This window comes from Triticum aestivum, chromosome 2A (genome assembly GCF_018294505.1).
Source record: "Triticum aestivum cultivar Chinese Spring chromosome 2A, IWGSC CS RefSeq v2.1, whole genome shotgun sequence".
Lineage (NCBI taxonomy): Eukaryota > Viridiplantae > Streptophyta > Magnoliopsida > Poales > Poaceae > Triticum > Triticum aestivum.
Genome location: NC_057797.1, coordinates 135262812 through 135334900, shown reverse-complemented (window position 1 = coordinate 135334900; position 72089 = coordinate 135262812). Strand labels below are relative to the sequence as shown.

At 45.7% G+C, this 72089-nt stretch overlaps 2 protein-coding genes across 5 annotated transcripts; both read right to left on the bottom strand.

Annotated features, from left to right (window-relative positions):
* Positions 1-37412: 37412 nt before the first annotated feature.
* Positions 37413-40611, bottom strand: LOC123187990 (pectinesterase QRT1). The gene is made up of 5 exons (XM_044600015.1): positions 39734-40611; positions 39131-39320; positions 38819-39025; positions 37917-38152; positions 37413-37801 (listed from the first exon to the last, which is right to left on the bottom strand). Exons 1-5 carry the CDS (start codon positions 40045-40047, stop codon positions 37654-37656), a joined length of 1095 nt encoding a protein of 364 aa, XP_044455950.1. The 5' UTR covers positions 40048-40611; the 3' UTR covers positions 37413-37653.
* Positions 40612-42911: 2300 nt separating this feature from the next.
* LOC123187991 (uncharacterized) lies at positions 42912-46040 on the bottom strand. Of its 4 annotated transcripts, none has more exons than XM_044600017.1 (3): positions 45656-46040; positions 44762-44980; positions 42912-43389 (listed from the first exon to the last, which is right to left on the bottom strand). In XM_044600017.1, exons 1-2 carry the CDS (start codon positions 45926-45928, stop codon positions 44762-44764), a joined length of 492 nt encoding a protein of 163 aa, XP_044455952.1. In that variant the 5' UTR covers positions 45929-46040; the 3' UTR covers positions 42912-43389. The 4 variants fall into 4 exon arrangements, with proteins under 4 accessions (XP_044455952.1, XP_044455953.1, XP_044455951.1 ...); XM_044600018.1 differs by having other exon boundaries at positions 42912-43361; XM_044600016.1 differs by having other exon boundaries at positions 42912-43395; positions 45656-46037.
* Positions 46041-72089: the final 26049 nt, after the last annotated feature.

Below are 72089 nucleotides of genomic sequence, written 5' to 3'. Positions count from 1 at the left end.
GGACTGGGGATCAATTGACAAAGTGTAGACGCTACAAAGCCGTATCCGGAGCCTCCTTGAAAAGGACACCGGCCTCATCAACGTGATCCAGGTAATGCTAGTCCGCCGGGTCCTGCCGTGCCAGCGACGGCCTCTCCGCATGTGGGAGTTCAATCTAGAAGGACCACAGACCCTTCTGCACTTCTTCGGCACAATGCACACAGGGATGTGGAAGTTATTCTTCGGGACCTGTTGGTGATATTACTGCTGGGCATAAACCGGATAGGAGAGGCCGGGTTATCCCCATAAATGAGTTATTATATTTGAAGCCCATGAAGACAAAGATAGTGGTGCTTTATGAAGGCCCAGGGCCCAAAGGCAGATTAAGGCCTATAGACATAAACCGACATTGATATGTAAACTTGTGATGTAAGATAGAAAGAGTAGAGACCGAGCCAGACATGTTCATGAGCCAGTCTCGGGATTCTGTAAACCGACGGGCATCAACCTATGTATATAAAGGGACGACCCGACGGCGGTTTAGGAACAACAAACAAGAACTCGAGAGCCAGGCAAAGCGGATTCGCTCCCTAGTCATCGAAACCCAAGCAATTCCATCACAACTGGACATAGGCTTTTACCATCACTGTAAGGGGCCGAACCAATATAATTCTTTGCGTCCCTTGTCCGCTTTAACCCCTTTAAGCTAACCCGTCGTGATGGCTCCACGACTAAGTCCTTTCATGAGGACATCTGCCGTGACAATTCCACGACAGTTGGTGCCCACCGTGGGGCTATCGCATGATGGTTTCGAGTTCTTGAAGGGCAGCTTCGAAGGACTCAAGGGATACGCTGTGGGCCGGATGACCAAGAGTTGTCGCGTCAAGCTCTACATCGATGACGCAGGCTGGGGCCCTGAGGCTGGCTCGATCGAGTACGGGTACCGGGTCCCCTTTGGCGGAATACACGTCTTCATTGGCAAGATCGGCGAACCGGGCCCTGAGTCGGACATCTGCACGGACATCATCGAGACGGCTCAGCGTGCGAGACCTATTCGCGTTCAGCCTGCTGTGAAGCGTGCCTTTGTGGGAGTCATCCACGGAGCGGGATCTGAGGATAGATCGGTATCTGGTGGCGAAACCATCGTTTACTCTGATGACGGGTCTTCAACCGGAGAAACCGAATCGCTGTATCAGCTGCATGATGGCCGGATTAGCGGTAGTTCCGATGGCGACAGTATTCCAGACCTCCTTGAGCCGCCGAGCTGAGTTGCGATCTTCATGGGCGGTACACAATCGGTACGGCATTCTTCTACCGCCGCACCAGTGATTTCCGGTTCAGCAGCGGTGACACCAGCCGGAGCAGGGGGCTCTACACCGCCACCGGCTCAGGTTTTGTCCGATTTGTTTGACACTTTGGGAACGTTGCTGGCAGCGGAGGTTGACGCGGCAAACCGGGATCAGCACAACACGGAGATTGCAAAGGTGAAAGATCAGATAGCTCAAGCTAAGGTGGATCTGGCAGCGGAGAACACCAGGATGTCCCCTGAGCGGGCCGGATTAGAGGCACAGGCCTATCGGCTTATGCTGGACTAGAGTGCGTCAGATGATGTCATGAGGAGAAGGTACCGATCTCACCTTCCGCCGGTTTACGAAGGAAGAAACCTCTTTAACATACCAGGAATAGGCACCAGCAACCAACCAGTGGTAGACCGGGCAGAGGCACCTGGGACAGGGGCACCGGTTCAGCCGCGTGCGATGGATCCGCCCCCTCAGCCTCGTCAGAACGATGTCCCATCACGTCATGTCTCAACGCCTCCGGGTCATTACTCTAACCCGTTGGATAATATCGTTGCCGCCGCTTCATGATTGGCAGCTCTCCCGATCGACGACGATTCCCAAGTAGCAGTTGAGACACGACGGGCCAGGGAGCTCCTTCAGGCGGCCTTGACTCAGCAGCAGGCTTATTCGTATAGTCGCGAAAGGATTCATTCTACTCCCCGCCCGAGCCGGAGTTACATCAGGCATATGGATGAACCGGCTGTATCAAGTAGTGCGCGGGATCGTAATCCGCCCTGAGCCCATAACCTGGCGGGTGGCGGTGGTGATGCTCAGGATGTGGTGGATCACGCTAGGGCATGTCGAGAGGCCAAGTTAGCGGCGCAGCATGAAGCCCGCCAACTTACTCCAGTTCGTCCAACAACGCCGGTGGAACCAGGGGTTACCTCCAGTTCTTTGGGGGTACCGTGTCTCGTCCCAACGCTGCGCAATGTATGGCTGCCCAAGGATTTCAAAGGCCCGTGTAAGGTGCCGAATTACACCACCGATTTATCCCCCGAGTCATGGGTTGAAAGCTATGAGATGGCAATGGAGATGCTGGATGTGGATGATGCGGTGTGTGCCAATTTTTCTACCATGATGTTGGAGGGAACAACTCGCACATGGTTGAAAAACCTACCGGCTAACTCCATTGGGTCGTGGGCCGTGTTAAGGGCCCAGTTTATCCACAATTTCAAGGATACATGCAAGCATCCCATGTCAATTATGGATTTAGCTGCCTGTGTCAAGGAGGAGGGAGAGTCAACAACCCGTTGGGTGCGCCGGGTTTAGGAGATTTTGCATTCATCAGACCGCATCAACGCTGATACGGCAGTTTTAACATTGGAAGGCAATTGCCGGTTTGCACCTCTAAAGTTGAAGTTGGGACGGCTCAAACGTCATTGCAATGACATGGGAACGCTTATGGCAGCTCTGGTGAAGTATGCCGACTCTGATAGTACCAAGGACCCTGAGTCTGACGATGACAAGACAGGGAAGGGAAAAAAGAGCAGCAGCACCAAGAGGCAGCAGTATAAACCGGCGAGTCACGGAAACAACAGTAAGCGTAAAGCGGGTAGCAGTTTAGATTTTGTGGCTAATACCAATGTGCAGGACAAAGGCCAGCGTCATAAGGGTAAACCGCCCCCGCGTGGTGGAGTACCAAGTCCCAATCGCCTGTCTCACCTGTTAAACCAGCCTTGCCCGAAGCACGGATCGCGGGATAAGCTGGCCACACACCTTTGGAAGGATTGTTATATTATGCACGAATTCAAAAATTCAGATTTTTTCGGTATGATCATGGACCGGGCGGCGGTTCAGGCCCCGGATCTCATGGGCCGGGTTACGGTGGAGGTAGTTCCGGTTCAGGTTTTCACGGTAATCAGAGCGGACATGGCAATCAAGGCAATCAGGGCAACCAAGGTGGTTATAATCATCAGGGGAATCAACAGCAACATCAAAAGTCGAGTTACCAGAGCAAACCGAAGCAATTGAATAGTTGGAAGTACCATGTCTTCACCACAAGTCTGTGCAAGCGCGATCAGAAGCTTCATAAAAGGGCAGTGAATTCCGTTGAACTGGCGGTGCCCCGTTATCTGCGCTGGTCTGAATAACCCATCGTGTGGAGTCGAGAGGATCATCCTCCTCAGGTTGATAATCCGGGTCATCTGGCCTTAGTGGTGGCACCTCAGGTTGGGGGGTACAAGTTCACCAAGGTACTCATGGACGGAGGGAGCAGTATCAATATCCTTTATTATGAAACCTTCCGTCGCATGGGTTTGACATATAAGAATCTTAAACCGTTGAACACCGTCTTTCATGGTGTGGTGCCTGGTAAATCAGCGTACCCAGTTGGTAAGATAGCTCTGGAGGTGGCTTTTGGAGATGAGCATAACTCGAGATCAGAAACATTGACCTTTGAAGTAGTAAAGATCAAGAGCCCATATCATGCCCTATTTGGACGGCCGGCTTATGCCAAGTTCATGGCAAGGCCCTGTTATGTTTATCTGCAACTCAAGATGCCAGGTCACAAGGGAACCATCACGGTACATGGAAGCCGTAAGATCGCTTTGGAATGTGAAGAAGGTGATGCGGCTTATGTTGAGTCAGTTTGTGCAACAGAAGAGTTGAAGTTCTACAAGGACAATGTTGATCCGGCAGATATGACTTCGTTGAACAAACCAACTACAGAGCATGATCCGGCCTTAAAGTTTAAATCAGCTGATGAGACTAAGCTGGTTTACTTTATTCCTGGCGATTCATCTCAGCAGTTTAGTATCAGTGCTAACTTGGATCCGAAATAGGAAAGCGCGCTCATCGAGTTCATCCATGAGAACCTGGACATCTTTGCATGGAAACCCTCTGACATGCCAGGTGTATTGAGGGAACTCACTGAGCACACTCTCAATATTGACCCCAAGTTTAAACCATTGAGTGGTTAGCTAATCTGGTGCTGGTACTTAAGAAGAATGGCACTTGGCATATGTGTGTGGACTACACAGATTTGAACAAGGCTTGTCCGACAGATCCTTTTGCTCTCCCTCTATTGATCAAATCATTGATGCTACGGCGGGTTGTGAGCGTTTGAGCTTTTTGGATGCACACTCCGGTTACCATCAGATCAAAATGACAGTTAAGGACCAAGAGAAGACAACTTTTATAACTCCTTTTGGAGCCTTCTGCTATGTGTCTATGCCTTTTGGGCTCAAAAGCACCCAGGCGACTTATCAACACTGTGTGCAGATTTGTCTTCATAATCAGATCGGCCGCAATGTTCATGCTTATGTAGATGATATTATGGTGAAATCCAGGAAGGAGGAGACGTTGATACATGACTTGAAGGAGACCTTTGATAACCTCCGGGTTTATAAAATGATGCTTAATCCGGCCAAGTGTGTCTTTGGTGTACCGGTAGGAAAGCTCTTGGGCTTTCTGGTGTCTAACAGGGGCATTGAAGCTAATCCGAAGAAAATCAAGGCCATAACCTCTCTGGCTAAACCGAAGTGTATCAATGATGTTCAACGCCTGGCAAGCCGGATTGCAGCCTTGAGCCAGTTTATCAGTCGCCTTGGGGAGAAGGCCATCCCTTTATATCAAATGCTGAAGAAGACGGATGACTTCGTCTAGAGTGATGCCGCCAATGAAGCATTTGAGGACTTAAAGCGGCAGTTAGCCGAGCCGCCGGTCCTTGCTGCTCCTATTGATAAATAGCCCTTGTTGTTATATGTGGCTGCTAATGCGCGGGCTGTTAGCGTGGCTGTTGTTGTGGAGCGCAAGGAGGCTGGAAAGGAGTATCCGGTTCAATGGTCAGTTTATTATATCATGAGGTGCTTATCGAGTCTAAGCAGAGGTACCCACATTGGTAGAAGCTGGTGTATGGAGTTTTCATGGCGAGCCGGAAGCTCAAGCACTATTTTCAGGGTCATCCTATCACTGTGGTCAATTCTGCCTCTTTGGGGGATATCATCCAAAATAGAGAAGCAACCGACCGGATTGCCAAATGGGCAATTGAGCTTGGACCTCACGGGTTAAAATATACGCCTCGCACAGCAATCAAATCCCAAGAACTTGTGGACTTCATCAATGATTGGACAGAGTTGCAGGCACCGGAGGAAAAACCAGATAACACTTATTGGACTATTCATTTTGATGGGTCCAGACAGCTAGAAGGCTCGGGGGCTGGAGTCATATTAACTTCCCCATGAGGTGATAAGTTTTGTTATGTTCTTCGTTTAATGTTCCCTTGCACTAACAATGCAGCTGGATATGAGGCCCTGCTCCATGGTCTTCAGATGGCTAAGGAGATGAATTTAAGCCGGGTTAAATGCTTTGGTGACTCGGACCTGGTGGCTCAACAGGTATCTGGCACCTGGGATTCCAAGGATCCACTCATGGCGGCGTATCGACGAGAGGTGGACGTAGTAGCTGGTCATTTCAAGGGTTATCAGGTGGACCATATAGAACGGCGTAAAAATGAAGTGACGGGCGCTTTAAGTCGCTTAGGCTCTCAACGTAAGCCGGTGCCGCCCAATGTCTTCCTGGATGTGCTGCATAATCCATCCGTCAAGATACCTATAGAGGAGGATTTGGTTGTTCCTGACCCGGAGGCTCAATTGGTGGCAGATCTTCACGTTATCCCGGATTGGACAGTCCCATACCTGGCTTACATGAACCGGGGCGAGTTACCAGACGATGAAACTTTGGCCTGACAGATAATCTGGCGATCCAAGTCAATGACCTTTATCAATGGGGAGTTGCATCATTGTAGCGTAACGGGGGCATTTCAGCATTGCGAGTCTCCTCCAGAGGGCTGTGAGATTTTGCGTGAGATCCATGAAGGAGATTGTGGTCACCGCCGGTTCAAAATCTTTGGTAGCTAAGGCTTTCCGTCATGGTTTCTATTGGTTGACGGCTCATGCTGATGCTGAGGATTTGGTAAAGAGGTGTGACGGTTGTCAGAAGTTTGCATGCCGCGCTCATGTTCCGGCTCAAGAATTAAGGATGATTCCAATCACTTGGCTATTTGCAACTTGGGGCTAGATATGGTTGGGCCCTTTAAGAGGTCCAAGGACAAGAAGACCCACCTGCTGGTGGCGGTGAATAAGTTTACCAAGTGGGTAGAGGCAGGGCCAGTCAGTAAGTGCGATGCGGCCACAGCGGTTCAATTCATCAAAAAGGTGATCTTCCGTTTCGGTTTTCCACACAACATCATAACTGATAATGGTACTAATCTGTCCAAGGGTGCTATGGAAGAATTTTGTCAACGTGAGCACATCCGGCTTGACGTGTCATCAGTGGCTCACCTCCAATCTAATGGCCAAGCAGAGAGAGCCAATCAAGAGATTTTGAGAGGCATCAAGCCCCGTCTTATGGTCCCTTTAAAGTGGACACCGGGCTGTTGAGTGGAGGAGTTACCTTCCGTGTTATGAAGTATCAACACCACACCGAACAGATCTACGGGTTACACACCTTTCTTCATGGTTTACGGAGCAGAGGCGGTTCTCCCTAGTGACATCCTTCATGACTCGCCCCGTGTGGATGATAAAGTAAGCCGGTGACATCCTTCATCGGCTTATGTTGCAGCTGATAATGAGAAAGCACGTCAAGACTCACTGGACCTGTTAGATGAGGAGCGTGATCTTGCAGCGGCACGTTCGGCGATTTATCAACAAGATCTGCGACGTTATCAGAGCCGCCGGGTTAAGACCAGAACATTTCAAGAAGGCGATCTGGTGCTCCGGCTCATCTAGGATCAGACTGATATGCACAAGTTGTCCCCACCTTGGGAAGGACCTTTTGTGGTCAGCAAAAATCTGCACAATGGATCATACTACCTTATCGATGTTCGAGAGCATAAAGACTCACGTAAATCGGAGGAGGAGACCCAATGGCCATGGAATATAGCTCATCTTCGGCTTTACTATACTTGAGCCGCAGGCTCTTCTTATGTACATAATTAGACAATGTTATATTATGATCAATATAATAAACCGGAGCCTCGGCTAAAGCGGGGTATCTGTTGTTTTTCTTATATCATGTGTGGTTACTTGGGGGCTTGCGTTCATAAAGCGGCGTCCGGTTTACCCCTTGATTTAGCTTATGCAGCTTTATATAAAATCAATTGGGGGCTTGGTCGTATTCGAACCATAGCTACACCTCTTGATCGGCTCAAAGCCAAAAAGGAAATTACTTAGGGGCCAAAGAGAGTGTTGCAAAATAACAACTCAAACATCGGCACCCACCGAGCACATCTCAAAATATTGCTTGGGGATTCTTTGCTTCGCAATGAACACAGAATCTACACTTGTAATAGGCTATCAAGCCACGGCTTGGAAGCCTGGTGTATACACCTAAAACCCCGGGTTAGCCTGCCTTTTTAAGTAAGATACTCCGTCCAGGTAAACCTGGTATGACCCGCCGAATTTTTTGACAAGTCAATCTCATAGATCCTGAACTTGTCAAAGTTAAAATGATGATTGGTTAAAGATTGAGGTCCATCTTAAAAGGCTTTGTAAAATGGTTTAACCTGGCAGCCTGGCAGCCCATGAAAAGCCACGAATTTGGGGCCTGGCAGCCCGTGAAAAGCCTCGACTACAAGTTTTCATATGCTTTCATTTGCAAAGTTGTTTCTCCTTTGATGAGATTTATAATGGTTTTGATAAACCGGCGTTCATTAACCCGGTTCAGCTTTCAACTACAAGTTGTCAGTGCATAATCAGGCATAATCCGTCGCTTACTAACCCGGTCTGGTTTCAATTACAAGTTGCCAGTGTTACAAATGGATAATCCGATGTTTGTCATAAACCGGCACAATGTGGAAGGAGTTATCGGTACTCATGATTGGGGTTGTTGCCATCACTACAAAAGTTGGTCAACCAACATTGTGATTCAATGTCACAGGTATCATTTATTTTCATATTTGACTATCTTTTTACAGCCTTGGTTATCAATCCATAGGCCATATGTTTGGGCATCATGACCCGTCCAGCGGTAAACCGCCCGGACACTTTCAAATTTCTTGTATGCAGGAACAATTTAAATAACACCGCTACGGATTATGAACATAATATATCCTAAAGCAAGGTGGACTCACAGTATCAGGCAAAATAAGTATGCACGATGGCATAGTAGACCAAGTGTTTTAAACTAGCCTATTACAAGGCGCTTTAAGTGCCCGAAAGTATAAATGTTTTTCGACAAAGTGTGGCAGTATGCAGAAGGCTAAACCAGCCTCCGGGTCATGACTCGTCACCAGGCTAGGTTTAAGGCTTTGGGTCGTCCTGCGCTGGTGCATCTTCCTCCTCTCTACCCAGTGGTTGGAAGTCAATGGTTGCCCAATCGATTCCAGTTAAGGCTTGGAACACAGCTTCATCACTTATAAGGTTTGAAGGGTCAACGTCGGGGGCATAGGTGTGCTTACAGATTGGAGGCATAAGATCTTCTACATCATGTGTTGGCGCAGGAAGTCTTTTATGATCAGAGTCATAAACCGGCTGATAGTGAGAGAGATCTGTTTTTGCGGGCAATTTGCTCGCTATGGGGCGCATTTCTTTTGTCAGCCTCCGAAGATCATCATTGTTAAACTCTGAGCCGTCCTCTTTTATGCTAGGATAGCCTCTGCCGATATCCGACGAGTCAAGATCCGGTATCCATGCCTTAGCCCGCATTAGTGCAGTCAGTGCACCTGCCCTTGCACCTGATCTCTTTAACTCGTCCAAACGGGTAGGTAACATTAACAGTTTTTCAATGGTCTCCTTTATCAAAGTTGGAGGTGGTTTTTTATGCGCAGCAGTGCAAATGGCCCGTTGAGCTCCGGAATATAACTGCTCTATCAGAGTATAGGCAGCCTTCAGCTTCATCCACATGTCAGAGCCCAGGTGGGTAATGCGGGTTCCTGTGTCATTACAAGCATCAGTAAACCGACAACCGATGAGATAATGTATATTGCAAAGCTTCAGGTGAGGTCCTTACAAAAAATAGCAGAGGTCATGGCATTGATCTGCCGCTTTACACCGGTCAGCTCTTCGACCACCGGTTTAAGGGCTGCCTCTGCATCTTTGACCCTTTTTTGTAAATTGGCTTTCTCTATGCCCCTGTCTGCCTGTTCCTTCTTCAAAGTTTCCTTCAGCTTCTCCATGGCGGCTAAGGCACTGGTCAATTCTTCTTTGGCTTTGGAGGTCTCTGCTGGTTGGGTTTTGATATTTTCGTGAAAGTCAGCAATTTGGGCTTCCTTTTTGCTCAGCTCAGCCTATAAGAGAAAGACATATTATGAGGTATCAGTGACATTTGGAAGTCCCAAGCACATAACAAGTTATACACTTGGCACTTGGGGGCTAATGCCTATTTGCTTGATCATCAGAAATTTTTTACAAGTCCCAAGCACAATACAAGTATTATTCTTGACACTTGGGGGCTAATGTACGTTTGCTCAAAGTAACATTAGTTAAAGTCCTGGTTCAGCTTGGGAAGATGAACCGGCCCTTGGGGACTACACGGGCGGAAGTTCAAAGATTACAACATTAAAGTACTAGTTCATCTGAAAAAGATAAATTGGTCCTTGGAAGATAAGCATGCAGAGTGGCGATATTGCAAAGTCCCTGTTTATATGGGCATCATAAATCGGCCCTCGGGGACTACTGGAGTCGGTACTAAAAACTTGGACATAAAAGAGAAACAGTTATGAAGTTACCTCATATCGCTAAACTGGCTTCATAGTCACGGTTTGTGTATAGATGGTTTAAGAAACCATAATGAAGTTCTTGGGCGTTGAGGTGGGCGTAGCTTGACAAGTCTGTGCTCCACTTGCCTTTGCCCATAGCAGAGAGTTCCTCCTTGGCGCTATGCTTTGATAATGCAACAGGATTGCCAGGAGTGGTGTGGCCAACACCAGTAATTACAACATCATCTTCCTTGTCACCAACAGCCTTTACCGGAGTCGACGATTCATCAGCAGCCTTAACTGGACTTGATGGTCTATTATCAGTTCGGACCGGGCTTACCGGTTTATCAGTATGACCTGTTGCATCAACTTTTGCTGGTTCAACAAAATCATGGTCCTAAAGGGGTGGATCATTAGGCATGGCATCAGCATTGGTTCTTTCCAATTCTGAAGTTCCCTCCGGTTCAACAACCACATGGTCATCAGACGGTTTATCTACACGAGCCTTCTTGCAGGGTCTGGCCTTGGCTTTGAAAGAAAAAGATACAAAGGTCAGTATAACATGTAAATATAAATCGTCAAAAGGAGTAGGTTTAAAGTGTTTACCCAGGAACATTTTTAAGTGGAGGGAGCTGTGTGGCTGTAGACTCGCCGTATGATGAAAGAGGCGTTCCCTGATAATTTGAATCAGATGGATTAAGAGGCTATCGAAAATAACCCGCCTTGGGATAAGAAGTATCGAAAGTGTTTGAGACTTCAGATCGACGTTTCCGAACCGGCGTGTTCGGTAAACCGGCCGAAGTGACTACTTGGCCGCTATGCCGGGTTGTGCGGCGAGCTTCGTGCTGCTGCTTCTTCAAAAGAAAGTTTGGGTCCAAGTAAGCTAGGGGGTGAGAAAATCTTACTTTCCGGACTGCTTGACGGATTTTTTGTGTTGGTAGAGTGTCTGAACCGGAGGAAAGGATAATTACCTCTGCATCATCAGCTTGGCTGCCTTCGGCGTCATCCTGATAATGATCATTGTCAATGAGGTGTATGAAAAATGAACCAAGAGAGTCAAGTTCTACCTTTGTGTCTGGGTCATCAAGGTTTAACCCGATGGGTTCAACTCCCTTTTTCTTGGCAGGTCTTTTAACAACCTTTGTCTTTGGTCGAGGGGTCTTGCCTGGTTTTTCCTGTGGTTTCTTCTTCCAGAATGGGTCGTCACCCTGTTAAAAGATTGATAGAAGATATAAAATATTACACAAATAAGAATATCAAGCACAAGCAGGAGTAAGGTAAGTCTTACAGCTGGCGGTTTATTGGAAATGCGGATGGGACTAAGCCCTGTTTTGCTGCAGACAGCCACTGGTTCATCCAACATCTTCTTAACAGATTCAGTAACTTCAGCCTCTGTTAGCTGAATATCAATGTGTCGTTGAGGATCTTTTAAGTCCCCTATGTACTGACACATTAAACCGGAGCGGCGGCTTAATGGTAAAATACTCCAAGTTATCCAGCAACGAGCAAAATCAACTCCTGTCAGACCGTTAGCCATAAAGGCTCTGAGCTTGGCAAGTTGTGGAGCGTATGTGGACCGTTCCTTGGCAGTCAGTCGTTGTGGAAGTGGGTGCGTGTTGGTAAGCCGGTGAGCACGGTAACCCGACAGAGGGTTCTCATCTTCAGGGAAAGTATCCTTGCAGTAGAACCAAGTCTGGTTCCAATCCTTAGGATGACTGTGAAGTTTGGCATGAGGAAAGATGACGTCCTCCCTTTTCTGAATGGAGACGCCACCAAGTTCAGTGTTGGGCCCGTCTACAAATTCAGTATGATGGTTTAAATAGAAAAAATCCCGGAACAATTCAACAATTGGCTCTTCTTGCAAATGGGCCTCAGAGAACACTTGGAAATGGCAAATATTGGACACAGAGTTAGGTCCAATGTCTTGGGGGTGGATCTGGAAGCTGGCAAGCACATCACGGAAAAACTTGGACCCGGGTGGTTTAAAACTATGGCTCATGTGATCAACGAATACCACTATCTCGCCATCCTTGGGGGTAGGAGGATTTTCTGGGCCGAGAACTCGCCATTGGATTTTGCTTTGTTTTGGTCAAGCACCAGTTCTGACGCATCCATCTAGCTGTTCTTCAGTAATGCGGGAAGGGACCCAGTTACAAGCATAGAACTGTTTGGCCATTTCGAATAAGGAGCTGGAAAAGATTGATGCCGGTTTAAGACTCATTATTAGCAAGCATAAAGCGTAGCAGGTTAAGGAAAAAGCATTCAAGCATGCAAAATTGTTAAATCGGAGTCTGACAATGGAGGAGGTGCAAAGATAAATGAACCGACGATTTAAGAGGGGACTAATGGTACCTACCGGATTATCATTTTTTCAAAAAGCTAAACCTCCTATATTGGTATGAAAGGTACAGACCTAAAATACCTAAGTAAGGGAAAAAGTTTCACAAATTGGTATGATAATTTCAGATCTGCGGTGCGACAGAAAACTAGAATATATTAAGACCTAAACTTCAGGTGCTTGAGCGGTTCATCAGGATCAGATGAGTCTTTCTATATGAAGGGGATGCTCTAATGAAGAAAAAGGAGCGCTAACTACAAAGGCACCGAAAAATATCAGATCTAGCTTTCCGTTTGTGCTACTGAGAAGAACAGGGAAGAACAGCTCTAGAACTTCGAGGAACTCCGATGAGTACAAACCCTAAGGATAAGGTCTAGGGTGGAAGGAGAGAAGGCTTACCAGTGTCAGAGGAACAGCTGAGAAGCGTCGTGGCTTTCTGGTACGATCAGGGTGATGCAGCGGCCGTTGTTGGGGTAGATGCGAAGGTCGACGGCGGCGGCAGAGCTCCAACATTCGGGCGACGCAAGGAAGAAGACGATGTGAAGCGGCACGAAGGAAAAAAATGAAAAGGACCCCTCGGCCTTATTTATAAGGTGAATGGATAAGCGACATGTGCGGAAATCGAGGAGCCCAAAAAATGGGTATACAGCAAGGTTGTTGCCTCGATTGTTGCAGGATCATTAATGAAGGGTATCTTCGGTTTTAATACACAGATGATGTCATGGCGATTTATCATGATCCTGGAAGATGACGTCATGGTGGTTTATGAGACTTACATGAAGGTGCTGAAGAAGAAATTTTCCCAAGTATTGAAGATTGACATGAACCAGTTCAAATCAATCTGGGGCCTAATGTTGGGGATATTACTGCTGGGCATAAACCGGATAGGAGAGGCCGGGTTATCCCCATAAATGAGTTATTATATTTTAAGCCCATGAAGACAAAGATGGTGGCGCTTTATGAAGGCCCAGGGCTCAAAGGCAGATTAAGGCCTATAGAGATAAACCGACATTGATATGTAAACTTGTGATGTAAGATAGAAAGAGTAGAGACCGAGCCGGACACGTTTATGAGCCGGCCTCGGGATTTGTAAACCGACGGGCGTCAACCTATGTATATAAAGGGACGACCCTACGGCGGTTTAGTAACAACAAACAAGAACTCAAGAGCCAGGCAAAGCGGATTCGCTCCCTGGTCATCGAAACCCAAGCAATTCCATCGCAACTAGACGTAGGCTTTTACCTTCACTGTAAGGGGCCGAACCAGTATAATTCTTTGAGTCCCTTGTCCGCTTTAACCCCTTTAAGCTAACCCATCACGATGGCTCCACGACTAAGTCCTTTCACGAGGACATCTGCCGTGACAATTCCACGACAGGACGCGAAAGCAGTGGCCGGATACAACCGAGGACATCGGCCTCGACTACAATCATCCGGATACCTCGGTAAGCACTCAACTCTTGAACACAACTTAGTTGATTATCCCGTATCGGTATACTGAGAAATCTTTCTTTGACCAAGGATGGATAAAGAAGGCAGAACGAATTAGGTGTTCGCCTCCGCTTCCCGAAGAGTCAGCGGATCCTGTGTTAACAAGGATGCTGGCCCAGGTGCCGTATCAAGTGCCGGCGAAGGAGGACAAAGAGGAGGGCAAAAAGGCTAGGGGTCGCTCCCACTCCAAAGATACACCGGACGCTATATCTAGGGAGACCAGAACTCCTTCTTCTGAAGACGAAGGGGAAGAAGAAGATGATATCCCTTCTCCCCATGGGAAGAAAAGGACCGCCTCCGAAGGTTTGAAGGTGGAGGCTTCCAAGAGAGGGAAAATGTCCCTGTCAGACGGGTCGGGTTCGGAAGACGACGTTGCCACACAGTTCCTCTGTAAGGACAAGCCTTTCGCCGAATCGTAAGTGAACAAGTGTATTCTAGACATATCCCGTTCTTTTCAGGTCACAAGGGTAACATCTTAAATATATGTTTGCAGTCCGGCCCGCAGTCTTCCTCAACAGTCCTCCTCCTCGGGTGACCTGCTTTCGGAGATAATGGAAAGCGAGACGCCTCCACATGCTTCCTCGCCCCTTAGGGCGGACAACTTCAAGGTGTCATCCCAGAGGGTCTCCCCCGATCATCAAGTGGCGCGGGGGGCAATGAAGGCAGCGCCCGAAGGTGATACTTCGGTCGTCAAGGGTCCGGGGTGTGTAGCCCCTACGGGGACCAACAATAAAGGCCCCGGACTATCCGGTTTACAGCCGAAGACGACTCTAGGGTCGAGTGAACATATCCCTTCGAAGGGAGTTCGTACTCCTGCAGCCGCTTCCAGGAGTCCGGAGGCGCCGGATACATTAATGGGCATGTTGCAGAATGCTTCCATCTCAGAGGAACATCGTACCTTAATGGGTATGGTAGTTGAGAGGATTTTGTCCGCAAGAAGCAGATTGAGTGAAGCCTTCACGGGCCTGCTAAGAGGCTTTGAGGTATGCAATGTAATATCTTAACCACTCTTTACATGCAGAATGTGCCTGTCTATAGATAGTAGCCCCTGAGACTCTGGTCGGCTTTCACGGGGAGGCGATCAGAGGATCAAAAAGATATGCTCAGGAAATGACATGATTACTTTGAAAACAGGCTAGTATGTCAATGGCGACTGCCCATGCTGCGGAAGCTGCAGATTTAAAGCAGAAACTTGAGTCAGCGGATGAGGACATTACTCTTATTAACAGGCGGATTGACGAGGCACAAGGTATGTTTTGGGGCAGTCAGTTTATGCATGTATACTAATATGAGCATGAAGCTGGAAAGTATATACTGGGACATGCATAATTGCAGATGGTGCTGCTGCGGTTGAGACCCTTCGGGCTGAACTTGCCCGGGCCAAGGAGCAAGCTAGAGTGAGCAATGCGGGTGTCAAGAAGGCATCTGTTGAGTTAAAGGCTGAACAACCCGCTCGGCGCCAGTGCGAGGAGAGAATATCTATCATGGCGCGAGAGCTGAAGGATGCCACTAGCTAATGCGAATCACTCGAGAAGGATAACAAAGCCAAGGCAACCGAACTCAACAAGGCTTTACAAGAGGCGGGAGAGGCACGGTCCGAGTCTAGAGCGGCTTGGGAGGAGATCCGACAAGCTGGGGACATAGCGGCTGGTAAGCCCTTTCTATTACAGACCAAATTCGGCGACCCAAAGTATGCCCTGCTTAATCAATTTTGGAGTTCTCCAGACTCATTCTTGGACCCAACGAAGAGTGTGGCTGATGCGGTGCAATTTTATCAAGCGCAAGACGGATGTGCAGTGGAGAAGCTTTTCTGGTCATAGTTCAACGTGCCAAAGCGGCCATCGTTGCTGCACGAACAAATGGCCCAGTGGGCCGAGCTCCACAAGGTGTCCGGAGCTGCCATGAATGAAGTCGTGGCTCGGCTATGGCCAACTGAGCCAATTCCGAACAGTTATTTCGGTTTGATGTAGTGACTTGTTGATGCGATGCCGCGTATCGGTGCTGTTAAACGGTCAGCGTGCATTGAAGGTGCACGGATGGCCTTTGCCTGCGTCAAGACGTACTGGGCGAAAATGAAGGTCGCCAATGTTGCGGCAATCAGTCCACCCGAGGGCAAGGACCATCGCACGCCAGGGCATTATTTTGAAGATGTCCTAGAGGGCGCCCGCTTGATAGAGGGTCAGTGCTCGAAGAATATTATGTTCGAGTGAATGTATCGGAATTGTGATAACAAATATTATGATATATTAAGGCCGTGTTATATTTATGCCTTTTGCCTGAAAGGCATATCCTCCTCTGTGCGGCCATTTTTTTATAATATGAAGGTTTGCCAGTCGGCGGCTTCAGCCCCCTCGCATATAATGCGGGGGTGTTCGAAATAGAAACTGACTACACTTGACCCAACGTCTTGGTCCGTGAAGGAGGTGTCAGTGTAGCGAACTAGGCAATCGGACTATAGGGCTTTAACACCTTCACTTAGCCATAGGAGTTTGATGGTGGATCTATGATATAGCCCCTTGTATGTACGCGGTTATCCGAATACGGCTACGCTACATATGTGACCGGAAAATGGTCCTTCATGTTATACGGAAGAAATCGCAAAAGATTTTAATAAGTCGCCAAGTGGTTGACCAGATCTCGCCGTATCATGACTGTCAGTTTTCAGCTTTCTCTACTGAGGTGCTTAACCAGGTGAACCGGAAACACAATCGCAGTAATTCTCCCTTTACTACCCTAGCCGATAGAGCGGAGGTGTATATGTGAAACCACCGAAAAGGTAAAATACAGTTCTATGAGGAAAAAATAAGTACTGAAGACGGATTATGTCCACCAGAATCTGATTGATACGTCGAGCACAATCTTACAGATTATAACACCTCTACCCGGGTCATTTTACATGCCAGGGGTCGGAGGCTGAGGAAAAAGGCTATATCCAGGTTTTAAATAGAGTGTTTGGTCTACAAAAAATCTTTTGGACCTCCTGTCGGACGTCTGTGCTGCCTTTGCCTTAGCGAAGAGGATTCCTTAAAAGGAGCCATCTTTGGTTGCCTGGACGAAACTAGGCTCCGAAAGAGTCCTTGCATGTCCATAGGACGAGCAGGTTTTGATTCATCTGTGAAAAAAGATAAGAAATAATTTAAAAAGAAGGGAGAAAAGCTGTAGGAGGACGAACCGTGCTGTAGGTCTGTCCGCATTGTGCCTCCGCCGACTACCAAGGTATTTTAAGTGCATAATTATGCATGCGTGATGCGAACTTCGCGGGCATATGCGGCGAACGACGAAGGCGGAACTGCTAATCCAGCTCAAAAATTGATCGGTCTTGTGCAGTAGAGGCTGGTGGCTTAATGGTCGATAAGTTATGCGGTTTTAACGAGTCCGCTTTGTACTTCGGCTGTGATGGCCGTGGTATACTCCTCAAAATGGAGCGTGTGTTCCGTGTTTCCGTTGATCGTTATGATGCCGCGTGGACCGGGCATCTTAAGCTTTAGATAGGCGTAGTGTGGAACCACATTGAAACGAGCGAACGCGGTCTGCCCAAGCAGTGCATGGTATCCACTGCAGAACAGAACAATATCGAAGATCAATGCTTTGCTTCGGGAGTTGTTCGGCGAACCAAAGACGACTTCCAGCATGATTGAGCCCGTATAGTGAGCTTCTTTGCTAGGTATTACGCCTTTGAAGGCAGTTGTGGTGGGCTTGATCCTTGAGGGATCAATGCCCATTTTGCGAATAGTGTCTTGATAGAGCAAATTAAGGCTACTGCCGCCGTCCAAAAGGACTCGTGTGAGATGGAACCCATTGATGATTGGGTCGAGGACCAAAGCTGCCCAACCTTTGTGACAGATACCTGTTGGGTGGTCATTGCGATCAAAAGTGATCAGACAGGCTGCCCATGGGTTAAATTTTGGTGCGACCGGTTTTATGGCGTAGTCGTCTTGTGGTACGCGTTTGCGCTCCCTCGTAGGGATATGCATCACATATATCATGTTTACTATTTTTACTTCAGGGGGAAATTGCTTTTGTCCCTCGGTGTTTGGCTGGCGAGTCTCCTCGTCTTCGCTGTCACTAGGCGGCCCCTTCCCTTTGTGTTCGGCGTTGAGCTTGCCTGCTTGTTTGAAAACCCAACAATTTCTGTTGGTATGGTTGGTGGGTTTGTCAGGGCTTCCATGAATTTGACAGGGCCGATCCACTATCCTGTCTAAATTGGATGGGCCATCTTTGTTTGCCTTGAATGGCTTCTTCCGTTGACCGGATTTGGAACCACCCAATCCGGCGTTGACTGCAGTGTCTTGGGTTCCTACATTATTGTTACGACGCTTGTTTTTATTGCGTCGAGGCTTTCCATTGGCGTCCCTGACCTCAGAGGTGCCAGGATCGCTGGTGCTATTGTTTCGGCAAGCCAGCCAGCTGTCCTCTCCCGCGCAGAAGCGGGTCATCAGTGCGGTAAGAGCTGCCATAGACTTTGGTTTTTCTTGGCCGAGGTGACGGGCCAACCATTCATCTCGGACGCTATGTTTAAAAGCTGCTAGGGCTTCGACGTCCGGATAGTCGACGATTTGGTTATTTTTAATTAAGAACCTAGTCCAGAGCTTCCTCACGGACTCTCCAGGCTGCTGGATGATGTGACTGAGGTCATCGGCATCTGGAGGCCGGACATATGTACCTTGGAAGTTGTCGCGAAAGGCGTCTTCCAGGTCTTCACAATTGCCAATAGAGTTTTTTGGGAGGCTGTTTAGCCAATCCCGGGCTGGTCCCTTTAATTTTAGTGGGAGGTATTTGATGGCATGAAGATCATCACCGCGGGCCATATGAATATGGAGAAGAAAATCCTCAATCCATACCGTGGGATCTGTTGTTCCATCATACAATTCGATATTCATGGGTTTGAACCCTTCTGGGAATTCATGTTCCATTACTTCATCAGTGAAGCAGAGGGGGTGTGCGGCGCCTCTATATCGAGCCAAGCCGCGACGCAGCTCGGATGGAGTCCGTCTGCGGTTTTCGGCCCGGGCGTGATTATGCTTGTCACGTCCAGCTAGATAGCCGTTGTCGCGTGTTGGTGCACGCCCCCGTGATCCGTAGATCGATCTGGTCTAACCTGCTCTATTGTCCAGGTCTTGCCGCAGGTCATATGTATATCCCCGAGCTGTTATGTATCTACCTTTATGGTGAGGTAGTGTGGGCTGGTGTTCAACTTTAGTTGCCGTTTTGTCCCGGCCATGAGGTGGTCAGTCAGCCGCATTATGCGCTGATGGCGCGGGCTCGAGGGCCTTGCCGTCAAATTGAGGTAGCAGCTTATGCTTCGGGTAACTTTTGATTGGGCGCTCGAGGCCGTATTCTTCGGCTGCCAAGACATTAGTCCACCTATCATTGAGCAGATCTTGATCAGCTTGAAGCTACTGCTGCTTCTTTCTCGGCCTCCTTGCAGTGGCAATTAGCCTGCGCTGAAAGCGCTCCTGCTCGAGAGGTTCCTTAGGTACGATAAAGTCTTCGTCACCAAGGCTCACCTCGTCCTTGGAGAGTGAGAGATAATTACTGTCCCTAAGTCTTCGTTTACGACCTGTTCGTCATGGCTAACTTGCCCATTTTCCCGATCGTCCTGTTCGAAAGTTGGCTCGATGGGGTCTTTTTTGTCTTTGGCATTGTCCAGAGTGTTGTTGTCTCCTGTGCCGGTATTGCTGTCTTTTCCACGGCGTGATTTAGAGCGGCGCCGCTGACGTCGGTGATTTGGCTGTATCTTAGGAGGCTTATCCTCGACTGGATCTTCTTTATCATCGCCATTACCCTCCTTGGGTGTGTCCATCATGTACATGTCATACGAAGAGGTGGCCGTCCAGTGTCCGGTAAACGATGGGTTTTTGGCCTGCTCCTTCCGGCATCGTCGTCCATACCGTCGATGTCTTCGGAGCCGTAGTCGAGCATGTCAGTTAAGTCCTCGACAGTGGCTATGAAGTGGGTGGTGGGTGGGGCGTAAAATTCTCCTCCCTCAGCCCTAGTCCGGGCTGGGCACAATTTGGAAATTGCCCTTCTGTAATGACGAGGGATCGCATTAAGTTCAGTGCCTCGCTTAAAGGCGAGGTTTGATCAGGGAGAAGGAAATTCGTGGAGTACGGCGGGAAGGAAACTCCTTGGCCGAGCTCACATGATTTTGACTCTGAGGGTTCGGAGCCAGTGTCCGGAGAAGAGTCCGACTTCATGATGGTTGCCAGCGACACTACTTCCTCTGGCTCTCCCGTACAGGGTTTAGTGGCCATAGATAGTCCGACGGGCTCGGTAATCCCGTCTTCGGAACTGGTGATGTGCTCCGGATCTAAGGCCAGAGCGGAGGTAGGGGTCGTGAACCCTTGGAATATCAAGTCTCCTCGGATATCAGTGACATAGTCCAAATTTCCAAAATTAATCTGGTGACCTGGGGCGTAGCTGTTGATCTGCTCAAGATGGCCAAGCGAGTTGGCCCGCAGTGCAAATCCACCGAACGCAAAGACCTGACCGGGGAGGAAAACCTCCCCCAGGGCAACATTGTTGTAGATGATTGATTGAGCCATCGAACCTTCTAATTGTTGGGGAACGCAGTAATTTCAAAAAATTCCTACGCACACGCAAGATCTATCGTGGTGATGCATAGCAACGAGAGGGGAAGAGTGTTGTCCACGTACCCTCGTAGACCATAAGTGGAAGCGTTATGACAACGCGGTTGATGTAGTCATACGTCTTCACGATCCGACTGATCCTAGTACCGAAATTACGGCACCTCCGCGATATGCACACGTTCAGCTCGGTGATGTCCCATGAACTCTCGATCCAGCTGAGTGTTGAGGGAGAGCTTCATCAACACGATGGCGTGATGACGGTGATGATGATGCTACCGGAACAGGGCTTCGCCTAAGTATCGCTACGATATGACCGAGGTGGATTATGGTGGAGGGGGGCACTGCACACGGCTAAGAGATCAATAATCAACTTGTGTGTCTATGGGGTGCCCCCTGGCCACGTATATAAAGGATGGATGGAGGAGGAGGACGGCCCTCATAGGGCGCGCCCAAAGTGTGGAGTCCTACTAGGATTCCACCTCCCACATGGAATAGAAAAAAGGGAAGGGAGAAGGAGAAGGAAGGAAGGGGGCGCCCCCTTTCCCTAGTCCAATTCGGACCAGTCCATGGGGAAGGGGCGGGGCCACCCTTGAGGCCTTTCTCTCCTTTCCCGTATGGCCCATTAAGACCCAATACGAATTCCCGTAACTCTCCGGTACTCCAAAAAATACCCGAATCAGTCGGAACCTTTCCAATGTCCGAATATAGCCTTCCAATATATCGATCTTTACGTCTCGACAATTTCGAGACTCCTCGTCATGTCCCCAATCTCATCCAGGACTCCGAACAAAATTCAGTCATCAAATCACATAACTCATAATACAAATCATCACAGAACGTTAAGCGTATGGACCCTACGGGTTCGAGAACTATGTAGACATGACTGAGACTCATCTCCGGTCAATAACCAATAGCGGAACCTGGATGCTCATATTGGTTCCTACATATTCTACGAAGATCTTTATCGGTCGAATTGCATAACAACATACGTTGTTCCCTTTGACATCAGTATGTTACTTGCCCGAGATTCAATCGTCGGTATCTCAATACCTTGTTCAATCACATTACCGGCAAGTCTCTTTACCCATTCCGTAATACATCATCCCGCAACTAACTCATTAGTCACATTGCTTGCAAGGCTTATAGTGATGTGCATTACCGAGAGGGCCGAGAGATACCTCTTCGATAGACGGAGTGACAAATCCTAATCTTGATCTATGCCAACTCAACAAACATCATTGGAGACACCTATAGAGAATCTTTATAATCACCCAGTTACATTGTGACGTTTGATAGCACACAAGGTGTTCCTCCAGTATTCGGGAGTTGCATAATCTCATAGTCAGAGGAACATGTATAAGTCATGAAGAAAGCAGTAGCAATAAAACTGAACGATCATTATGCTAAGCTAACGGATGGGTCTTGTCCATCACATCATTCTCTAATGATATGATCCCGTTCATCAAATGCCAACACATGTCCATGGCCAGGAAACTTAACCATCTTTGATTAATGAGCTAGTCAAGTAGAGGCATACTAGGGACACTCTGTTTTTCTATGTATTCACACATGTACTAAGTTTCCGGTTAATAAAATTCTAGCATGAATAATAAACATTTATCATGATATAAGGAAATATTAATAACAACTTTATTATTTCCTCTAGGGCATATTTCCTTCACTGTCGATGACACAGCGGAACTCTCAATGAAAGCACCAATGTCGGTGTCAAAACTGGCGGATCTCGGGTAGGAGGTCCCGAACTGTGCATCTAAGGTCGAAGGTAATAGGAGGCAGGGGACACGATGTTTTACCCAGGTTCGGGGCCTCTTGATGGAGGTAATACCCTACGTCCTGCTTGATTGATATTGATGAGTATGAGGATTACAAGAGTTGATCTACCATGAGATCGTAATGGCTAAACCCTAGATGTCTAGCCTGTATGATTGTGATTGCCCCTACGGACTAAACGCTCTAGTTTATATAGACATCGGAGGGGCCTAGGGTGTACAGATTCAGTTTACAAAGGAAGGAATCTACATATCCGAACGCCAAGCTTGCCATCCACGCAAAGGAGAGTCCCATCCCGACACGGAGAGAAGTGTTCTGTCTTGTATCTTCATAGCCCATTAGTCCGGCCCATGTTACATAGTCTGGACGCCTGTGGACCCCTTAATCCAGGACTCCCTAGCCATATTCTCCCGGAGCCTTCCTGTCCTTCTTGATAACTTTGGAAATTAAATCTGAATTCCAAACTGAAACCCTTGGTACCAAGTTCGGGATTGGCTCATCAACATCCAAAGAGTCTAGATACAACAGCTGCGTCGTGACAAGAAAAAGAACACAAAGTTTAAGTTAGCTAATGATTGCAAAAAAGAAAAAAGAGAACGATGGATGCTTTAAAAAGCAGAACAACTTGAAGCACTTACAACGAGGTGGAAAACACAGCAACAAACAACCTTCTTGTTGCCACGCCCCGAAGTGAACGCAAGCTTTAGTTGATCAACAACAAACTAGCATATATTGGTTTCCGTTATTCCATTGACATCCATGACCGCCGGGAAGCTTTTTGGGGAAATACTTAAACTGGTTGAAGGGGCAAGGAAGCACGAAAATACAAGAGCTAGCCAAGCGCGGACAAAGTCATCATCATAAGATCCTCCCATGTCTATGATCATCTTGCACCATTCTGTGAGAGTTGGGGAGTTCTTGGATGTGATGTTGTAAATATTGTACATTGCCTTTGTGATTTCAGGCCGATTCTCGAAGCACACCTTCCTGCCCCTATTTGGCAAACCCCATATCCTACGGACACTTGCGGCATCTACAGGAATCTTCCCCCTTTCTAGAATGACTATCTGCGAAATCTCAGGGTCGTAATGCTTCATTATCCACTGGCTAAGATCTCCGGGCATGCTACTCGCTGCAAGGTCCAGAATGCCACCAAATTCTTTTCCAATGATGACACCCTTTTGGTCAGGAACCAAGTCCTTGTTCAACTTGAAGAGCCTTGCAGGGGATGCCCTGTTCCTACGACCCTATTGCATAGGGGAAAACAAAAAAAGGAATTAGCAAAATAATGTTCATCACAGGAAAGGCAACTTAGGCAGCATTGTTGGGCAACTGCTTAGTGAAACTGAGGCAACTATGCAAATACCTCAGTTCCTCCCGTCTTCTGGTGTTTTGGTTTTGGAGGTTGGTCCACATCTGCACCTTCAACATTTTCATTCCCAACATCTGCAGCTTGGCTCTCGTTACTATTATCGTTACTAATAATATCATCAGGACGCTTCCCCCGTGCAATAACTGCTTTAGTTCTCTGATGCTTGTACCCAATTATTGGTGCACTACTTTGTGGCTGGAAGATGGAAACCACATAAATCAATAAAAAAGAAAAAGAAAATATGTAATGTACATAAAACTTCCTGAGCATGTGCACACCTGTGTTTGATGCTCTTCATAGGTCATCATGACTTGATCCAACAGGTCCATCCTGTTTTGCCTTATGACTTGTCCCAGCCATTTTTTCTGTTGCATATATAAAGGACAAACAATGAGCATCAACATAGAAAAATAGAAAAATGGTTCTGAAAAAACTGTATATCATCCAACAAATTCGTTTGACTAAATTCTTACTAAACTAAGCAAACAACAATTTACAAAAAGTGGACAATGAAAAGAGTTGTAAACTATCTGATTTTCACTATGTTACAACATTAATACAAGGACATACAAAAACCTAAGTAAAACATGACTACAAGGAGCAAGAAAAATCGGTTACACATCAAGCACCTGAAATAAAAGGATGAGGGCGTGTCTGGCAACTGACTCCCAAAAAGTTGAGCAAGCCATACATTCCACAAGTGCACTAGGAAACACATGATGTCATGTCATGCTACTGACTAACAAAAAAATTGAGCAAGCCTGACATTGTACGAAATTCATTGGGCAACAGATGATGGCATGTCAGGCAACTAACTCACAAAACTTGAGCAAGCCAGTTATTACACAAATACACTAGGTAACAACTGAGGACATGTCAGGCAACTGTGAAAGTGCGTTATATCGACTAGAGGGGGGGTGAATAGACGATTTTTATGGAAGTCTTCAAAACGTGAAGTTATGAAGACAAACAGCAGAGATATGCCTATTACTATGCAGCGGAAGGTAGACTACACTAGGCAAGCCATGGTCAAGTATCAACAGAGTGAAAGCACAGTGACAAATGGCTGCAGTGTAATAAGGATCAGGTAGGAAGATATTATGAAGCCAAACAGATCATACACTCACGTTGTGAAGACAAAAGATAGAACAGACATGCAATGACTTCACAATGAGTAATCAGTAAGTAAAAGGAAGTGAAGATGAAACCAGTGACTAGTTGAAGACAATGATGTGTTGGACCAGTTCCAGTTGTTGTGACAACTGTACGTCTGGTTGGAGCGGCTAGGTATTTAAACCTTAGGACACACAGTCCCGGACACCCAGTCCTGAACATGCAGCTCAGGACACCAAGTCCTCACCGTATTCTCCTTGAGCTAAGGTCACATAGTCCTCGCCCAATCACTCTGGTAAGTCTTCAAGGTAGACTCCCAAACCTTCACAGACTTCGTTCACTGGCAATCCACAATGTCTCTTGGATGCTCAAAACGTGACGCCTAACCGTCTGGAGGAAACACAGTCCTCAAATGTAATAAGTCTTCAGATCACACAGACAAGAAGACTTAAGTGATGCCCAATTCTCTCTGGCTCTGGGTGGTTAGGGCTTTATCCTCGCAAGGAATTCTCTCTCAAAGGCTTCGAGGTGGGTTGCTCTCAAACGACAAAAGCCGTACTCTCAATCTGAGCAGCCAACCATTGATGGTTGTAGGGGGTAGGCTATTTATAGCCACTTGGCAACCCGACCTGATTTGTCCGAAATGACCCTGGGTCACTAAGGAACTAACACGTGTCCCAACGGTCAGATTTCAAACTCACATGTCAACTTTACTTGGGCTACAAGCAAAGCTGACTTGTCCGGCTCTGGACAAGATTTGCTCTCATTGTCTTCACTCGAAGACATAGGTTTTGTTTTTAGGCATCACTTCAGTCATTCTGACTGATTCTCCTGGACCCCACTTAACAGTACGGTGGTTCCTATGACTCAACACATCAGAAAAAGAACTACGTAAGATCTAAGTCTTCGAGCTCCATAGGCTTCATATCGTGTCTTCTCTTGTCATAGTCTTCAATGTGAATATCTTCATATACCACCTTTGACTTCAATGTCTTCATACATTTTTAGGGGTCATCTCTGGTAGTAAAACCGAATCAATGAGGGACTTCTACCTGTGTTATCCTGCAATTCTCACAAACACATTAGTCCCTCAACTAGGTTTGTCGTGAATACTCCAAAACCAACTAGGGGTGGCACTAGATGCACTTACAATCTCCCCCTTTTTGGTGATTGATGACAAACTAGTTGAAGTTTTCAACGGGGAATATAATCTATGAATTGTAAAGGATAAGGGATTGTCTTCATAAGTTGCAAGGGCTCCCCCTGAAGATGTGCATATAAGTTAATCTGCTTTTGGAATGCAAATGCACATGGCAGGTTGTACTTGTGGAGATCCACTTCAGCTTATGATGACAATCCACTATGCATGTGAAAGTATATGAAGATAATGACATGCATAATGGAAAATGGACGTCTGCAGAATGAGCTAAGTGCGGAATTTATCGTCGCACATGCGGAATTTATCTTCGCAAAATGAGGTGGCAAACAAGTAGCAGACGACCATCTAGTTTAAGTGTTACAACTCATAAGAGCCAAATGTAGCAAAAAAATGAGAGTTGTAAGCACGAATCAAAATATAAGGCACCCGCCCATATGAACCCGCTTGAATACTATCAATATCTCATATGCTTCTCCCCCTTTTGTCAGTAATGACCAAAAAGGTTTGAAGACATAGAGTCTCTACTCGTTCCCATGAGGAGTAGGTGAAGTAGCAGTGTTGTCGGTGTTGGTTGGCGGTGCAGAAGAGCTTGGAGGTGCTGAAGCATATGGCGGTGAAGTAGCATCGTCTTCTTCCTCAATGATTCTGGCAGTGACTGTGGCAGCAGAGGAAGAGAACTCGGAATCTTCAAGGGATGGAGTTCCCAGCAGCACAGCTCTTCGAGGAGGTGTGGAGTCAAACTTGAATCTTTCAGTGAAGCCATCCTCTTGAAGATCAGCTTCAGAAAGCATCATCGTTAGCCCTTTCCATGTGCGGCGACAGGTTTCATGTGCAACGAATGCATTCTTGGTGGCAAGATTTCGGATGCGATTTACATCCACCAAGAGGCTTTTCATCTGTCTCTTCAACCAGTCATGATGCCGATCCTGCTTTTGATGAAGGGCCACAAGAAGTTCTCGATCATTGAGAACACGAGTACGTTTCTTGGGTCTTGAAGCAGTGGCACTGTCAGTGGCTTCAGTTGAAGCAGGATGTGGTGCACGTGTAGTGCCAGCCAAAGGATATACCCTGGAGATGGCTTCAACACCTTCAACGTTTTGAGTGAAGCTCTGGTGTTCTGCATTCTGAAGACTCAGAGGTTGCTTGGCAGGTTCAGGATAAATGGCTTCAGCAGAGGTATCCACATCAGGCAAGAAGATCCGATGGTTGCGGGCTGAGGGCTGATACGAGATGGCAGAGTGAAGTTTGATCAGCCTCATTACCCAAGGAGCATAGAACTTTAAACCAAACAGATCTGAGCCTGATGTAGCGAGTTGGCGTATGAAGAAATCCTGTGCATTGTAGCATTTGCCATGAAGGATACAGAATATCAGAGTCTTCATTGCACCCTCGATCTTGGCATTTGGAGAGTGTCCTTTAATGGGCCAGAGAGTCCACCGGATGATGTGATAGATGGTCCTGGGTAGGTACTCAAGGTCTTCAATGAAGAACTCTGTGGGATAAGGAGCATCGTGGGGCAATGGCTTCATCATGGAGAGCATCTGACTCATATTCGGTTCAGGCCTCTGAAATATGCTCTCAATAGCTTCAGTGTGTAGCCGACAGCCTTGCTCGAAGAATTCGCCTGGAGTGGGCAGGCCAGTGAGCTCAATGATATCAAATGCATTGGCTTCGTGATGAACGTTGTCGGTCATCCACTCCAAGACCCAAGTCTTCGGATCTCTGTTGTATCCTTTGATGTGTAGTGTGGCATAGAATTGTAGCAGGAGCTCTTCATTCCAATGCTCTTCATCAGTGACAAACTGCAGCAGACCCACTTGTTTGAAGCAATCCAACGCTTCCTCTAGACAGGGCAGACCAGCAATAGCTTCAACATCAAGGCGCTTGTGCGGGAAAATGCGACCTTGATTGTACAGTATGCAAGAGTAGTAGCTGCGCTGAGGATAGCTCCAGAACCTATTTGATGAAATCCTTTCCCTTGAATAGGGGTTCTTGGAGCTATTAAAGAAAGTGTTATCTGCCCTGAAGCTATTGATGTTGAAGGAACCAGGTGCTGATGCAGAACCTGGGAACCTTGGCAGTCTTGGGATTGGCTTCTGAACCTAAGGCCTGTGCTGAACATGGTAGTTGAATTGTGGACCGGCAGCAGACTCAGGATCAGAAGTGTCAGGATCAGTAGCTTCGCTGTCTTCTGAAGCTTTTGGTGGGGAGGGCTCCACATTAGCTTCAATGTTAGGTGTGGCAGCCTCACGATTTGCTTCCTCCACTTTACGAGCTGGAGGGTCGGACACAAGCACGTTCTCCTGGAGAACTGCTTCTTGGTGGAGCAGGGGAGTGGGATCTTGTGGTACTTCATCTGCGGCTGATGCAGCCGGAATGTCTTCAGCAGAGACTTGAGGCCTTGGACCTTTGCGAAGCCTGCGGAACGCAGACGACGCCTGTGGAGTTGGAGTTGGCTGGGCCTCATAGTCTTCTTCCTCTTGAGGGCGATCCGCCCATGAAGCATCCTGTGCAATTGGCGTCAGTGGACGACCACGCTGATGAGTTTGCTGTGTTCTAACTGAGGAAGGGCTGCATCATCTTCTACATTGTCATGATGACCAATGTCTTTAGCAGCAATGGGGTCGGCTGCTGGAATGTCTTCAGCTTCAGGAGCCTCTGTGGAAGCAGGCTCATGAACCGTCAGTTGACATTCTGCGTCAGGGTGAACCATAGAAATGGGTTCAACTATCAAGGGCTCTGTGGGAGCAGCCCGAGCTTTCTTGATCTTTCGCTTTTTCTGAGTGGGGGCAGAAGGAGAGGCTTCAGAGTGTTTCCTCTTCCTGGCTTCAGCCTCTGCAGTTCTTGTCTTCTTGAGCTCTGAAGCTGTTGACCTGCTCTTTGGCTTTGAGCCAGTCGTTACAGTTGGGAAGACAAGCGGAACTGCTTCCTGCCTTTGTGCCTCTGGTTCGGCTGGAACAGTCTTCTTCTTTTTCTTTGCGGCCATCTTGGGTTTGATGCCAGGACGCCCAAGTGCCTTGCGCTTCTCAGCCTCATTGTAGGCTTGCACACATCTGTCAGCCAGAGTCTTCATCCGCTCACGTGAACCCTGAGCTTCTGCACGCTTCTTTAGAAAGTTTTCCTTTAGCTCATGCATCATTGTCTTGAAGTTCTTCACTTCCTGCACGCTGAGCTTGGCCATGTGCTTCTTGAACTGAGCCTTTTCATAGTCAATCTTCTGCTTCAGTTCAACAATGCGCTGGGCAATTGCAAGTTTTGAAGCAATGGCGCCTTGGAAGGCGACACTGAGGCCAATGGGTAGCTGCAGATCTTCAAAGCTGATGTTTGGCGTGTCAAACCACTCGTCAATGAAGCTGTGGATGATGGCGACATCAAAGAGAGGCAGATTATTAAAGATTTCTACTTCTTCTTTGCTCTTGATGAGTTGCTCAAGAGCGTCATCTGCAAGATCTAGCAGCAATGTATTCAGATTCAGCAGTGGAGAGAGATACACAGTTCTGCTTCTTTGAAGACCAACATACAAGTGATCGTCCCAGAAAGTGACAAGTGCCTGATGTAGACTTGCGATCAACTTTGTCACCAGCATAATCAGCATCCGAGAATCCAACCAAATCAAATTCTGAGCCCTTTGGATACCATAATCCTAGAGTTGGGGTGTGAGCCAAATATCGAAGAATTCGCTTCACAGCTAAGTGATGCGACTCCTTTGGTGCCGCTTGAAATCGAGCACACATGCAAACACTAAGCATAATATCTGGCCTAGATGCACATAGATAAAGTAAAGAACCAATCATGGAGCGGTATACCTTTTGATCGAACTCTTTACCATTGTCGTCAGGACCCAGATGATGGTTGGCTGGCATTGGTGTTGTGAAGCTTTTGCAGTCTTGCATACCAAACTTCTTCAGGCAATCTTTGAGATACTTCTCTTGAGATATGAAGATGCCATTGCGTTGTTGTCGTATTTGAAGACCAAGAAAGAACTTCAGCTCCCCCATCATGGACATCTGATATTGCTCTTGCATCATGTATCCAAACTCTTCACTGTACTTCTGATTGGTGCAGCCGAAGATAATGTCATCCACATATATTTGGCACACAAACAGTTCACCATCATATGTCTTCGTGAAAAGAGTGGGATCTAGGGAACCAGGTATGAAGCCTTTGCTCTTCAGGAAGTATTTGAGTGTGTCATACCAGGCCCTAGGGGCTTGTTTGAGGCCATACAGTGCCTTGTTGAGCTTGTATACCATGTCAGGATGTTTTGGATTTTCAAAGCCAGGCGGTTGTGCAACATACACTTCCTCTTCAATCTTGCCATTGAGAAAGGCACTCTTCACATCCATTTGATATAGAAGTATGTTATGATGATTTGCATAGGCCAGCAGTATGCGTATGGCTTCAAGTCTAGCCACAGGAGCAAATGTTTCATCGAAGTCAATGCCTTCCACTTGAGTATATCCTTGAGCAACGAGACGAGCTTTGTTTCTGACAACTTGACCATGCTCATCTTGCTTGTTGCGGTATATCCATTTGGTGCCTATTATATTGTGCTTCCGTGGATCAGGACGCTTAACCAGTTCCCATACATTATTCAGCTCAAACTGTTGAAGCTCTTCTTGCATAGCTTGAATCCATTCAGGTTCCATGAAGGCTTCTTCAACTTTCTTGGGTTCTGATATTGAGACGAATGCGAAGTGCCCACAGAAATTTGCTAGCTGAGTTGCCCTTGAACGAGTGAGTGGACCAGGTGCATTGATGCTATCAATTATTCTTTCAATCTGCACTTCATTGGCAACGCGAGGATGTACAGGGCGAAGACTTTGCTCTTGCTGTTCATTGTCGTTGTTGGAAGGAATGTCTTCAGGCTGAGCATTGTCTTCATGTTGATCAGGTGCTGAAATGATAAGTTCTTCTTCAGGATGAGCTTCAGAAGGTATAATTTCTCCAGTTCCCATTAGCTTGATTGATTCACTGGATGGAACTTCATCTAGCACACTTGGCAGCTGCTCTCTTTGTGATCCGTTGGTCTCATCGAACCGCACATCCACTGTTTCAACTACTTTGTAATGAAAGAGATTGAAGACTCTGTAGGAGTGCGAATCCTTTCCATATCCAAGCATAAAACCCTCATGTGCTTTTGGTGCAAATTTTGAGGTGTGATGTGGGTCCTTGATCCAGCACCTTGCGCCAAATACTCTGAAGTAACTGACATTTGGCTTTTTGCCAGTAAGGAGCTCATAAGATGTCTTGTTCAGTAGCTTGTGAAGATAAACACGATTGATTGTATGGCATGCAGTATCAATGGCTTTGGGCCAGAATTTTCTTGGGGTCTTGTATTCATCTAGCATCGTTCTGGCCATCTCAATTAGTGTTCTGTTCTTGCGTTCGACGACGCCATTCTGCTGTGGCGTGTACGGGGCTGAGAATTCATGTGTGATGCCCAAGGTATCAAGATATGTATCAAGGCCAGTGTTCTTGAATTCAGTGCCATTGTCACTTCTGATGTGCTTTATCTTGGCGCCAAAATTGTTCATAGCTCGATTGGCGAAGCGTCTGAAGACATCCTGCACTTCAGTCTTGTAAAGGATTATGTGCACCCAAGTATATCTAGAATAATCATCAACAATAACGAAGCCATAGAGGCAAGCAGTAGTAGTTAGAGTTGAGTAATGAGTGGGACCGAAAAGATCCATGTGAAGCAGTTCGAAGGGTTGAGTAGTAGTCATGATTGTCTTCGAGGGATGTTTGGCCCTCGTCATCTTCCCTGCTTCACAGGCACCGCATAAGTGGTCTTTCTTGAACTTGACGCCCTCGATGCCTATGACATGCTTCTTCTTCGCAAGGGTGTGGAGGTTCCTCATGCCAGCATGTCCAAGCCTCCGATGCCAGAGCCAGCATTCTGAAGCCTTTGCTAGAAGACATACTGCAAGCTGTGGCCCTGCTGAGAAATCTACCACGTACAAATCATCTTTTCGATACCCTTCAAACACTAGAGACTTGTCAGATTCCATTAGTACAAGGCAACGATATTTTCCAAACATTACGATCATGTTCAAATCGCAAAGCATTGAGACAGACATTAAGTTGAAGCCAAGGGATTCAACAAGCATGACTTTATCCATGTGTTGATCCCTTGAGATTGCAACTCTACCTAGACCCAATACCTTACTTTTACCAGTGTCAGCAAATGTGATGTGGCTCTTGTCGGATGGACGTAAGGTTGAGTCCATAAGAAGACTTCTTTTGCCAGTCATGTGATTTGTACACCCACTGTCAATAATCCATTCTGAAGACGCTGGTGTCGTACCCTACAGTGCAGTTAGGGGGATAGGCTTCACCAAGAGCATTGTGAAGCAAAAACATTTGACGAACCAGTGGGTTATGAAAGCTTAGATCCAGGTTAGGACTAATAGGGAGAGTAGCAAGCGATTCAGGTACGAAGTACATAGTAAGACCATTTGGGCATTTGATCTTGCGCCCTACAAGATGTTTAAGGTCCCCAGCAATAGCGTCAGACGATTTTGGTTTTCTGCTGGAGACCTTTCCCTGCAAAAGAGAGTTAAGCCTTCTTAACCACCCACATCTTCAAGGGTGGCTTAGAAGCAATAAGTCTAAGTGCAGCATCTGAGAATTTTGGCTTTGAAGCCTTAGCAAACAATCTTGCAGGTGGACAATAGTACTCATAAGAATAAGCAGAATAGTTCTTGGTCTTATGAACATGGCGGTTTGATGAACCGCTCTCATATTCATATGCCTGAGTATGGTTTCCCTGCAAAACATTTGCGTTAGTGCGACTCAGGTGAGTCCTCTGTTTGTATGAAGCCTTTGGACCGTATGAAGCCTTTGGTCTGAGGTTTGTCTTCTTCAAGTGAGGTGTCATGAAGACATTCACAGGAAGATTTTCCAGACACTTTTTCGGAACCCAGATCTTCTTCATAGGCGGTCCATTCCTGCAGTTAGTACCAATGTACCTGGCAAACACTTCACCATTCTGATTCTTAAACAGTATATAGTTTGCATCAAAGGATTCATCAATGATAATGGGGTTAGCACAAGTGAAGCCAGTTAGATTGGATGGATCTGCTGAAGGTTCCTTTGCAGCAACCCACATGGTTTTGGGGTACTGCTCAGGTTTCCAGTAAGAGCCATCTGCATTCATTTTCCTTACGAACCCAACACCCTCTTTCCTAGGGTTTCGGTTCAGAATCTGCTTTTTGAGGACATCACATAGTGTCTGATGCCCTTGAAGACTTTTGTACATCCCTGTTTCAAGCAATGTCTTCAACCTAGCATTCTCATCAGCAATAGCGGTGGTATCCTCAACAGAGGGGTTAGTTACCGCATCAACAGTTGAAGATATTGCAACAGCAGTAGCAGTAGAACATTCAGCAACAGAAGTAGCATTATCACGCTCAATGCATTTAAGACATGGTGGTTCAAATCCTTCCTGAGCGGGACTGATCTGTTTGGCGCGAAGTGACTCGTTTTCCATTTGAAGATCTTCATGAACCGCTCTCAATTTCTCAAGATCTTGCTTCCTTTGAAGATAATCATAGGAAAGCTTTTCATGAGTTGTTGAGAGAGTTTCATGACGACTTTCAAGTTCCTGATACTTAACGTGAAGATTTTTTATGTCTTCAATTAAGGATTCAGATCGAGTCATTTCAGCACCTAACAGATCATCGCTTCTGTCTAACAGTTTTTGAATATGTTCCATAGCTTTCTGTTGTTCAGTTGCAATTTTAGCAAGTGTTTTGTAGCTAGGTTTTGAACCACAATCAGAGTCATCGTCACTAGATGTTTGATAGTGAGTAGTGCGTGTGTTTACCTTGGCACCGCGTGCCATGAAGCAGTAGGTAGAAGCGGAGCAGTCCTTGTCATTTGCATCGGTGTCGGTGATGAAGTCATTGTCTTCAGTGTTGAAGATGGACTTGGCAACGTATGCTGTAGCCAGACTTGCGACGCCTGAGTCGGATTCCTCTTCAGACTCCACCTCCGCCTCCTCAGAAGCAGACTCCTCCTCTGAATCCATTTCCTTGCCAACAAACGCACGTGCCTTGCCAGATGAGCTCTTCTTGTGTGATGAAGACTTTGAGGAAGACTTGGAAGAAGACTTTGAGTATTTCTTCTTCTTCTTCTTGTCGTCAGAGTCATATTCCTTGCTCTTCTTCTTCTTTTTGTTCTCATTGTCCCACTGTGGACACTCAGAGATGAAGTGGCAAGTTTCTTGCACTTGTGACATGTTTTCTTCTTGTAGTCATGAGCAGGAGCTTCATCATTCCTTGAACTTGATCGGGAAGACTTTCTGAAGCCTTTCTTCTTGGTGAATTTTTGGAACTTCTTGACAAGCATAGCAAGTTCCCTTCCAATGTCTTCAGGGTCATCAGAACTGCTGTCAGATTCTTCTTCAGATGAGGAGACAGCTTTTGCCTTCAAGGCACGAGTTCGCCCATAGTTTGGACCGTAGATCTCTCTTTTCTCCGAAAGCTGAAACTCATGTGTGTTGAGCCTCTCAAGTATGTCAGACGGATCGAGTGTCTTGAAATCAGGACATTCTTGAATCATCAGGGCCAGGATGTCAAACGAACTATCAAGTGATCTCAGCAGCGTCTTGACGACTTCGTGTTTGGTAATCTCAGTGGCGCCGAGGGCTTGAAGCTCATTTGTGATGTCAGTGAGTCGGTCAAATGTGTGCTGGACATTCTCATTGTCATTTCGCTTGAAGCGGTTGAAGAGGTTGCGAAGGACACTGATTCTTTGATCTCTCTGGGTTGAGATGCCTTCATTGACCTTGGAGAGCCAGTCCCAGACCAGCTTGGATGTCTTCAAAGCACTCACACGGCCATACTGTCCTTTGGTCAGATGACCACAGATGATATTCTTGGCAGTAGAGTCCAGTTGAACGAATTTCTTGACATCAGCAGCAGTGACACCTTCTCCAGCCTTGGGAACGCCATTCTCGACGACATACCATAGGTCGACGTCAATGGCTTCAAGATGCATACGCATCTTATTCTTCCAGTAGGGATATTCAGTTCCATCGAAGACGGGGCACGAAGCGGAGACTTTAATTATCCCTGCAGTCGACATAGCTAAAACTCCAGGTGGTTAAACCGAATCACACAGAACAAGGGAGCACCTTGCTCTGATACCAATTGAAAGTGCGTTATATCGACTAGAGGGGGGTGAATAGACGATTTTTATGAAAGTCTTCAAAACGTGAAGTTATGAAAACAAACAGCAGAGATATGCCTATTACTATGCAGCGGAAGGTAGACTACACTAGACAAGCCATGGTCAAGTATCAACAGAGTGAAAGCACAGTGACAAATGGCTGCAGTGTAATAAGGATCAGGTAGGAAGATATTATGAAGCCAAACAGATTATACACTCACGTTGTGAAGACAAAAGATAGAACAAACATGCAATGACTTCACAATGAGTAATCAGTAAGTAAAAGGAAGTGAAGATGAAACCAGTGACTCGTTGAAGACAATGATGTGTTGGACCAGTTCCAGTTGCTGTGACAATTGTACGTCTGGTTGAAGCGGCTAGGTATTTAAACCTTAGGACACACAGTCCCGGACACCCAGTCCTGAACACGCAGCTCAGGACACCAAGTCCTCACCGTATTCTCCTTGAGCTAAGGTCACATAGTCCTCGCCCAATCACTCTGGTAAGTCTTCAAGGTAGACTCCCAAACCTTCACAGACTTCGTTCACTGGCAATCCACAATGTCTCTTGGATGCTCAGAACGTGACGCCTAACCGTCTGGAGGAAACACAGTCCTCAAGTGTAATAAGTCTTCAGATCACACAGACAAGAAGACTTAAGTGATGCCCAATTCTCTCTGGCTCTGGGTGGTTAGGGCTTTATCCTCGCAAGGAATTCTCTCTCAAAGGCTTCGAGGTGGGTTGCTCTCAAACGACAAAAGCCGTACTCTCAATCTGAGCAGCCAACCATTGATGGTTGTAGGGGGTGGGCTATTTATAGCCACTTGGCAACCTGACCTGATTTGTCGGAAATGACTCTGGGTCACTAAGGAACTGACACGTGTCCCAACGGTCAGATTTCAAACTCACATGGCAACTTTACTTGGGCTACAAGCAAAGCTGACTTGTCCGGCTCTGGACAAGATTTGCTCTCATTATCTTCACTCGAAGACATAGGTTTTGTTTTTAGACATCACTTCAGTCATTCTGACTGGTTCTCCTGGACCCCACTTAACAGTACGGTGGTTCCTATGACTCAACACATCGGAAAAAGAACTACGTAAGATCTAAGTGTTCGAGCTCCATAGGCTTCATATCGTGTCTTCTCTTGTCATAGTCTTCAATGTGAATATCTTCATATACCACCTTTGACTTCAATGTCTTCATACATTTTTAGGGGTCATCTCTGGTAGTAAAACCGAAACAATGAGGGACTTCTACCTGTGTTATCCTGCAATTCTCACAAACACATTAGTCTCTCAACTAGGTTTGTCGTCAATACTCCAAAACCAACTAGGGGTGGCACTAGATGCACTTACAAACTGACTCATAAAACTCCAGCAAAAGCCTGACAACTGAATCACAAAACTTAAGCAAATGACATATCTGTAAAAACAAACATGAGCGTTGAACCCCAGCACACAACCTCATACACACACATTTCAACAACAGGAGCCTACAACATCGAGCATTGTCCCATTGCCTTGTTCAAACACAAATAGGGACATTTGCTGCATGTAAAAAAGGTGCTAGGCAACTATATGAGCAGTTGTTGGGCAAGTTAGCAGATCAACAACGTATGCACGAGAACATCTCCCTCCCTCTCCCTCCACACGCCACGACATCCTACTGAGCATCACCAAGCCTTGAATGCCCCTCGAATCCAATCTCACCAGTACCCAAACCAAACCTAGCGAGTGCTTAATCCTTTCCAAATCAGTTAACCTACGCATAATCTCTTACAAGGGCAAAGGTACTCAGTGGATCTGACAAGCCTACACAAATGGGATCGAGATGAACTGACCTGGGATTCTGCCCTCCGCCCAACAACAAGACGATTCTGCTCCTTCGCGCGAAAAGCACGGCGAAGGCGCGTGCGTCGTTCCTCCTCGGCCGCGTCTCCGGCGCTGCAGCGCCTTCCGCCCCCGACTGCTGTGTGCTGCGGGTGTAGTCGTATGGCCCCGGTCGCCGCACCGACGCGCACCTGCCCGCTTAACCCCTCCCTTCACGCCACACACGCTATCCCTTGCTCACTCCGGCGGAAGACGGCCGTCGAATTGCCGCGACGCCGTCGGCTGCTCTGAATTCGGGGGATTGGAAGAGGAAATGGGATGCGCCCCCCTGCGCTCGGGAGCGGTTTTGAAATGGGGAGGAAACGAAAGTGGGGAGGGAAGAAGAACTGCAGGGACCCACGACCGCCTAAGCATCCAACGGGTTTCGACCGCGACGCCACGACCAGGAGACACCTGACGCACGCATCAATAAACGACGGTTTCGCCTAGGAAGCGCGCGGCCGCGAGATATCATCGGACGGCGCGCGAGCGCGTGTGCTCTGTAAGACAAACGAGCCAGCGAGCACTTTTTAGGTTTTAGGATCAAAGAAACCTTGGTACGACAAACGGAAAAAATAATTCCTTTTCACAGGGCCAACAAACCTCATGTTGCTACATATGGACGTGTCAGGCCCGTTACACGCCGGTGCTACCACATGTAGGCTAGGAGCTGCTACTACCACCACTAGTAAGTAGTACATTATCTGCAGTGGAGAGAAAGCAATCTGAATGAACTGGAGGACGACGTCGTGCAATCCTCTCCACATGTTTTTCTCTCTTTATTTACACCGTCTGTCTACTACAACCGGAGCCACTGCTCGCCATTGATGTAGTCCCGGCCGAGGAAGGGGCGCACCTCCTCGTAGGTGAGCGCCCGCGCCCACGGCACCCGCTGCCGCGAGCTCGCCCCGGGCCCCTTGCACTTGTACTCCCCGAACATCACCGTCCTGCACGCCCATGAAACAACAAGAAAAAGCTCAGCCACACGCGTCACTCTCCCACGGATTTCCTCCATGATCAGGTGGTTGAGGTCGAGGTTGAGGCGAGGGGAGCAGCACGTACTTGGTCCTGGCGCGGTCGCCCCAGTCGCTCCAGCCCTGGGGCACGACGATGCCGCCGAGGTCGCAGAAGGCGTACACCACCCGGGCGTACCTGCCCCACGCCCTGCCCAGGTACAGCATGCCGGAGCCGGTCAGCCGGCACCCCACGAACGAGAACCCCGACTCGTCCGACGCTGAGCTCCGCTGCGACGCCGCGATCGCGCCGTAGCTCGTCGCCACCGCGTGCAGCGCGCAGCCCTGCGAGTTCATGCAAAGTCGTCAGTTCCCGTTCATCGTGTCAAAGAAAAAACGTACTGTAGCAGCATGCATGCCGTGTGACGTCGCGTTCGTTGACACTTTGACTTCCGATATATTTTTCGGGCCAGTGAGACAGTCGTGCATGCCGAGATTGCAAAGAGAATGTGACCACAAAAGGTTCTAGCATAGGTTTGTGCAAGAGCATTGTGGGCATTGCTTGTGCCTAGCTACCGGATTTCCACTAATCTAGCTATCTAAGTGCTAATCAAGCTGTGCGCCACAATACATGCTAGAGAGCCTACACGTCAGACACGTCAAAAGTGAGGAAACCAAGTGTCAAACAAGTGCTTGCTGTAAGAAATGGAATGGAATGTCAGGGATTGGTGCATGCCTGAATTGTGAAATTTGTGATAGCAACCCACAGTGCAACGGCCAAGAATTATTATTCTGGTCCATGGAAGGGAGGACATGCAGATGGCAAGGCGGCAAATTCAGCATCAAAATAGTAGCCTATGGGAGCAAAATATTCTACAGTGGTATTATAAAAGCAGCGTGCACAACTAATTTTTACCTAGCAACATGGCAAATATCGTAGAGAAAATGTGCATGGTTGATACACAAGAACGTATTGAGAGCAATATCAAATCTTGGACAATCTTTCAGTACCTGGTACAGGGACCTGGCGTTCCCGAAAATGAAATCGATGGAGCCCTGGATGTCGCAGTTGTACAAGTAGTGCCTCCCGATGTTGTCGAAGAGCGTGTCCTGGGTCCCCAGTATCCTGCACCTGTACAGCATGGTCTTGTCGCCGGACAGCCGCAGCGCCACCGCCTGCATCCCCACCGCTCCCGGCGGCGCGGCCGGCGCCGAGTTCTGCACCGACCACGTACGACGCATATACACATGTCACATTTCGAAGCAAGAGGCGGCTGATCGCCGGCGATGGTCATGGGCGGAGAGGTAGAGCCGGACGTGCACCTCGAAGGTGATGTGGCTTGCGCAGAAGTAGTCGGCCTCGACGGCGAAGGAGGCGGAGTAGAAGGTGCCGACCTGGTGCCCCGTCGCGTCGATGTCCGACGCCCGCGCGTTCCATGTGATCACCGTGCGCCCGGTCCCCATGCCGATCAGCGACACGAACGGCTTCGTGATCGGCACCGTCACCTTCTCCCTGCATCCATCCACCACATCCCATGCCTAGCTTGTTAGTTCAGTCCTTACACAAAAGAATTGTTCAACAAAAAGGACCCATTCTGTATTCATCCGTGCATAATAAAAATATACTAGTACGATATATTGCCTAATTAGAAGCAGCACACTCTACAGATTTAGTAGAGCCTGCATTGTGTAGCCTGCAGGCACTAAGATAGAAATGGGAAATTACTAGCTTCGGTAGCTGCTACCGGCAGGCAACGCACACATAGCCAGCTCTAGATGACTAGAAATGGCTGTTGAGAAGCTAGGAAGGGAGGAACACACTGTAACTTAATGGCCCCATTAACTCTTGGAGGCAGTTACTGCGAAGTCGAGATCGATTGAGGGGCAGCGGTGGTGGACTGGACGGGCGGATCGCGATCGCCTCACCTGTACACCCCGGGCCTGACGAGGATCTTGACCCGCCGCGTGTTCCCGGCGGGCACCATGTCGACGGCGCCCTGCACGGTCCGCGAGTGCCCCGTCCCGTCCTGCGACACCACGATCGTGCTCACGCCCACGCCCCCGCGGCGCGCTGCCGCCGACTTGACGTCCACCGGCGCGGCGCGGATGAGCCCCGCCACGGCCGGCATGGTCAGGTCCTCCCACGTGATGAACTCGGCGCCGGCGGCCGTCACGGCCGCCAGCAACAAGCCCAGCACCACGGCGCAGCAGGGCCGCTTGCCCGCCGCGGCGGCGGCCATGGACTCCTAGCTCTACAACGAGTGTGTAGGTCAGATCGTCACGCTGGGATCGGTGAACTGGATGGTGATCGCGCACGCGAGCTAGCACGTGGCTTGGGAGGGAGACGGCCGGACTAGGGAGCTGATCAGCTTGGCAGAGGATATATAGAGGAGCTCGATCGATCGGTCGGTCGGTCGGAGGGGGGCCGCGTCTAGGCGTTACTGGCACCAGATGACATGATCGGAGTGATGGTGCACGCGATGATGATATGGAGGAGGAGGGAATGGGTTGGGTTGGGTTGGAACGGAATGCAAGAAGACGTTGGAGGCGCGAGGAAGTGGTGACGCCATTAAATATGGGGAGCGCCCGGCCGGCCGGTGCCAGCTCCCCTCTCCGACGCACAAATCGTGTCCACTCCGGTGCGCCGGAGCGAGAAGAAATCGATCGTCGACCAGGGAAGAAACAGGAGCTACCCCCCAAAAAAAGAAAAAAAAAGAAACAGGAGCTGACGTGACACTGTTTGTGTGCACGCTGGTTTCTCTTCACGGAAACGAGAGTGGTTCCGTATGGGAAATCTCGGGTAACCGACGCCTAAAGCGCGCGTGAGGTGTGTGGTGTTTTCGTACACCGCACGAATACCCCGTTAGCTCGCGCCACACACTACAAAAGTCGATACGTACTGGCTAGCAGGCTAGCTAGGGGTGACGATCGAAACGGCGACACACGTTGCACGTTCAGAGAAAACTGGTGTCCAGCCCAGGGAATTCGTAAGGGTTACAAGTTAAAAAAAATTGTTGCGATCATAATTGGTAGTGCATGCCGTAATGGCTGGTGTTTATTTATGTCATTTTTTCAAGACGTGGAACTGGAAAGGTTGGTCATGGCTTGTGCGCGAGGGAGTATGTAGATTTGTTTGGGGAGTTTTTGTGTTTGATTATGATCCCAGCCATGGAAGGATGAATCTGAATGGGGGTAGTTAGTAAGTGGTTAGCACAGAACGGTTGGGTCCAAGCACGATGCACGTTCCCTTTCTTTTTACTGCTGACCTAGTTTTTGTTGCAGTTAACTGCTTTGGCTTTAGATTGTCCAGAAATGTTCCGAAACTGCATGCTGCTTCAGAGTTCAGACGAGAATGATTGAAAACTTATAATAACCTACGAGTCGATATTAGTTTCTCCTGCTAATGCTTTCTTCAAAGGAAGAGACTCGAGAAGGCTGCTACTAGTGGTTTAGGCCAGTGAGCATTTACGCGCCAAGACTGACGGACCTAACATCGTTGAAACTGTTTTAAAACATTGTTAGAGTTTGCAAAGTGGTCAACTTGGCAGGTGTCTGTTGACGATAAAGCAATCCTAGATTGCTCAGGCCTCAGAACATGTCAAGTTCTCGTTGGGATGACAACGTTCTTGTTCCTCCAAGAGGACCAGGCGGCAATTTCATTCCGTTGAGAATGTTCACAACTTTGCAACTCGAGCCGCCACATGTAACACCAAGAATGCAATAGCACCTCTCGTCAACAGTTTTGCTCATGGTTCTGCTTTACTATGGTACCGCAGAAAGCCGTAACTTTGAATCCGCTGGCAAGTGTAGAAAGAACAGCAGAGCTTCGGAAATTGAATTGTTGCAACATTCGTACACACTTTGCGGGTGACCTTTGAATGAAAAACGGGACGGCGAATTTTGCATGAATCTAATTTTCTACTCTAGAATGAAGATCTGTTAGCTAGAAATACACTGAAGCAAGTGGCCTGGGTTATAGCTGAAGGCAAATTGATGACCACATGCTTGATGCTTCATCCTTTCGTCATCTTGTATCTATAGATTACGCCTAAGTACACTTCCTGTTCACTAATATGAAAACGTCTTACATCAGTGAACGGAGGTAGTATGAAACATGAGACCAACACATCACCTCATTTTTCTCCTCCTAGTTTAAGTTTGATCAGGTGGACATGGATGAACTTAAGAGCCACCCAATGGATCATACAATCAAGATTCTAGAACAACAGATCTCTAAAGAAGAAGATGAATATACATGAGCAGAAATAATCTCCAAACACAAAATTCACCAGTATGAATTGGAGGTCTCTCTGCCACTGTCTGGATGAAAGATCAGCTGGCATCCTGCCGAAGGCTACTCGATGAAGGTGTCCAAGTGTCATAGCAGTCATCTGCCATCGCTGAAGAGGCATGTTATAACTTATAGATGGTGCTGATGAAGAACCTAACGAGGACATGGCTGAAGGCGGTCTTTTCAGTGAAGGTTTAGTCATGTAGGGTTCTAGGGAAAATTATGATGATGTTAGCCTGATGTAATAACTTTCCCTTTTCCACGATTCAGTTTCGTATTCCAGATTAATACAACTTTACATCTTCTATTTTCCATTCTCTACCAACTCCTTTCTATTCTTCAATTTTTCAGTTCCAAACTGATCCGGGCTATATCAACCTGATTACAGAAGTTACTAAGTGAATATCCCATCCCAATTATGTTCAACGTCCAGCTGCATCTACAATCTCGATTCATGTATTCAAACCTTTTGACTTCCGTGTTTTGTCCGTGTAGGTTTGCACATACAGAAATACTACATATGCTTGTTTAGGCAGCCTGCAAAGTTATCACATTACCAGACGAAAAGTCTATAATCCTACCCTTAGTTGATTCTGCATGATTGAACTTATCAGGTAACCACTTAAGTTATAGCCTGCAAGTTTGGACTCATGACTCATCTTGTCCATGCAATACTACACAGACTGAGTCCGTTTATGAACCGCTACGGAGAAACGAGGAAATCCAACATCAGCACACAGGATAAGAAACGAAGTTGATTCCTGTCACCATGATATAAAAATACTGGCAGTCATTTGAGTTGAATGGACCTTCTCAAATTAATGCACATTGCATATAACCACATGCGCAAAGGGTATGTTGATGCACAATGATTCTTATTTTGGGGAGAGCAAAACCAGCACACAAATGATTTAAGTGTCCAAATTTCTAGTAGTGATGTTCCTTCTCGATATGTGCAGAAAATACATAAATAGAGATATTCTCATCTGGCTACTAAGAATGCCAAAGTACTTCTTACGAGGGAGATGAGGATCAGTCTGCTTCATGAAGGTGCAAGTTAACTTTGCATACTGCAGAAAGGTGTAGCTTTTGCATCGACTGACAAGCCAGATGAAAGACCACGGAGAGAAGTTGAAATGCTGCGATGACCACAGTTAGCAAGTGATCTTCTCTTGAAATGATCTTCGTAAAAAAGATCTTCTCTTGAAATGGGACGAGAAATTTTGCATGACCCATCTACTCATTCACCTTGGAGGCTTGGACCTGCACTTCTCCAAATGTTTACAGTGTACTGTTTCTACAAAGAAAGATAGGGAAGAAATGATTGGAAACTGAGAAAGTCAGCATACATCCTCCTGTTTAGATACTCATAGTAACCAGTTAGTTAAACCAGATTGCCAGCTCACAAGTTTGTGACGAGTGATTGATGATGCCTCCAAACAAGTAAGGTTGCACGGAACTGATAGTTCTAGTTCTAGTGAGTGATGCACTAAAGTAAATAAAATCGGATGGTAACTGAAATGGGACAGTGCTGTACCAGTAGTCAGTACACCATGATAATATAGCTAGAGGAAAAACGACTGCCACATGTTTCATCCTCTAGACCTCTACCCATCTTATAATATTTGTGTACTAAAGTGGAGCACAAAAACTGATGCAAGAGAAAGACACATCTCCTCAAGTTACAACCAGGTTCAGATCCAGTGGGCTTGGATGCACCTATGAAATGACTCGTTAGACCATACAATCAAGATTTCAGAACCTGCTGCAAATCTTCATGGAAAGTTAAAACTACATACAAGTATATTTAGTCTCAGTTGACGTGCTTATTTCTGGTAAGCAGTATTAGTATTCGACTTGGAGTCACGAATGCTAATACTCCTTAACAATTTCAAAGTCCTTCGGATGGAGACAAAAACAACTGTAATCCAGCATTAAAGACTGGGCCCAATCCTTGTGGTGCTCTAATGTTGAGTACACAAGAAAACCAACATTCCAAATTGGCAGTAGGGAAAAAAAATACAAAATCGGAATGACCTTCGAGCACAATATTCACCTGCCAGAACTGCTGATAACTACTCCCTCTGTAAACTAATATAAGAGCATTTAGAACACTACTTTAGTGATCTAAACGCTCTTATATTAGTTTACAGAGGGAGTAGAAGATACCATGCATGGTGTTTCGATTTATTTAATGAAATTACACATGGCACCTAGTCTAACATCCCATATATGCATAATTATTTGCACATCATTTTTCATATGATCTTCCTACACTTCACCCACTACTGAATGCTCTCTCAGAGTTGAGAAGTTGCAGACTACAATCAATAATCTAACCAGTGAGCACATAATTGGAGTAGCAATCGCAGCCCTCATTGTGTAATCCATCTCAGTTTTGGTCTCGGCTGTAGCAATGAACTTAAGAAAGGTAAAGGCAGCGCTGCAGAATCCAACAATTTGATTTACTTGCTTCATCAACTTACAAACATATACTAATAAACGATACTGGATAGCTGCTTCAGAGATGATAATCGCACTTGTGGCCACAAAATTGCTTGGTAGGTAAAGCAAACATAACGATTCGATTGGCTAACTCAAACAAGAGGAAACAATATTTTCATGGGGAAACAAAGTTAACAAAAGGATCAATTCACTCATACCTAATTATTATTACGTGCCTGCTCAAGCTCAGGCCTGTGAATTGCCATGCGAGCAATCTCCGATACAGCTGCGTCACTTGCAGGTGTATCATCACCAGCAAGCTCCTCATATGCAGCCTCAAATGCTTCTTGCCAGAACCGTGGAAGCCATACATGATCACCAGTGCGCGTGTACAAGTCCCACATCCGGTGCACTAGTTTCTCCCTTTCCTCCATCTCCTACTCAATTCATAAGTAGGCATACTTCAGTACTCACTAGAAAAAAACATAAACCCAGAAGTAGTTCTAGTTTCATTTGCTTGAACTTTACACTGGCCTACCGCCGGTAACAATATCAAGATTGAAACACTACTTAAATGATTATCACAAGTCAGCACGTTGCCATAACCCAAACCAAGAACAAGGAAGACGGTTCTTCATACATGTAATATACCAGCTAAAACATTTCTTCATAAAAATCGATATCAAGGTATCACCGTAACATCATGGTTTCAGGTTTTCAGCATAAAGCATAGCACTTCCACAGCATAAAACTGAACATTCAGAAACTGAAAAGATGCATATGTATGGCTGAAATCCCCATATGTCTAGATAATTAATTCGTCGTGCAAAGCTTGATTACTATCAGGATTCCAGGTATACTCATATGTTTGTTGAAATGAGTAAGTGTATCACCCAATATCGAAAAAGAAGTAAGTGTACCACCCATTTCATTCTTATTCTGAAAACTTAGAGGTAACCAACTAACCATCACCTTAAAAAATTCGCAATGTCAAATATTTGATGTTTCTAAGAACAGATACATGTTTGAGGTCAGGATTTATGAACAGAACAACTGAACAAGCACCAATGTAGGGCAAGATCTGAGAGGAAATGTGTGTAGAGGGGCCGTACGAGCGGGTCGAGGTCGTCGAGGAGGGGACTACTCAAGTCCCAGGGGACGGCGGCAAGGTCGCCGGAGGACCAGCGGAGGGTGACGGAGGCGGCGAACATGGACCAGAGCGCGAGGAGAGCGATGGCGACGAGGGCCCACGCCTTGTACCGCCCCTTCCCGAGCAGCGCCGCCTCCGCGCCCCCGCCGGCGGAGACGGGAATGGAGATCTTAGTCGCCGGCGTCGGCGAGGGTGGACGGACGCCGTGGTACTGGTGGCTGGCGACGGCCTTCATTGCTCTACTCCGGCCGGTCCTGAACCTCGAAAGACGGGAGTGGAGTGGCGGGTAGGATCGTAGGGGTGTGTGCGTGTCGTCAGTGAAGAAACAATCAATTGTTCTCTTGCTCGCTTGAAATTTTGGTGAAAAAGTGCAACTTTTGTAAATCCTATAGCAGTTTGGTTTAAATAGTACACCCTCTGTTCCTAAATATAAAGACGGTAGGAAAGGCTTCGTCGACGGCAAATCACTTGGTTTTTTCACGAATACGCAATGCTTATGTATCTTTTTATTGATGCAAGAAAATAGAATGAGTGCGAGGGTACAACGCATGGCACGAACACAAGATGACATGAACACGGTGCCTAGAGTAGAGAGACATAGGGTGCTCAACCTGAACAAGTAAACAACACGGCTAAACCCTTGGCTTAAGAGGCAATCTGAACCAAACATGACATCCGACAAATCCAGCACCGGGAACACTGCGAATAGACAAGAGCACACCTTCAAAAAGGATAATGATTTTGTGGTGGCATCGCTGTTCGATCCGAAGAATCAGACCTAGGGTTTTCGATAGTGCTCGAAGAGGGGGCAGAGGGAGGCCATGGTAACGCCTCCAACGAGGGGACGACACTCATTGGTGTCACCGCTGCCAACACTAGCAAGTTGAGCGGGGTTTTCCCCCTGGCCTTGGTTGAAAACAAGGAATCAGAGGTCAAGACGTTGGTCGAAAACCATCACCACAAGAATGGGAGCCACGCCAGACACACGAGCCTTGAACATGACGGGAGGACAAAGCATCGAGGAGGTCGGGTTATGGAGGTGGCAGGGCGGAGGGGGCGGCATAGGGGATGAGATGGCAATCTACGAAGCCGACGAGCCAGGAACTAGTGGGGACGCAGATCCGGGCCATTGGGGCCGGGGCCGCCAAGCTACTGACAAGCCAATGAGGCTAGAGGAGATGAAACCTCCAGAGCGTCGCGATCGTTGCCGCGCCGAAAGAGACACCGTCAATCCATGGACATTGGAGAACACATGACAAGGGCCTCAGGGGCCGGAGCTGCACCGACAGGACGTCCACTGTGAGGGCACAAGTGCCCGTCGAATGCCAGAACTACGCGTTGCCAGGGGCAGCCGCCGCTGAGGAGACACCAACGAAAACTCACGAAAAGCCAGAATCGTGGAGCCATGGCCGGCATATCAGAGGAGAAAGGACGCCGATGTGGCACCACCAAGGGCGGCCCGAGCAAGGGCCATCCCAGGATATATTCACCAAGGCGCTACCAATATTGTCATTTTACTTGTGTAAGTGCAATCTCAAGCTTCTAAAGACGGTTGGGATTCTTAAAATAGGCTTTCGCCCCGCTTTATAAATAAAACAAACATCCATACAACCAGATTCAGAGTAACAAACAACTAATATTGCTGGGGTAGCAACACAATCACGCTCAAAGAAAGCATAAAAGAAATCAGAGAAAAAACACCCAGTGCCAGTAGGCACAACGACACTATGGAGAGGAGAGGCGACGCATGGTAGTCAGAAGCGTATCCAACATGAGTCCAAGTCGGTCGCGGTCCCGCCGTCTAGATAACAGATGCGAGTACGGGAAAGCAAGGAATTTGAAGAACGGGTTAGAGGGCCTGCCTCTCAATCACCATCTTATTATGCGTCGTCTATAAAGTCCACGACATCGCCGCAAATATGAGCCGAAATAGGTGAAGTTGTTGCTCGGTCTAGTTAGTCATGGTTTCTAGGAACTCCGCAAGGTCTAGGGCCTCCAATTAGGCCCCAACGCCTTGCTGGACGAAACTCCAAAGGGCACGCGCATGCACTGCACGCGAACAAAATGTGGGCCCTAGTCTTCGGGACATCACCAAGGCGGTAGAGATTGAGGGACGGTGATATAATAGTGTGTATAGCAAATTTGTAACCTTGGTTAGCTAGCTAGCTAAGATTGGATTAGTCCTTATCTAACTCAAACTGATCAGGTTGTTCACCCCGATTTGGTTGTTGTAACCGTGTATTCTTGGCTATGTAGATGGAGATAAGTTGGCCTTTGAGACTTGAGAGATGCCCATTTCGGCTCAAATCACAAATGTCGAACTTCACATTTCCTTCAACCTGCAGAGGAGGAAGTATATGAATCGGAGATTCTGCCACGCATATCAAGAAGGTTAGAAGGGTACTGTGCTGGATTCCTACTGTCCACGTACGGTGCAGGTGCAGGTAAAGTTGCAGTTGCAGCGGGGCGCGGGCGGTGCAGCGCGTCAGGCTCGCGCGGCTAGCCACACCGCGCGTGCTTTGCCGTCTGGCGCGTCCGTCCTTGTCTGGAGCAATTTCCCGCTTGAAATGACTATTGCCCCGAAGAAGACGTTGCCGCTCACTTTCTGGCCACTTGATCAAGAAGGAATTTCTGCCCTATAAACAGTTGACGCACTGGTCATGCTGTGTGTAAGTAGCTACGACTAGTGATCGAGAATATACACCTACATACTTAACGTACGTACGACTCATGTTGCCGGCTGTTGCACCGCCCACCGCCGAGGCCGGACCTGATCCACCGGTCCATCATCCCGAGGTGGAGATCATCGCCATGCGCGTGGTCTCGGCAGCGGAAGATACCACCAGCTTATCGTGTCCAGTACTGCTGCTTCCCACACCATCCTTGGCAAAGGGCATGCACGTGCTGCTCGTCCAGCCCGCCACGGACTCGCCGGCGGCGTCGCTGGTCCCCGCCAGCCGCGGGGACGACGCACCGGCTGTTCCGCAGGCGAGGGATAAGGACGCCCGCAACAGCAAGGCCGCGAGGGAGCTCCGGGGCTGGCTGATGGTCCTGGCCACCGTGATCGCCTCCATCACCTACGCCTCCGGGCTCAACCCGCCCGGTGGCTTCCAAGGCGGAGGCGGGGACAGGGTGACGCCCGTCCTCCGCGCCACGAGCCCCAGGAGGTACACGACCTTCTACTACTGCAACACGGCCGCCTTCGCGCTGTCCCTCTCCATCGTGCTCCTGGTGGCCAGCCAGGACCTGCGGAGGCTGGCCAAGATCAAGGTGCTGGAGATCATCGTGGCGCTGGACGTGCTGGCGCTGCTCATGGCCTACATCGTCGGCTCCACGTTCGGGTTGGAAGAGCTGGGTGTTTGCGCCGGGCTGGTGCTCATCGTGCCGGTGGCCCTCGTCATCATGTCGTCTCGCGTCTGTGGGAAATACTTCTGGGACGAACTCTGAATCTCTCTATGATAAGAAATTACTATTATACGGCCATTAGTTAACTTCCATGTGTATGTGCGATTAATTGAGAGATCTGCTTCTAGTACATTGCTCGTGGATGATTTGTGTACCTTCATCTTTTTATTCTTGGACAACATCGATCGGTCGTTGGGCCTCTTTGATTCAAAGAAGTTTCAAATGAATTTCGCAGGATCGCAGTCCTTCACAACATTTCCTATATTGCTTATTTGATTTGTGGAAATCATTCCATAGTAGTGATGTGTCAAGAGATTCCTAGCTAAAACAGGAAAGCTGAAAGTACCGAAGCTTCAAACTCCTTACTATCGTAAGAATCCATACTTCCACCACAAACTTTTTTTTACAGTCCATTAAGACAAATCAGTTCATTTCTTCTGTTCCCATTTCTCTGGTTTGCACATGCACTTCTCTTTTCCCCACATGTTCTTATTTATGTGCAAGAAACATGCAGATCAAAGAGGCTTTGAGATAGTGAATAGGAACATATACAGCCGGCATCCTCAAATCCTCGTCAAACATCCGCGACGCGTCCGGTCAATGACCAGACAACAAAGAGAAGGAAAAAATTGACCTAACTGAACCCCTCATATCATCTTGATATGTCCACATTGTTCGCGAACCCTTATATTAAGGACAAATGTAGGGATAATATGAGGGCTCACGGAAGCGCCCGGCCAGTCCGCCAAGTAGAGTGAGGCCCACCTTCAGTTTTCCTTCTCTATGCTATAAGGAGGATAAATTCAATTTTCCTTCTCTACGCCGCACCTAGCCGAAGTACTAAACCGTACAGAGGAGTAAAGTTGTTACTTTGAGCCGCATCCGAGGAATAGATATACTCGCCCGATTGGGGCTGGAGAAAAAAAATTGCTGCCTTGTTGCCCACGGTCACCTCTGCCCCTACCCCTATCTTGCCCGCCGTCGCCCCCCTGCCAGGGAAGTTCCCACCCGTCGACCCCGTCGACCAGCTAAAAGCATAATTGCTCCCTTAGTGGTTTTGGTAATTCATGTCAACATACACATTGTTGGACTAACACCTTTATCTAGTATATTTCTGATAAGTCCAATAGTGGCATGACAAGGACATGAGGATGTGGACCCCTTTAAAATGCTAAGGACATGGATTGACAAAGCTTCAACACTCTGCATTTATGGTTAAGTGATCCAAGATCACATTGAGTCCATAGGAAAGCCAATACTATTAAAATGGGGTGAGGTTTTGATCATGACTCAATTGCTCAAGTGCTTGATGACACTGCTCCAAAAAAACCCCAACCACCTTCTCCAATTCATATATGTCCAAACCCTAAATATCCAACTCGGTCCCGCCGAATACATCCAATTCGGATCCACCAAGTTCTTCCTATACACTGCCAGAGCCTAACCCTAGAATTTCGGTCTCACGGAGATTGCGATCGAACTCACCGAGTTGCTGTGGCTAAATTTCTGTAAGCCAATTCGTTCACTTCGAATCACTGAGTTGAACTGATCGGGACTACCGAAACAAAGTCCTGCCTAGGTTATCACATTTTGGTATGTTCAAGATGTCCACTTTGGAACCATTAGCAACATTATAATGGAATCCATTAGACTTCATAAACTTGCACATTGTAATGATCATAACCTAACTAATTCATTGCCCTAGGTGATTATCACATACATGATGATGATGATATTGAACATGGCTATTATCATGATGTGATAGCCTGGTTTATTAGGGATGATAGACTACTCATATCAATAAGGAATTCCTTCTTTTCCAGGAGCCCATTCGGACAAAACTCCAAAGTTAAGCGTGCTCAGCTTGGAGTAGTTTCAGGATGGGTGACCGACTGGGAAGTTGCTACCGGGTGCGCACGAGTGAGGACAAAGTGCGTAGAAAAGACTAGTATTGATCTGTGGAGCCAGTCCAGATCCCGCCAGGAGTAACGACCACCGGTGGGTGTGTCCGGGGCATTACACATGAAGATGAAGAGTTTGACATCGAATATGACAAGACTATGAGAAATCTTAGTGGCAAATCTTCAAGATTACATGGCCAGAGAAAATAATGGATTCTTGATAGTGGATGCACCGATCACATGACCGGAGGTAGAGACATGTTTCGTGAGCTTGCTAAAAATGATGGTCCACGCAACTATGTGAATTTTGGAGACAACTCCAAGGGTAAGGTACTTGGCCTTGATAAGGTGGCCATATCCAATGATAGCTCCATTCAAAATGTTATTCCTGTTGAACCTCTTGGCTACAATCTTCTTTTCGTATATAGACTAGCCAACTTCGGTTCCAATGTTCTATTTACCAAAGTAGATTGCCAAGTGTTTCGTCGAGATAATCATAATATGGTCTTTACCGACATTCGTAGAGGTGACCTATACATTGTTGACTTCACTAAAAGAGTCCAACCTCGTACATGCCTTATTGCAAAATCTTCTAAAGGTTGTGTCATGGTTTTGTCACGACAGATGTCATAGTGTGAGGACTTAGTCGTGAGGCCATTGCAACCTTGCGATTAGCTTGTCGGGGTTGATCGAAATCGAGAGACGCGGATTTACCCAGGTTCGGCCCCTCTCGATCGAGGTAATAGCCTACTTTCTGCTTGTTGCTTATTGCTTTGCGGTCAATTACAAGGGAGTGGATTTCGCTTGACCTAGCTATTGATCGTTTGTAACTTAGTCTATCTGCCTCAGGGACTGACCTTTATATACAAGTCAAGGCCATGGGCTTACAAGAGTCCGGGTCGTACTATGATCTATAACCTAATAGGATCCTAACTTATCTTGCTTCCTAAGTAAGGAAACTCCGAGCAACTTATACTTCTAGGCCTTGAGTCGCCATCTTCAGATACTGGGCCCAAACCTCTGGGCCTCAAGATGAGCGATACTTCTGGGCCTTGAGTCGCCATCTTCGGGTTGGCCTCTCCGCTGCCTCTGCAATCCGTTAGGTTCACTATCTTTCTTTCTTCAGATCTGTACCGGTTCCATTGTAGTTCACCGGAGTTCATCCATACCCCACAGTCATTGCATGTTTATATCTAATACTTTCCATAAGTTTTTCATCAAAATGCAGTGGCGCTAGTTATAACACCATTTTTGCATCTAGAATCCCTAGTTTTTTCTGTAGAATCCACGAACAGACTAGCGGTCACTATGAAAGTGCAACTATCCCTAGGTGGTTTTGGTAATTCCTAACAACATATAGCTCATTGAACTAATGCTCTTTCAAGATGATCATTTCAGAAAGTTCAGTGATTGGCATGGCAGGGACTAGGAATGTGGACCCCTCAAAATGCTAAGGACACATATTGGCTCAAGCTCAAGACTCTACATTTTCATTTTAGTGATCCAAGATCACATTGAGTCCATAGGAAAAGCCAATACTATTGAAAGGGGATGAGGTGTTGCTTAATGGCTTGCTTGCTCAAAATGCTTAGTGATATGCTCCAAAAGCCCTCAACCAGTTTCTCATATCCACATATGTACCAAACCAAAAGTCAAACTCGGCCCCACCGATTTGATCTATCCGGCGCCACCGAGTTCACTTGACATAGCCAATGCTAAAAATCCTAGTCAGTTTGGTCTCACTGATAGGGATCCCGGTCTCACCGAGATGGGATTGCAAACTCTCGGCTTCCCTTTGTAACGTTTTGGTCTAACCAAGATGAGCGATTGGTCCCACCGAGTTCGCAATGCAAAATCTCTGTTTCCCTTTCGTAACGTTTCGGTCTCAACGAAATGAGCGATTCGGTCCCACTGAGTTTGCCTGACCAACTCTCTGTTTGCCTATTATAGAAATCGGTCTCACCGAGATTACGTTATGCCCTAACCCTAACGAAATCGGTCCCACCGAGTTGACATGTCGGTCCCACCAAAAATCCTAACATTCACATTTTGAACTAAATCAGTCTGACCGAGTTTCATGATTCGGTCCCACCGAGTTTGGTAAATTGTGTGTAACGGTTAGATTTTGTGTGGAGGCTATATATACCCCTCCACCCACTCTTCATTCGTGGAGAGAGCCACCAGAACGTGCCTACACTTCCAGCATATATTCTCTGAGAGAGAACCACCTACTCATGTGTTGAGACCAAGATATTCCAATCCAACCATAAGAATCTTGATCTCTAGCCCCCCCCCCCAGTTGCTTTCCACTCAAATCATCTTTCCACCAAATCCAAATCTGTGAGAGAGAGTTGAGTGTTGGGGAGACTATCATTTGAAGCACAAGAGCAAGGAGTTCATCATCAACGCACCATCTATTACCTTTTGGAGAGTGGTGTCTCCTAGATTGGTTAGGTGTCACTTGGGAGCCTCCGACAAGATTGTGGAGTTGAACCAAGGAGTTTGTAAGGGCAAGGAGATCACCTACTTCATGAAGATCTACCCAAGTGAGGCAAGTCCTTCGTGGGCGATGGCCATGGTGGGATAGACAAGGTTGCTTCTTCATGGACCCTTCATGGGTGGAGCCCTCTGTGGCTCGCGCAAGCATTACCCTTCGTGGGTTGAAGTCTCCATCAACGTGGATGTACGATAGCACCACCTATCGGAACCACGCCAAAAATCTCCGTGTCTACATTGCGTTTGCTCCCTCCAAACTCCTCACTTTACCTTCATATGCAAATGTTTTACATTCCGCTGCTATACTCTTAGACTTGCATGTGTAGGTTGATTGCTTGACTTGTGCTAAGTTGCTAAATCTACCTAGACTTAAAATTTGGAAAAGGCTAGATTTTTATTTGGTCAAGTAGTCTAATCACCCCCTCTAGACATACTTTCGATCCTACAAGTGGTATTAGAGCTTTGGTCTCCATTTGCCTTGATTTCCATTGCTTTGGTGATCATAGACTTAGGAGAGTATGTCGTCTAGCGAGGGAAATTACCACCATAGAGGTCCTTACTTTGATGGTACTAATTTTGCTACTTGGAAGCATAAGATGAAAATGCATATTCTTGGACATAACCCCGCCGTTTGGGCTGTTGTGTGTATTGGCTTGCAAGGTGAATTCTTTGATGGGAGAGAACTGAACAGTGAAGCTAGCGCGGAAGAGTTAAAGATGCTTCAATACAATGCTCAAGCTTGCGATATCCTCTTCAAAGGATTGTGCCCCTAAGAATTCAACAAAATCAACCGTCTTGAGAATGCAAAGGAAATTTGGGATACTTTGATTGATATGCATGAAGGTACCGACTTCGTCAAGGAATCCAAATTAGATGTGCTTCAAAGTCAACTTGACAAGTTCAAAATGAAGGATGGTGAAGGTGTCGCTGAAATGTACTCTAGGCTTGCTCTCATCACAAATGAGATTGCCGGATTAGGAAGTGAAGAGATGAACGATCGATTCATCATAAAGAAGATCCTAAGAGCCTTGGATGGAAAATATGACACCGTGTGCACATTGATCCAAATGATGCCCAATGACAAAGATCTCAAGCCAACGGAAGTGATTGGAAGAATTGTTGCGCATGAGATGTCATTCAAGGATAAATAAGAGCTTCACAACAAGTCTGGTGGTGCTTACAAAGCCTCATGTGATGCTCCTACATTATCAAGTGAGAAACAAGCCTTCAATGAAGAATTGAGCCTAATGGTGAAGAATTTCAACAAGTTCAACAAGAGTAGAAGCAAAGAAAGAAGTTCCAAGTCAAGGTCCTACAATGACAAAAGATCTTCTAGTCGTGAGCGTAATTGCTACAATTGTGGAAGACCCGGACACTACTCAAATGATTGCCCCCCTACAAAAGAAGAGAAGATTCATCCAAAAGGAGAATTAGAAGAGAAGAATCATCTCCAAGAGAGAGAAGGAGTAGAGATGATCATTATGAACGAAGAATTTCTCGGAGAAGCAAGGATTCGAAAAGGAAGGACAAGTCATCAAGGAGCTACACAAAACGAAGACATCAAGCTCATGTTGGTGAATGGGTATCCGGTTCCGACTCCGACAACCACTCCGAGAGAAGTTATCACTCCGACTCCGAATATACTCAAGATGAAGGTGTTGCCGATCTAGCACTTGTGTCAACCAACTCCTACGACATATTTGACTCACCAAATGAAGGAACTGGAAGATGCTTCTGTTGGGGAATGCAATAATTTAAAATTTTTCCTACACACATGCAAGATCCATCTAGGTGATGCATAGCAACGAGAGGGGATAGAGTGTTGTACACGTACCCTCGTAGACCGTAAGCGGAAGCGTTATGACAACGCGGTTGATGTAGTCGTACGTCTTCACGATCCGGTCGATCCTAGCACCGAAGCTACGGTACCTCCGTGATCTGCACACGTTTAGCTCGGTGACGTCCCACGAACTCTAGATCCAGCTGAGTGTCGAGGGATAGCTTCGTCAGCACGACGGCATGATGATGGTGATGATGAAGTTACCGACGCAGGGCTTCGCCTAGCTCTACAACGATATGACCGAGGTGGAAATCTGTGGAGGGGGGCACCGCACACGGCTAAAACAATCAACTTGTGTGTCTATGGGGTGCCCCCTCCCCCGCATATAAAGGAGGGGAGGAGGAGGCCGGCCGGCCCTAGAGGGCGTGCCAGGGGGAGGAATCCTCCTCCTAGCAGGAGTAGGATTCCTCCTTTCCTAGTCCTACTAGGAGGGGGAAGGAAGGAGAGGGGGAGGGAGAGGGAAAGAGGGGCCGCGCCCCCCTCACCTAGTCCAATTCGGACTCCCTTGGGGGGGGGCGCCACCTCCTGGCTGCTGCCCTCTCTCTCCCCCAAAGCCCAATAAGGGCCCAATAACTTCCGGGGGGAGGGGGTTCCTTTAACCCTCCGACACTCCGGTTTTATCTGAAACCTCCCGGAACACTTCCGGTGTCCGAACATAGCCGTCCAATATATCAATCTTCATGTCTCGACCATTCCGAGAGTCCTCATCATGTCCCTGATCACATCCGAAACTCCGGACTACCTTCGGTACATCAAAACACATAAACTCATAATACGGATCGTCACCGAATGTTAAGCGTGCGGACCCTACGGGTTCGGGAACTATGTAGACATGACCGAGACTCATCTCTGGTCAATAACCAATAGTGGAACCTGGATGCTCATATTGGTTCCTACATATTCTACAAAGATCTTTATCGGTCAAACCGCATAACAACATACGTTGTTCCCTTTGTCATCGGTATGTTACTTGCCCAAGATTCGATCGTCGGTATCTCAATACCTAGTTCAATCTCGTTACCGGCAAGTCTCTTTACTCATTCCGTAATGCAACATCCCGTAACTAACTCATTAGTCACATTGCTTGCAAGGATTATAGTGACGTGCATTACCGAGAGGGCCCAGAGATACATCTCTGATACACGGAGTGACAAATCGTAATCTCGATCTATGCCAACTTGATAACCCACAAGTATATGGGATCACAATAGCTTTCGAGGGTAGAGTATTCAACCCAAATTTATTGATTCGACACAAGGGGAGCCAAAGAATATTCTCAAGTATTAGCAGCTGAGTTGTTAATTCAACCACACCTGGAAACTTAGTATCTGCAGCAAAGTGTTTAGTAGCATAGTAATATGATAATGGTGGTAGAAGCAACAAAAGTAAAGACAGCAAAAGTAATGTTTTTGGTATTTTGTAGTGATTGTAATAGTAGCAGCGGGAAAGTAAATAAGCGAGAACCAGTATATGGAAAACTCGTAGGCACCGGATCAGTGATGGATAATTATGCCGGATGCAGTTCATCATGTAACAGTCATAACATAGGGTGACACAGAACTAGCTCCAATTCATCAATGTAATGTAGGCATGTATTCCGTATATAGTCATACGTGCTTATGGAAAAGAACCTGCATGACATCTTTTGTCCTACCCTCCCGTGGCAGCGGGGTCCTATTGGAAACTAAGGGATATTAAGGCCTCCTTTTAATAGAGAACCGGAATAAAGCATTAGCAATAGTGAATACGTGAACTCCTCAAACTATGGTCATCACCGGGAGTGGTCCCGATTATTGTCACTTTGGGGTTGCCGGATCATAACACATAGTAGGTGATTATAGACTTGCAAGATAGGATCAAGAACTCACATATATTCATGAAAACATAATAGGTTCAGATCTGAAATCATGGCACTCGGGCCCTAGTGACAAGCATTAAGCATAGCAAAGTCATAGCAACATCAATATCAGAACATAGTGGATACTAGGGATCAAACCCTAACAAAACTAACTCGATTACATGATAAATCTCATCCAACCCATCACCGTCCAGCAAGCCTACGATGGAATTACTCACGCACGGCGGTGAGCATCATGAAATTGGTGATGGAGGATGGTTGATGATGACGACAGCGACGAATCCCCCTCTCCGGAGCCCCGAACGGACTGCAGATCAGCCCTCCCGAGAGGTTTTAGGCTTCGTGGTGGCTCCGTATCGTAAAACGTGATGATTTCTTCTCTCTTATTTTTTCTCTCCTAAAGCAAATATATAGAGTTGGAGTTGGCATCGGAGGGCATCCAGGGGGCCCATGAGGTAGGGGGCGCGCCCTAGAGGGGGGGGGGGGGGCGCCCCCCACCCTCATGGACAGGGTGTGGGCCCCCTAGTCTTCATCTTTGGCGAGGATTTTTTATTATTTTTTCTAAGATGTTCCATGGAGTTTCAGGTCATTCCGATAATATTTGTTTTCTGCACATAAAACAACACCATGGCAATTGTGCTGAAAACAGCGTCAGTCCGGGTTAGTTCCATTCAAATCATACAAGTTAGAGTCCAAAACAAGGGCAAAAGTGTTTGGAAAAGTAGATACGATGGAGACGTATCAACTCCCCCAAGCTTAAACCCTTGCTTGTCCTCAAGCAATTCAGTTGACAAACTGAAAGAAAGAAAGAAAAACTTTTACAAACTCTGTTTGCTCTTGTTGTTGTAACTATGTCAAGCCACCATTCGAGTTTTCAGCATAGATCATAACTAACCACATTTGCAATAATTCTCAGGTCTCATAATTACTCATATCAATAGCATAATCAACTAGCAAGTCATAATAATAAATCTCGGATGACAACACTTTCTCAAAACAATCATAATATGATATAACAAGATGGTATCTCGCTAGCCCTTTCTGAGACCGCAAAACATAAATGCAGAGCACCTTTAAAGATCAAGGACTGACTAGACATTGTAATTCATGGTAAAAGAGATCCAATCATAGTCACACCCAATATAAATTAATAGTGATGAATGCAAATGACAGCTGTGCTCTCCAGCTAGTGCTTTTTAATAAGAGGGTGATGACTCAACATAAAAGTAAATGGATAGGCCCTTCGCAGAGGGAAGCAAGGATTTGTAGAGGTGCTAGAGCTCGGTTTTGAAATAGAGATAAATTGTATTTTTGAGCGATATACTTTCATTGTCAACGTAACAACTAAGAGATGGCGATATCTTCCATGCTAAGCATATTATAGGCGGTTCCCAAACCGAATGATAAAGTTTATACTCCCCCTCCACCAACAAGCATCAATCCATGGCTTGCTCGAAACAACGAGTGCCTCCAACATACATCAGGTCCCAGGGGGAGTTTTGTTTGCAATTAAGTTTGATTTAGTTTGCATAAAGCATGGGACTAGGCATCCCGGTCACCAGCCATTTTCTCGTGAGTGAGGAGCGGAGTCCACTCCTCTTGAGAATAACCCGCCTAACACGGAAGATAAGGACAACCTTGCTTGATACATGAGCTATTCGAGCATACAAAACAGAATGTTTATTTGAAGGTTTAGAGTTTGGCACATACAAGTTTAGTTGGAATGGCAGGTAGATACCGCATATAGGAAGGTATGGTGGACTCATCTAGAATAACTTTGGGGTTTAAGGGATTGGATGCACAAGCAGTATTCCCGCTTAGTACAGGTGAAGGCTAGCAAAAGACTAGGAAGCGACCAACTAGAGAGCGACAACAGCCATGTACATGCATTAAAATTAATAAACATTGGATGCAAGCATGAGTAGGATATAATCCACCATGAACATAAATATCGTGAAGGCTATGTTGATTTTGTTTCAACTACATGCGTGAACATGTGCCAAGTCAAGTCACTTAAATCATTCAAAAGAGGATACCACCCCATCATACCACATCATAATTATCTCAATAGCATGTTGGCACACAAGGTAAATCATTATAATTCATAGCTAATCAAGCATGGCACAAGCAACTATGATCTCTAATTGTCATTGCAAACATGTTTATTCATAATAAGCTAAATCAAGAACGAGGGACTCATCATATTTATAGAAACAAAAGAGGTCGAGTTCATACCAGCTTTTCTCATCTCAGTCAGTCCATCATATATCATCATAATTTCCTTTCACTTGCACGACCGAACGGTGTGAATAATAATAAGAGTGTACGTGCATTGGACTAAGCTGGAATCTGCGAGCATTCAATAAACAGGAGAAGACAAGGCAATATGGGCTCTTGGTTAAATCAACAATAATGCTTATGAGAGCCACTTCAACAATTTAATTATGGTCTTCTCCTACTGACCCCCAAAGAAAAGAAATAAAACTATTTACACGGGAAAGCTCCCAACAAGCAAAAGAAGAACGAGAAATATTTTTGGGTTTCCTTTTTAATTATTACTACTACAACAGAAAAATAAACTACTACTAATTTTTTTGGTTTTTCTTAAGGTTTAACAAACACACAAGAAGAAAGCAGGAAAAAGAAAATAAACTAGCATGGATATTACAGTGAAAGAGTATGAGCACCGACATCTAGCAATGAGTGTGTGTGAACATAAATGTAATGTCGGTGAGAAATACGTACTCCCCCAAGCTTAGGCTTTTGGCCTAAGTTGGTCTATTGCCAGGGATAGCCTGGCGGATACCCGTAGGTGTAGCTGGGGTCGTACTGCGATGAAGAATAGTTGGGATCATACTGATGTGCAGCGGTTATTGCCTGCTGAGCTGTAGCATGGAGTCGAGCTGCCTCCGCTCTCCTCTCGTACTCTTCTGCCTCCTCTCTGGTAATAACATATCTTCTTTTTGTCTGTGAATCAAAGAAGGCAGGAGCAGGGAGAGTAATACGGAAAACACGTCGTTTATCAAAAATTAAACGATATAAGAGAGGTGATTCAGGCCTCTCGACAAACTGGTGCGAAGCCATAGAGTTATAATCTAAATATGCAGGAGGCAACTCCGTATCACCCTCACAAATGTCTATCTCAAGAAAGTGAGCTAAGCGGGTTGCATAAATTCCTCCAAAAAATCTCCATTGTCTATTACGATGCAACCTACGAGCTACAATGGCTCCCATATGATAAGATTGGTCTCCTAACACAGCACTCCTAAGAATGCTAAGATCAGGGACACACATGTGACATGTTTCATCCTTAGCATTTATGCATCTACCGATGAAGAGAGCAAAATAATGTATAGCAGGAAAGTGAATGCTCCCTATGGTAGCCTGCGTTATATCTCTAGATTCCCCCACAGTTATACTATTAAGAAAGTTTCTAAATTCAGATTTAGGGGGATCCCTAACACTACCCCATGATGGAAGTTTGCAAGCAGAAGTGAAATCCTCTAAGTCCATGGTATAAGATTTGTCATAGAGATCAAACATGACTGAAGGAGAATTACGCGAAGATGAATACTCAAACCTCATCACAAATGAACTTGTGAGATCATGATACTGGGGGTATTTGTTAGCCTCAAAATCCTCAAGACCGGCATTGCGCAAATATGCTTTTAATTCTTCTTTAATTCCCGCACGGTCCATAAAATTTTCCGACAGCCATTCGCAAGGCCGTACTGGAGCGTCTATTAGTGGATCCTCGTCAGCATCGCGCATAGCAATCTTGGGTCCTTGCTTCTTAGAAGAACCACCTTGGAACATCTTCCTAAGCATATTGTTTTTCTCTGAAAAATTCTGAAATTTTTAGTAACTTCAAACAAGAGTGAACCAACTTCAATAAAACTGATAGCAACTACTCCTACAAGTGCCTAGAGCCTATATCAAGCATTAGAACTACTTGGAACCATATAAATTTGACATGTAATCTCAAGAACATGGTCACCTATGCAGCACCAATTTGCAAAGAATAAAGCACTAGAACAAAAACTAATTGGACCAATGGAGGAGTCACATACCAAGGAACAATATCCCCAAGTAGTTTTGCGGGAGGTGCTTTGAGCAAGGAGATCAAAAATCACAGCAAAAGTGGCTGGAACTCGTGCTTGAGTTGGTTTTTCGGGTTTGTGTGAGACAGAGGAAGAAGATGGGTGCTGGGATAAGTGGAGGAGGGCCACTGTAGGCCCACGAGGCAGGGGGTGCGCCCTACAGGGGGGGGACGCCCACCACCCTCGTGGCCAGGTGACAGCTCCTCCCGCGGTAATTTTTGCACAGTAATTCCTCAAATATTCCCGAAAAAATCATATTAAATTGGCATGGCATTCTGAGGACTTTTATTTTCGGGATATTTTTATATTGCACGGATAAGTCAGGAAACAGACAGAAAATACTATTTTTACTTTATTTCTACTAATTAACAGAAGATAAAGAGAAGGTACATAAGGTGGTGCTTCTAGTTTCATCCATCTCATGCTCATCAAAAAGAATCCACTAACAAGGTTGATCAAGTCTTGTTAACAAACTCATTCCGATAATCATGAAATCAGAGAAATTTCGAATAACACTAAGTTACCTCAATGGGGATATGCACATCCCCTATAATAAGTATATCATATTTCTTTTTGACAGTAGGAAGAGGAAATTCAAAACCTCCAATTATAATTGATGGAATTTTTCCAATGGAGTTGATACTATGAACTTGAGGTTGTTTCCTCGGAAAGTGTACCGTATGCTCATTACCATTAACATGAAAAGTGACATTGCCTTTGTTGCAATCAATAACAGCCCCTGCAGTATTAAGAAAAGGTCTTCCAAGAATAATAGACATACTATCATCCTCGGGAATATCAAGAATAACAAAGTCCGTTAAAATAGTAACGTTTGCAACCACAACAGGCACATCCTCACAGATACCGACAGGTATAGCAGTTGATTTATCAGCCATTTGCAAAGATATTTCAGTAGGTGTCAACTTATTCAAGTCAAGTCTACGATATAAAGAGAGAGGCATAACACTAACACCGGCTCCAAGATCACATAAAGCAGTTTTAATATAATTTCTTTTAATGGAGCAAGGTATAGTAGGTACTCCGGGGTCTCCAAGTTTCTTTGGTATTCCACCCTTAAAAGTATAATTAGCAAGCATGGTGGAAATTTCAGCTTTCGGTATCTTTCTTTTATTAGTAATGATATCCTTCATATATTTAGCATAAGGATTTGTTTTGAGCACATCAGTTAATCGCATATGCAAAAAGATAGGCCTAATCATTTCAGCAAAGCGCTCAAAATCCTCATCATCCTTTTTCTTGGATGGTTTTGGAGGAAAAGGCATGGGTTTTTGAACCCAAGGTTCCCTTTCTTTACCATGTTTCCTAGCAACAAAGTCTCTTTTATCATAACGTTGATTCTTTGATTGTGGGTTATCAAGATCAATAGCAGGTTCAATTTCTACATCATTGTCATTACTAGGTTGAGCATCATCATGAACATCATCATTAATATTTTCATTAGGTTCATGTTCATTACCAGATTGTGTTTCAGCATCAGACATAGAGATATCATTTGGATTATCAGGTGGTTCAACAATAGGTTCACTAGAAGTTTGCACAGTTCTATCATTTTTCTTCTTCTTCTTTTTAGAAGAACTAGGAACATCAATATTATTTCTTTGAGAATCTTGCTCAATTCTCTTAGGGTGGCCTTCAGGATACAAAGGTTCCTGAGTCATTGTACCAGTTCTAGTAGCCACTCTAATAGCATAATCATTTTTCTTACTATTCATTTCATCAAGCACTTCTTTTTGAGCCTTAAGTACTTGTTCTACTTGAGTGGTAACCATAGAAGCATGTTTGCTAACAAGTTTAAGTTCACCTTTAATATTAGCCATATAATCACCCAAGCGTCCAATCATATAAGCATTTTCTTTTAATGTCTACCAAAATAAGCATTGAAGTCGTCTTGCTTAAACATAAAGTTATCAAACTCATCCAAGCACTGACTAGCAATTTTAGTAGGAGGGACTTCAGCTTTATCATATCTATAGAGAGAATTTACCTTTACTACCTATGTCGAGATATCGGGATCAGGAGGTTCTTCAGTAAATAAAGAATTGAGATCATATGTTTCTTCAACAGGCGGTATATTAAGACCATGTATTTCTTCAATAGGAGGTAAATTCTTAACATCTTCAGCTTTAATACCTTTTTCTTTCATATATTTCTTTGCCTCTTGCATATCTTCGGGACTGAGGAATAGAACACCTCTCTTTTTCGGAGTTGGTTTAAGAATAGGCTCAGTTATTGGAGCAGGAGCTGGCTCAGGAGGTGGCTCAGGAGGTGCCCAATCATTTTCATTTGTCAACATATTATTCAATAGAATTTCAGCTTCATCCGGTGTTCTTTCCCTGAAAAGAGAACCAACACAACTATCCAGGTAATCTCTGGAAGCATCGGTTAGTCCATTATAAAAGATATCAAGTATTTCGGGTTTCTTAAGAGGATGATCAGGCAAAGCATTAAGTAACTTGAGAAGCCTCCCCCAAGCTTGTGGGAGACTCTCTTCTTTAATTTGCACGAAGTTGTATATTTCCCTCAAAGCAGCTTGTTTCTTATGAGCAGGGAAATATTTAGCAGAGAAGTAATAAATCATATCCTAGGGACTACGCACACAACCAGGATCAAGAGAATTAAACCATATCTTAGCATCACCCTTTAATGAGAACGGAAATATTTTGAGTATATAGAAGTAACGCGATCTCTCATCATTAATGAACAGGGAAGCTATATCATTTAACTTAGTAAGATGTGCCACAACAGTTTCAGATTCATAGCCATAAAACGGATCAGATTCAACCAAAGTAATTATATCAGGATCAACAGAGAATTCATAATCCTTATCAGGAACACAGATAGGTGAAGTAGCAAAAGCAGGGTCGGGTTTCATTTTATCTCTAAGTGATTCTTTGTTCCATTTAACTAATAACCTCTTAAGCTCATATCTATCCCTGCAAGCTAAAATAGCGGCAGAAGATTCCATATCAAAAAGATAGCCCTCAGGAATAACAGGCATATTTTCATCATCACTATCATCATCGTATTCAGATTCAATAATTTATTTTCTCTAGCCCTAGCAATTTGTTCATCAAGAAATTCACCAAGGGGCACAGTAGTATCAGGCATAGAAGCAGTTTCATCATAAGTATCATGCATAGCAGAAGTGGCATCATCAATAACATGCGACATATCGGAACGAATAGCAGAAGCAGGTTTAGGTGTCGCTAGCCTACTCATAACAGAAGGTGAATCAAGTGCAGAGCTAGATGGCAGTTCCTTACCTCCCCTCGTAGTTGAGGGATAAATTGTTGTCTTAGCGTCTTTCAAGTTCTTCATAGTGTCCAGCAGATATAAATCTCAAGTGACTCAAAGAATAGAGCTATGCTCCCCGGCAACGGCGCCAGAAATTGGTCTTGATAACCCACAAGTATAGGGGATCGCAACAGCTTTCGAGGGTAGAGTATTCAACCCAAATTTATTGATTCGACACAAGGGGAGCCAAAGAATATTCTCAAGTATTAGCAGCTGAGTTGTCAATTCAACCACACCTGGAAACTTAGTATCTGCAGCAAAGTGTTTAGTAGCACAGTAATATGATAGTGGTGGTAGCAGCAACAAAAGTAAAGACAACAAAAGTAATGCTTTTGGTATTTTGTAGTGATTGTAACAGTAGCAACGGGAAAGTAAATAAGCGAGAACCAGTATATGGAAAACTCGTAGGCACCGGATCAGTGATGGATAATTATGCCGGATGTGGTTCATCATGTAACAATCATAACATAGGGTGACACAGAACTAGCTCCAATTCATCAATGTAAGGTAGGCATGTATTCCGTATATAGTCATACGTGTTTATGGAAAAGAACTTGCATGACATCTTTTGTCCTACCCTGCCGTGGCAGCGGGGTCCTATTAGAAACTAAGGGATATTAAGGCCTCCTTTTAATAGAGAACCGGAACAAAGCATTAGCACATAGTGAATACATGAACTCCTCAAACTATGGTCATCACCGGGAGTGGTCCTGATTATTGTCACTTCGGGGTTGCCGGATCATAACACATAGTAGGTGACTATAGACTTGCAAGATAGGATCAAGAACTCACGTATATTCATGAAAACATAATAGGTTCAGATCTGAAATCATGGCACTCGGGCCCTAGTGACAAGCATTAAGCATAGCAAAGTCATAGCAACATCAATCTCAGAACATAGTGGATACTAGGGATCAAACCCTAACAAAACTAACTCGATTACATGATAAATCTCATCCAACCCATCACCGTCCAGCAAGCCTACGATGGAATTACTCACGCACGGCGGCGAGCATCATGAAACTGGTGATGGAGGATGGTTGATGATGACGATGAAGACGAATCCCCCCTCTCCGGAGCCCAGAACAGACTCCAAATCAGCCCTCCCGAGAGGTTTTAGGGCTTGGCGGCGGCTCCGTATCGTAAAACGCGATGATTTCTTCTGTCTTATTTTTTCTCTCCGAAAGAAAATATTTAGAGTTGGAGTTGGCGTCGGAGGGCATCTAGGGGGCCCACGAGGTAGGGGGTGCGCCCTAGAGGGGGGGGTGGTGCCCCCACCCTCGTGGACAGGGTGTGGGCCCCCTGGTCTTCATCTTTGGCGAGGATTTTTTATTTTTTTCTAAGATGTTCTGTGGAGTTTCAGGTTATTCCGAGAATATTTGTTTTCTGCACATAAAACAACACCATGGCAATTCTGCTGAAAACAGCATCAGTCCGGGTTAGTTCCAATCAAATCATACAAGTTAGTGTCCAAAACAAGGGCAAAAGTGTTTGGAAAAGTAGATACGACGGAGACGTATCACAACTCAACAAACACCATCATGGACACTTGTAGAGCATCTTTATAGTCACCCAGTTACGCTGTGATGTTTGATAGCACACTAAGTGTTCCTCCGGTATTCGGGAGTTGCATAATCTCATAGTCATAGGAACATGTATAAGTTATGGAGAAAGCAATAGCAATAAACTAAATGATCATAGTGCCAAGCTAACAGATGGGTCAAGTCAATCACATCATTCTCTAATGATGTGATCCCGTTCATCAAATGACAACTCATGTCTATGGTTAGGAAACTTAACTATCTTTGATTAACGAGCTAGTCAAGTAGAGGCATACTACTGACACTCTGTTTGTCTATGTATTCACACATGTACTAAGTTTCCGGTTAATACAATTCTAGCATGAATAATAAACATTTATCATGATATAAGGAAATATAAATAACAACTTTATTATTGCCTCTAGGGCATGTTTCCTTCAGTCTCCCACTTGCACCAGAGTCAATAATCTAGATTACGTTGTAATCATTCTAACACCCATGGAGTCTTGGTGCTGATCATGTTTTGCTCGTGAGAGAGGCTTAGTCAATGGGTCTGCAACATTCAGATCTGTATGTATCTTGCAAATCTATGTCTCCCTCCTTGACTTGATTGTGGATGGAATTGAAGCATCTTCTGATGTTCTTCGTTCTTTTGTGAAATCTGGATTCCTTTGCCAAGGCAATTGCACCAGTGTTGTCACAAAAGATTTTCATTGGGCCTGATGCACTAGGTATTACACCTAGATTGGATATGAACTCCTTCATCCAGGCTCCTTCATTTGCTGCTTCTGAAGCAGCTATATACTCCACTTCACACGTAGATCCCGCCATGATGCTCTGCTTGGAACTGCACCAACTGACAGCTCCACCATTCAATAAAAATACGTATCCGGTTTGTGACTTAGAGTCATCCGGATCAGTGTCAAAGATTGCATCGACATAACCGTTTACGATGAGCTCTTTGTCACCTCCATAAACGAGAAACATATCCTTAGTCCTTTTCAAGTATTTCAGGATGTTCTTGACCGCTGTCTAGTGATCCACTCGTGGATTACTTTGGTACCTTCCTGCTAAACTAATAGCAAGGCACACATCAGGTCTGGTACACAACATTGCATACATGATAGAACCTATGGCTAAAGCATAGTGAATGACCTTCATTTTCTCTCTATCTTCCGCAGTGGTCGGGCATTGAGTCTGGCTCAACTTCACACCTTGTAACACATGCAAGAACCCTTTCTTTGCTTGATCCATTTTGAACTTATTCAAAACTTTATCAAGGTATGTGCTTTGTGAAAGTCCAATTAAGCATCTTGATCTATCTCTATAGATCTTGATACCCAATATATAAGCAGCTTCACCGAGGTCTTTCATTGAAAAATTCTTATTCAAGTATCCTTTTATGCTATTCAAAAATTCAGTATCATTTCCGATCAGCAATATGTGATGACCCACAACTATAGGGGATCTATCATAGTCCTTTCGATAAGTAAGAGTGTCTAACCCAACGAGGAGCAGAAGGAAATGATAAGCGGTTTTCAGCAAGGTATTCTCTGCAAGCACTGAAATAATAGGTAACCGATAGTTTTGTGATAGGATAATTTGTAGCGAGCAACAAGTAACAAAAGTAAATAAAGTGCAGCAAGGTGGCCCAATCCTTTTTGTAGCAAAGGACAAGCCTGGACAAACTCTTATATGATGTAAAGCGCTCCCGAGGACACATGGGAATATCTTCAAGCTAGGTTTCATCACGTTCATATGATTCGCGTTCGGTGCTTTGATAATTTGGTATGTGGGTGGACCGGTGCTTGGGTACTGTACTTACTTGGACAAGCATCCCACTTATGATTAAACTCTATTGCAAGCATCCGCAACTACAACAAAAGTATTAAGGTAAACCTAACCATAGCATGAAACATATGGATCCAAATCAGCCCCTTATGAAGCAACGCATAAACTAGTGTTTAAGCTTCTGTCACTCTAGCAACCCATCATCTACTTATTACTTCCCAATGCCTTCCTCTAGGCCCAAATAATGGTGAAGTGTCATGTAGTTGACGTTCACATAACACCACTAGAGGAGAGACAACATACATCTCATCAAAATATCGAACGAATACCAAATTCACATGACTACTAATAGCAAGACTTCTCCCATGTCCTCAGGAACAAACGTAACTACTCACAAAGCATATTCATGTTCATAATCAGAGGGGTATTAATATGCATATATGATCTGAACATATGATCTTCCACCAAATGAACCAACTAGCATCAACTACAAGGAGTAATTAACACTACTAGCAACCCACAGGTACAAATCCCGGGCTTGGAGACAAGAATTGGATACAAGAGATGAACTAGGGTTTTGAGAGGAGATTGTGCTGGTGAAGATGTTGATGGAGACTGCCCTCTCCCGATGAGAGGAGCGTTGGGGATGACGATGGCGATGATTTCCCCCTCCCGGAGGGAAGTTTCCTCGGCAGAACAGCTCTGCCAGAGCCCTAGATTGGTTCCGCCAAGGTTCCGCCTCGTGGCGACGGAGTCTCGTCCGGAAAGATGGCTTATGATTTTTTCCTCATCGAAAGACTCCATATAGCAGAAGATGGCCATCAGAGGGCCACCAGGGGGCCCACGAGGTAGGGGGCGTGCCCCCCACCCTCGTGGGCAGGGTGTGGCCCCCCTGGTGAACTTCTTGCGCTCAGTATTTATTATATATTCTGAAAATGACTTCCGTGAAGTTTCAGGACTTTTGGAGCTGTGCAGAATAGGTCTCTAATATTTTCTCCTTTTCCAGCCCAGAATCCCAGCTGTCGGCATTCTCCCTCTTTATGTAAACCTTGTAAAATAAGAGAGAATAGGCATAAGTATTGTGACATAATGTGTAATAACAACCCATAATGCAATAAATATTGATAAAAAAAGCATGATGCAAAATGGACGTATCAACTCCCCCAAGCTTAGACCTCACTTGTCCTCAAGCGAAAGCCGAAAACAAAAAATATGTCCACATGTTTAGAGATAGAGGTGTCGATAAAAAATAGAATACGGACATGAGGGCATCATGATCATTCTTAGAACAATAACTTATATAATTCTTGTCATATGATCTCTTATGATAGAGTAATAATTCAATCACAATTTGAAGTATGAATCATAAACTTCATTGAAAACTAACAAACTATAGTCTCAGTCATTGGAGCAATTGCAATTTATCATAACATAGGAAAGAGTCAATATAAGATCTTTTCAGCAAGTCCACATACTCAACTATCATATAGTCTTTCACAATTGCTAACACTCATGCAATACATATGGGTATGGAGTTTTAATCGGACACAGAGAAAGATAGGGGCTTATAGTTTTTCCTCCGAACGTTTTACCTCAAGGGTAATGTCAACAATAATAGTTCATGAAAACTCACATCCAATTAGCCATATATACCAGGATCTTTCCAACATGTTGTGCTTGCCAAAAGATAAAATTTAAAAAGGAAGGGTGAAGATCACCATGACTCTTATGTAAGGTAGGAGATAAAGGTAAAAGATAGGCCCTTCGCAGAGGGAAGCAGAGGTTGTCATGCACTTTTATGGTTGGATGCACAAAATCTTAATGCAAAAGAACGTCACTTTATATTGCCACTTGTGATATGGACCTTTATTATGCAGTCCGTCGCTTTTATTTCTTCCATATTACACGATCGTATAAAGCTTATTTTCTCCCACACTAATAAGTCATACATATTTAGAGAGCAATTTTTATTGCTTGCACAGATGACAACTTACTTGGAGGATCTTACTCAATCCATAGGTAGGTATGGTGGACTCTCATGGCAAAACTGGTTTAAGGGTGTTTGGAAGCACAAGTAGTATCTCTACTTGGTGCAAAGAATTTGGCTAGCATGAGGGGGAAAGGCAAGATCAACCATGTTGGGTGATCCATGACAATATAATTTATCTCAGATGTAAGAAAACATAACCCATTACGTTGTCTTGTCCAACGCCAACTCTTTATCATGTCATATTTTAATGAGTTCTCACAATCATAAAAGATGTCCAAGATAGTATATTTATATGTGAAGACCTCTCTTTCTTTATTACTTCCTATTAATTGCAATGATGACCAAAACTATGTTTGTCAACTCTCAACAACTTTTATTCATCATACTCTTTTTATGTGAGCTCATTACTCTCCATAAGGTCCATATGATCTCTTTGTTTCTTTTTATTCTTTCTCTTTTCTTTTATTCACTCAAGATCATGGCAAAATAATCAAGCCCTTGACTCAACACTAATCTTTATTATATATAGCTCATGGACTCAATTACATAGAAGGATCATATAGCAAAACTCGCAACTAGATCATACTAAAAGCTTTTATTCTAGTATTATCCCCTTGGCAACTGCCAAGCTTGGGGAGTGCCCATACCCATGTGATTATGTCTCCTTTGTTGGTGAAGAGGATGGTGGTGATGATGGGTAGTCGCACATCGATCGTAGGAGGTCTTCCAACTTGCGGATAATGCCCTTGAGTGTGATGATATGCTCATTCAACAAAATATTTTCACGTGTGAGATACTTGTTTTGTACACAAGCTAGCTCAATCATCTTGAAAGCTTCGATCTCAGTTGGGGTAAGAAGATTGTGATCAAGTTGAAGGGTGTCTTCTGTTGCCGGAACTTGGTCCTCCGTGGCCTTCTTGATCCCTTCATCCTTGTTGATCTCCATGGGTTCTTCTCTCTTCAACTCTATCTTCATTAGCCAAGCATCATTGCCCTCATTGTTGGAGGAGGAGGGAGACGACATGATGCCTGGCTTTGACAACCCCGGCAGAAAACAGCTCAAAACAAGAACATGAGATTTTTGCATGATACGGTGGTCAAAACCTTCGGGAGATTATATAATGAATTTTACCGACCAAAATATGTGATGTGTAAGAAAATGGAGTCCGGAAAGCACACGAGGTGCCCACGAGGTCGGGTGGCGCGCCCAGGGGGTAGGGCGCGCCCTCCACCCTCATGGGGCCCTCGTGTCCTTCCCGGACTGCTTCTTATTTTTCTATTTTTCTAAATATTCCAAAACAGAGAAATATTTCCATAAAAACTGTTTTGGAGTCGGTTTACTTACGATACCACATACCTATTCCTTTTCGGAGTCTGAAACGTTCCGGAAAGTGTCCCTTATGTATTTCTCCGGGGTTACGGTTTCAAAAACATTGGTTTCAACATTTATAGGATTACCTGAGATATAATGTTTAATTCTTTGACCGTTCACCACCTTCGGATTTGTGCCTTTGAAGTTGTTGATTTTTATGGCACCAGAACGATAGACCTCCTCGATAATGTAAGGACCTTCCCATTTAGAGAGAAGTTTTCCTACAAAAAATCTTAAACGAGAGTTTTATAGCAATACATAATCACCTACATTAAACTCACACTTTTTTATTCTTTTGTCATGCCATGTTTTGACTTTTTCTTTAAATAACTTGGCATTTTCGTAGGCTTGGGTTCTCCATTCATCAAGTGAGCTAATGTCAAATAACCTCTTTTAACCGGCAAGTTTGAAATCATAATTGAGCTCTTTAATAGCCCAATAAGCCTTATGTTCTAGTTCGAGAGGTAAGTGACATGCTTTTCCATAAACCATTTTATACGGAGACATACCCATGGGATTTTTATATGCAGTTCTATAGGCCCATAATGCATCATCAAGTTTCTTGGACCAATTCTTTCTAGATCTATTAACAGTCTTTTGCAAAATTAATTTGAGTTCTCTATTACTCAATTCTACTTGACCACTAGACTGTGGGTGATAAGGAGATGCAATTCTATGATTAACATCATACTTAGCAAGCATTTTACGGAAAGCACCATGAATAAAATGTGAACCACCATCAGTCATTAAATATCTAGGGACTCCAAACCTTGGAAAAATAACTTCT

Bases quoted from the DNA above. Each gene is read 5' to 3' on its own strand.
- LOC123187990 (XM_044600015.1), bottom strand. From the start codon at position 40,047: ATGGCCGCCGCCGCGGCGGGCAAGCGGCCCTGCTGCGCCGTGGTGCTG. The intron at 39,321-39,733 runs GTGAGGCGATCG...GGATGGATGCAG, and splicing joins GTCAGGCCCGGGGTGTACAG to GGAGAAGGTGACGGTGCCGA. The intron at 38,153-38,818 runs GTACTGAAAGAT...ATGAACTCGCAG, and splicing joins ACGCCAGGTCCCTGTACCAG to GGCTGCGCGCTGCACGCGGT.
- LOC123187991 (XM_044600017.1), bottom strand. From the start codon at position 45,928: ATGAAGGCCGTCGCCAGCCACCAGTACCACGGCGTCCGTCCACCCTCG. The intron at 44,981-45,655 runs GTACGGCCCCTC...TGAATTGAGTAG, and splicing joins TCGACGACCTCGACCCGCTC to GAGATGGAGGAAAGGGAGAA.